The sequence below is a fragment of the Trichoplax adhaerens genome, genomic scaffold, assembly GCF_000150275.1.
Source record: "Trichoplax adhaerens TRIADscaffold_5 genomic scaffold, whole genome shotgun sequence".
NCBI classification, from domain to species: Eukaryota; Metazoa; Placozoa; class Uniplacotomia; order Trichoplacea; family Trichoplacidae; genus Trichoplax; species Trichoplax adhaerens.
The window spans coordinates 7628122-7693336 of NW_002060947.1; the positions used below are offsets into that span (position 1 = coordinate 7628122).

Genomic DNA, 65215 nt, shown 5'->3' on the forward strand with positions numbered 1-65215 from the left:
AACTTTCTTTCTCGCTGAAGAATTTATACTAGCTGATGATGAACACATAGTATTATCGCTTGATGAGGTTTGCGTGTTTGGCTAGTATTAACTATAATTATATAATTATCAGTCGTTGTTTTTGCAACTTGAGGTATATTATTTTCTGTTTGATTAACTACCGTATCTATTCTTAGAAGGAATTGGCGGCACGTATTGTGACCTATTGGGTATAAATCATGAATGATTATAGGCGACAGCTCTTCATAGAGTTAGATAAACCAAAGTCTAAATAAGTAAAAGCGAATCTTTTATGAGCACTGCTAGCTCATTTTTAAATATATTCAAGACATTCTATTACAAATCGATTTCTGTAAAATGCTATGATCTAATAGGAATATTTCGGATATGTTGCTGTAAATCAAGTACAGAAGAAGTCGATAAAACTATCATAAATACTAGAATCGGCTTGCACTAAAGTATTTTCAATCCTTAAATTATTGTATTACGTTAAGTTTCTGATGACAGATCGACACATAGTAATAAAATGATAAATTGGGCATACAAATGTAACTTTAATTTTGAACTTCACTTACTAAAAAGGTTAGCTAAATAACAATTAATGGTTTATTCGACAATTAATTCAAGAGCGATATCGAATTGACAATGTATAATTTCAGCAAATGCTGGATAATTTATGTTAATAAATATTCCATAGGAATTTACAATTAATTGATGTTATTAGGTTAGCATTTACAAGTAATTATGTACGTAAGAAATTTAACTTATCAATACGTCTTTGCAAGTTATGCTAATATTTAGCTTCTACAAAAAAGCATGTAGTTCACAATTTAAAAAATTGAATTGAATCATGTAGTTTCAAGGAGCTAGTTTTACAGAATAATGGCACTTTATAGGTGAATAACATATTGAATAAAACAATTTCGAAGATGCTTGATATAAATAACCATATGGTATTAACTCAAAATGATAGTAAATTGTATTACAGTAAATAGTATATTATTGATAACGACCGTAACTGCAAATACTATAGTTAGTATTTATGTCACCGTCCTATCAGTTAGACTTAAATCAAAATAGCTACAAGCTGCTATCATAATACAATAGAATTAATCAAAAAATTCACTGTCTGCTAGTAACGGATTTATAGAAAGTAAACAAGAACTGGTAGCAATGATTAAACAGCTAATTAGATTATTCCAATCTAAAATCCAAATAAAGATCAATAAAACCAATCGTATGGTTATCTACTACTCTATATAAACTGTCATCCTTGATTTTTGACAACATAATATAGCATTGTCAGCTAGAAATTAATGAATGAAAGTTCATATTGCGTAACGCAAGGTATGAAAAAAATGCATGGCATTATGCGTCTTGCTCTTGCTGCAATTCCAAACGTTCAGCAATGATTCGAAATGCGGGCTCATCAAGAACCGCTTTAACACGTAATGTAGATGGATGTGTTGCTCCAACAATCTATGGAAGCAATAAAAGCCTCTGAGTATAAGAGCTCTGTATCTTAAAAAACAGCGGTTAAAATGCCATCATTCGTCAAAATTTTTTAAAACTTAGTTGCAATTACAGTTCAAACTATTTATATAATAAATATCTTTTAGTATACCTCACAGCCTATGTTGTAAGATCTCAAATAATATTGATATGATTCCTCTTTATCTTCGTATTCAATAGCGATTCCCATATTAAATACTATTCTGGATGTTAATTTATGATTTTCGCCATAAGCTTGGAGACATAAATCAAGTGCTTTACGGTATAGCTAAAATATAACGATGTAGTGTTGATTAGATTCTAGCTATTAGTACGCGTATAATAGACAGTAATGTTATTTCAACTGGTACTAAAAAAAGCTGTACTACTCCATTAAAATATGATATTAGCAGGAGTATAGGGTCGGCTAATAGCTAATATTTTGCATAACTAAAACCTCAAAGAAAACTATTCAATAAAAGTAAAACAAGAATAAATTACCTTCATTTGTAAATCGATTCTATTTTGACTGACAAAAGCAGCCATGTTTTGGTATGCTTCTGCTAAATGCCCCACGTCTCCTAACTTTTGCAACAATTTCAGTAGTAAATACTTGTGGTTCATCAACGTGAAAATGGAAATATAACTTTCCAACTCTAAATAATATTGCTAAGCTAACCTGCTGAAATAGCTGTATAGCATTGTTGCAGTGCATTTCGCATTTTTTAATACCGTCCTTAGCGGTAAGACCTTCATATGTTATACGCGCTTGACTAAACGCGCCATAGTGAAACGATACTAGAAGCTCTAGTAAGCCTAAATGATACTATATAGTAATAAGAAATATAGATTATTAATAATTTAGACAAGAAAAAAAGAGGATAATCTATTGCAACATCCTAGCAGTATAAATAAATTGGCATCTTAAAGCTATTCCTGTAAACGCAAATATTGCGATATTGAAATGAAATAACGCTACTAAAAATAATGTGTAGGTAAATATAAAAGTATTAAACGCAATCGATTCTGATATCCTTACAACAGACATTGGTCAATACCGAAATCAATTTTGATATTAATCAGGACACATCCTGAATTATTATTAATTAATAACATGTACTATTTTTGGTCCAAAAATCATTTTGCTGACCTTATTATCATCACCGGTGAGATTTTTACGAAATGAAATTGCTTTTAAGCCGGTCTGCACTATTCGATAATGTTCTCTCCCTCCTGCAGCGGTTATAAATTCAGCTAACTTTTTTTTCTAGGGAAATCAAATAAAATAAATTAATAAACAATTTTACTTTTATGCTTGCGTTGAACTTAAGGCCAAGAGGGTTGTCAGAAAAATCTCTTGCAGTCCACGATGAATCAGACAGTACCTCGCTTAAAATATCAGTTAGTAATTCGAATTGATTGGCTAATTTTTCTTTTCTTGCACCAAGAAAATTTTCTTCCATATCAATTGCTTCCATGATTAATTTTTCCGCTTCCGTATGCTGTCCGGCACGACATCTGAATGAAAATATTTCCAAAGCATTAAGTGAACTATAATTAAGTTTACTGTTAAAGTAACAACGCGTGATTGAATCTAAAGCCTTACAGAAAGCGAGATACTAGCCATTTCTTGTCGGCAATTTCGTTATCTGTTGCATGCGTTGCTAACTGCTCTAATGCTTGGACGTATAATGTTGAGGCGGTTACATAACCACCAGCCTAATAAGAAATGAAAATACTTTGACACTGTACTAATGGAATTGTGTAAATATTTTTTGCAATATATTAAACAAATTATTGTAACTTAAATGTATTCAACCTTGCGCCATGATCTCAACAATTCAATGTTGTGTTCGTCAGCAGATAGTTTCTCGAATACAGGCCACTCCAGTAAACAGCGTGCTAAACGACTATGATCCAGCAACTTCTCCAAATGATATGGTAATTCCTGTTGATAAACATCCATTTTATTAGTACAGGGCACTGGATTATCAAATTTCTATTATTATAGTAGAATAATTTCATTTTTGGTTATCACTTCTCACATGGATTTAAATAAATATTAGGGAAGAAACATACGAGAAATACTTGGTACGATGATATACCTCAGCTTTGCGATCCTGATTTTCGACTTGTTCAAAATATTCTGCTAATTTTCCATGCCAGTAGGTGTATAAATATTGTCGATAATCATCAGAACCAACTTTAAAGTATCTAAATACATAAAGATAAGACAATATAGTATCACCGACTAGAAAAGACATGGAAGGATTGATGAGATATATCAACATTTACATTTACATAAATTAGATAAAATATAACCATCAACAATTTTTGCAGGCAGCGTAATACATCTTACTGTATTCAGATAGAAAAATATACTAACTTTCTTCTCACGGCTTTACTCATTGCTCGATGATAGAAATCTAGTCTTCCTTCACCGCTGTCTCCGCAAGGTCGAAGAAACGGTTTCAAAGATCGAAATACTACAGCCCATTTTGCGGCAGGTAAAGGTTGCCGCTGTTTTTTAGAAGATTTGCTGGTATCCTTATCTTAAGTTGGGTAAAATGTCGGTTGAAGAACATAGTAAAATATTGCGGCACATTAGGATGACTTAAAAGAGGTGAAAAGCAACATTACTTAAATTTTTATACCTTTATCGGTATCTTCAACATCGACTGTTTCATCAAAGTCCGTCTTACGGTATGTTTCTTCTACGGTAACATGCAGACGTTTTGATAAATCATTCGCTAAGCCAGTATCAACGTCTTCCTTTGTATTCAAGGTATTCGTTTCACGGTCTTTACTAAGATACTGTTCTTCAGTTTCTGGTTTTAATGTCTCATCTTCTCCTAACAATTCTAATAACTCTCTTTCCAGCAATCCATGGCGTGAACATTCAAGAAAGCATAATGTTGCTACCATCAAATGACCACCACTTTCTTCCTCAAATCGAGTGAGAACTTGCTCTAATAATCTGCGAATAATATGAAAATCTCGATTTCGTAATGCAATTAAGTTGAAAAAGTCTTTAATATCCATTTATTCTAATGATAATGATGGAAATACGTATATCTATACTTAAACAAGACTCTTCTTCCTATGAACTTACTCTAGTAAACCGTCGGCAAGCCCTTTAATCATTTCCGTTACTTTACTAAACAAACCAAAGACTCGTAATTCCTCACAGGCAATCGATAACCATAACGGATTAGCTGATGCTTCTTTAGCTAGCAATAAATCCATTTGCGTAGTATCTAATCTCTTGTTAAATTTGGTTAAAACTTGATCTACAATTTCCTAATTTGTTTGAAATGAGAATATAAATAAGTGCTAAAGCAAGCCTATCGCATTCTCTTAAGACTTATCAAAATTTCTTAGGAATTATTCATTCTAGCTAAAATGTGAACGGATGAATATTAAGGGAGATATACCCGTCTACTATCCGTGTCTAAAGGACCGCATAAAATTTCTTTTGGGTGGTTCGATCGGCTTGCTAAACTTCGATGACAAGGAGTATCATTGATGACAGAGCATACAATTCTAACATTATCTGATAGTACAAGCGGCAACCAAATAACTTGTTCAGCCTCTTTTGTCTTATCAAGCTGTTAATGATAAATTGCAAAATAATACATATAACCTACATTATTGATAGTATAAAATTGATAAATTTTTCTTATGCTAAATCGTAAACTTTAACTTCTTCTATCCTATTTTGCTATTACTCACCTGATTTAAAGCATCAAAAAATAAAATAGTCGGTTCTAGATTTTTACTGCTTAATACGGTATTGGATAAGCGAACTAAAGATTCTGTATCCGCTGGTATTTCACCCTGCGATACGGGTAGAAGAAAATCATGAATATTGTTAGAAAACTGCTATTAAATTAAGATTAGATTGCAATGATTAGGAGGGTATAAGGTACTTCTTTGCAGAAATCGGATAACTTCAGTTTTTCTATTTCTCATTCTATCATTTTGCACCAATTCTGCTTAAAAAATGCCTGAAACAAATAAAACTTACCACATATTTCAATTCTTTCAACATTCGTTGTAGCATGAAACCAAGGTCGGTAGATCCGGGAGCAGCACCAATAAAGTGATAGAAAACATTCCAGCCTTTATTGCTACCTCTTCATGCATAGAAAGAATGCAGAATCAAATATTAGCCTAGGTTGGCAGTGGAGTGTTGTAAGTATTCGATTTTTATGGCTACTCAAGAAGATAGACAGACTAGACTTAATGCAATGAATAGATGGATTACAGAAATTATAAGATTATAAGAAAGTAAAGTAATCGTGTAAATAACTGAAAAGAGGGTAGATTGTATAAGTATAAGCATAATATACTATAGGAAAAAATAAAATACTCTAGTATTAAATTAGTTACAGCATTGCAGAAATTATATCATCGTAATAGCTTAGCCTGATCGATATCATACTTATTAGCTTAAATCAATAAGGAATTTATATTTTTCTTGCAATTTAAAATTTGAAAACAGAATTTTAAGCGATATTGAAGGAATAGATTTTTGCATATTACCTTGGAATATCGTGATTAAGAGCTTTATTGACAGTTGTAGCAGCACTCCTAGCAATTACAGCGCTCTTGCCAGCTCCAGCAACACCAACAATGACCAAAGGAACTCCACTACTCCTAGAACAGATATAATCTTGGATCTAATTGGTATAAAGAACATAGAATGAATAGCATGTATATAGCAATGATATTTAATGCATTTTCAATACGGATTTTCTACTTTCTAAGATCTCCAGTACTACTGCATGATCTTATCCTGCTATTTTGCATAATACGACCATAAAGAGTTGAGAAAAACACTTCAAATTGTCTCAGTTTTATTATACATTACTTTAAGAAGGTATAATGTGCTAAAAAACACATATTTGAATTCTTTCAAAGAGTCTTACAATTCTTAGAAATACTCACTACTAGATAATAAACCATAAATGTACAAGCTATCGAGCACTGAAATTAAAATATCGTTTCGTTACTTATTCTACATCCTGTGAGATATTGTCATCACCTGATCAAGCATTTCATCCCGACCCAATACTGTCGATGAACGACTATTAAGGAATGACTGTAACAACGGCCAAAAAATAAAGATGATTAAAATATCATTAAGCAAAGTTGCTTCGTAAAAATAAATTAATCCTATCTTTTTTCCAAGCCATTACCTCGTGTGATTCTCGTAAAAGTTCTAACGGATCCATAGCAGAATTATCTAATGGATACTGATGACCAATTCGAGCCTTGAAAAAGTCAATAACCTGAAATAATTTTTTTGTGACAGAAAAGTTACCTAATTTGTACACCATGTGCAATATCACTAATAATGATGATTAATGAATCGCAGCAAGACTCGTTTAATCATTTGGATTATGCCTTAGGAATAAGTTTTAAAGCGTTTTATTACGGTACAAAATTTTGTCCGATTATTTATGCTCTTTTATTTCATTTCTAGAATACTGTAGAATGATGGTATAACAATGCAGTAATATGATTTCATAATAACGCAATCTATGTAGATAAGAGACAAGTAGCTGTTACAAACTCACCGTTTTAACAAAGGTAGAATCTGCTCCTAAACCTTTTACACGAACCGTTTCTGTGGTCTTGTCAATTCCTTCAAATTCGCACGCGTAAGTAACAGCACGCGATTCCTAAAATTGGAAGCATCACGTATAGCTTAAATTCAAAGAATAACATCGCTAGCTAACATATCAATCAATCAATATTCTAGAGATAGTACAATGCGGGTAGCAGATTGTCTCAACAAAATAAATAAATAGTAGTACCTTTTAGTAAGTATCAAAACTCAACATAAACGCAATCTAAAGAAGTATTATTATTTATCATGCAGTTCGCCATTTACTCCCTTTTTGATTAGTAAAACATTTTCTAAAATCGGAAGCGTTGTAATCACTACAAGTATGCTATATACATAGACAGAACCTGAGTGAAAACAAGATTGTATAAGCAGCGCATTTAGGATATCAGTTATTTATCTTGCTAGTCGATCAGTATCTAAGTTTATCTAATGGCTGTAGCCTTGAAATTGAAGAACATTCAGGCGCGGAAGCTAGTTCAATTCACTCACTGGTTTGTTATAATTTTATACCTTCTCATTATAATTGTCAGCAAACTCATTCCATCTTATATATTATTCTTTATACCTAATGCCCAAGCGCCTAAACTCGGGATCAATATTAATTAATACAACTTGTCCGCCTTCAACTATCAACTACTTACTATAAGTAAATCAGTTTCTCATTGCAGTATACAATTATTAAAATCGATCGTTCGCACAAATGTAATTTTTAGTGAAAGGTACCATTCTATCATTCTCTGATCCTTATTGAAGCGATGAAAGAAATATATTGCGTAACCAATGCTATTATCGATGGAAATATAAACACGGATACACCAAAGGTTCAACTCTTTCTCATCTCCCGTAAATATCCTACTCTAAAACTACCATGGATCGCTTAAATATCTAAAAGTAAAGCTAATAAAAATTCTCGTACTAAATCGGCTGACTAATTCCTCTAAAGCTTCTGCACCTTTCAATTACATACGTGGGGGTCAAAAAATAAAAAGAAGTTTAAGTATTTCATCGTCGTTTCACCATATTACATCAGGAATACAAAAACAAAGTGGCCACCAAAAAATGTCAACCGTAAATAATAAGATCGTCCACGATAACATTAATCAACCCATTAAATATATGATTCAAAATATCTCACCAACGGCTAGGATATGTCTGCAACAGTATAGATAGAAGAAAACCTCAAGAAATGCTGTTATTACGTTGATTCCCCTATACCAAATATATTTTCGAATTATAATAAATCGCTTGTTCTTGTCTTTGGCTTAGTATATGAGCCACGTTAAATACAAAATAACTTATCGTCGATCGGTTATAGCATTTGTATGAAGCGGATAGTGTCGTTATCGTAGTAGAGTATGTAGTTAACAGCATCGGGTCGCTAAACACTGCTTCGAAATCAAGTCTTTCTATCAGGGTTTCCTGGTGATCAGCGTTGGCTATGATGAATAAGCGCGTTGCTATGTTACCGTATTGTAGACTGTACAGAAATATTTCAATTCCTATTTGTGATCTTAGAATTCTTTCCTCATGCAAAAGTATGGAATACGAAAGTTTAAGATCTTATTTAAGGACTACAGTAGATAGAGTCAATGGTAGAACTTGAGAAACCGTACTGGATACTACACGAATATGTTTCAGTCGCTCTTCTGATCTTGTCATTCTTTTTCTACATTCTATGATATCCAAAATTTAAAATCCCATGGAAGGGCTAGCTTGAGTCACTACTAGTATTGAAGAAATCAAGCTAGTAATACACTTAATCCTAATTAATTAACCTTAAACTGGTTACCATACTGTATGATTAGCGAAATTTGCTAGATTGCCCCATTGCAGATGGTACGGAAATATTTCAATCACTCTTTTGATCTTATTTTATTCTTTCTAAATGCTGTAATGTCCAAAGTTTAAGATCTCATTTAAGAGCTAGGTACAGCCATCGGTAGTACTTAGGAAATCGAATAATACGGTAGCATGAAGGCTAGTGCTAATTCTAATTTTTTGCGCTAGCCGAATTTGCAAAGTTTTCTATCGATTGCGTCCTATGATAGTTATCATGTAATGCACTGTTAACATCGAAATTGCTTTGGGATTGTATTGTTAATTGCACAATATATTATTGGTAATTCAAAATTAGATTATCCCATTCATTATTTGTAGCTATTTGCATTCGTCTATCGTACATTAATCTATAAAGTAACAAAAATATCGAGTTGCGCCTTAATGATTGATTACGTTTAAAGTTGCAATATAGAACACATATATGTTACGGCCAAAATCTGAAATTCGTTCAATGCGCGTAACGACCAAAATGGGTTGGCCAATACGCGAAATTACCTTCGCAGCTCAAGTAGTATGTGCATATTTTGTAAACTGTAGTTTATCTTTGCAACATATATCTATGAGTGTCAGATGGCTTCATCAATTTAATCGTAAACTAGTACATCGTATGCAGCTATCTATAGATCAAGTACGTTAATTCCGGCAATCTTAACTGAAAGAAATGCTGTAACTGTTGTAGTAACATTATAAATGAATGAATGAACGATCACAGTCCATTCTATCTAGGTTTGTGGTCTTACCGGAAACCTTCCTTTGATGCACTTCTTCAGTAATTCCATCTTCTCAACTGTATCCGCTCTAGACTCTGAGAAATCTTCCTTTAATTTATCAGGCAGTGACGATATGAATGAAGGATCACGAATTAAGAATAATGCTACAAAGTAAATTGCATGAAGTGAAAACGCATTAAGACATTGTTAACTAGCAACCTAATGTTGTCGATAGACGAGTTTAATAATAATTTTGTGTCATCATATTAGCGTAATAACCATTTGGGTTTGCTCGACGAAAAGCACCGTGAATAATTTCCATTTCTGTAATAGAAGTTCCAAAAATCCAACCATACTCTCTTGCTAGATATTGGGGTACATCAGATTTACCAGGTATCCAACCTGAACGATGGCTATGGTTTAAATAGTAGAGATAGAAACCAATCATAACGTCAGTAGTAGTTTAAGCTTCAAAGCTCCTATAAAATTCTGCTAGCAAAGCTGTAGGATACCTAATTGATTCTAAAGATATACTACTAATGTAATTAATCTATTTAGTCTCTTAAGGTAAAATAGCAAAAACTTCTATGAGTACTATTCATGAGCTATAGCTACAGACTAGAAGAAATTGCTCTGAGAAAATTAAAAACTGAAGATCGTTTTATTACACAATTTAAATTGTTATGAAATTCAACCTGGAAAGATTTAGAAAAAATGGCCATTGATTGTCTTCATAACAGCGATCAATTTCACCTAGACAAATTCGAAGGGTTTCTTCAGATGTCGCTTCTTTAGGAACACCCTAAATTTAAATAGTGGTTTATATTTATAACGATTATATAAGAAAAAATGGCTATTTTCCACTAATATTAGAAGATATTAAAGTCGCTCTATAAATAAGTACTGATACAAATAGAAAACATATTTATGTCTCGTACTATTATTCTAAGAAACAAATTCTATTTTGTCTTATTTCGAGAACGAAATAATGGGGCACTAATGCTATATTTTATTTTCAATGCAGGGCTAACATTCACAAATAAATAGTACCCAGCGTAAATCGCATTCGATTAAATGTAATTTCAGCTTTTCACACCAAAGTCTCAGTTCAGGAAAAACCTATGGTTAAAGTGGTTAGTTATTTATACGATTAAATAAATTAATTATTAAAAGTTTTCATCGCTATGAAAGTTATATCTAAATACCCCCTATAATTATATGAATGGTAAAGGCATTACGAGTATACTATCACATACTGCAGTCTGCTGTCAGATTGCATTTAATAATTTTTTTAAATAGTTTTAAATTTCAAGATTTCTTCTATAGTAAAAGTAGAACCGTAATTTTATCTGGCTATCGCATATCGTAATTATTCTAATGGATGACGTTTATATTTAATGTGTTGGATTATGTCTGCATTTACGGTATTTCATATAGATAGAAGTCTTACTATTTGCTAATTGTTCAAAACTTTATTATGAAATTAGTATATAATGGTATTTTGACGTCTACGAAGTATGTTACATCACCTGCTTAACAAGAACTTCCCTCTCCGCATGAAAATCTTTAAACGTCGACGATACAAATAATCGAATTGTTTTCCATCCGCGACGTTTTAATGCTGGTCGAACATTTTCTTTCGAAGTTACCGATGTGGCTCTAACTGCGTCCCAACATTCCATTGCATTCTCTAGCTCCAGCTCACTTACTTCTTCCAGGGTTATTTCAGGCTTTGGAGGTAATTCCTCCCATAATATAGTGAATGTTTCAATTGGTCCAGAATTCTTTTTAACTTTAGTACTAATCTTTTTTTTTCCTGAAGGATTACTCTGGGTTGATGATGCAGTAGCGGTAGGCTCGGTTGGCGATGCTTGTGTTTTTTGTTTCTTATTGACAGCATTTGCGGCTTTTGGCGCATTATTTTCTGCTTGATCGACTACTTGCAAATTTCTACTTGAAGCACAACCCATTCTTGAGAATAAATTAAAAATGCGAAGGATAGATGTAGTTAGGAATAAGATTTAAGCCAAGATAGTGCTATGCTATGTCAATGGTTTATAAGCATACCACTGCTGCGGGTCATTAAAGTGTTGCGAAACAGTATCAAACAGTTCAGAATAGCAAGAATATTATTTGGAAGCCATATTTAGATAAATTTCCCCGCTCTTGAAAAATTGTTACACTTCTAGCGGGCCGTGATTCTTAACTAAAATTATATTGACGCAATGATAAACTATGACACCTACGAGCATTAAATATACAGTAGCAAATAACATTAGCTTCTAACACTGGATCTATGCGTAGTTAATCTGCATCTTCATTTTAACTGTTGAACAGACTAAAGACTAATTAAACTTGAAGTTAAAAGAAAATAGAAGTAGTCGTAGCTTTAAATCAGCAATCATGGACAAATACAATAGTTTTGATTACATTGTTACTAATACTGCCAACGTGAAATTAATTTAAATTTAACATTTAAAATATTGACAAATTATTTGCATCTTTTACTAATCAAAATATTCTGATCCATATCTTGCGTAGATTACTCTTATTACTAAAACAAGTAAATATCTTAACTATTTAAGTTATAGGTTGCAAGTAAATCACGTTCAATTATAAGTTCTTAAACACCATAATCATTTCGGACCACAGTGTTGTAAAACAGTAACTTTGCCTCCGTCATTAGATATTACAAGATGCAAATAATAGCGTATTTACTTACTTGTATAGCGATCGATTCAATGAATTACAAGATGTATAAGTGTGATGGCAGACAATTGTTTAATCAAACTCCTACTGTACTGAATGCTTAAAATGGTGATAGAAATAAATTCTTGAAATAAGAATCTCGCTGAATCGTATAAATGATAATGCAAGCGTGATTAAGCCAGTCAACTATAAGCGTAAACTTTTAACTATAAATAGATAGTCTATACTATTATTTTGTTCCATTTTATTGCTACTAAAACTCTGTACGATTAGTACTAAGGATTGGGATTATGATATCCTTGACGTAGAATGGTTGGCATGGCAATGAGGCCATAAAACACATTGAGCATGCGTATTAATTTCGATTGTTTATCTTCCACCTTCAAATTTCTGGTATGTCAACTTGTATTTGCCTAAAATCTCACATTTTATTAAGAAATGAAGCTAACTGGCAAAGATTATCATATCAGAATCTAAAATAGTAAATTAATTCGGAGTTTTTCACCATTTTAATTTTAGTATCATCATTGCTAGACTTAATCAGCAAGATTGGTTCCAGTTACAAATTCCTACTATATTCTTACTTTAAGCTAATCGAATTATAAAATACTTTGCAACAGTTATGATATTTAACCAGCAGATAGATGCATTACTTAATTAGGATATTTTATGTGAATTAGCATGGAATTTGACCATGCTACTGTGAATATTATTTTAATGTTAGCAGTTGAAAACGAAGCTTGAATAACGTATTATATTAAAATGTTGAATAATTCAAAACATCTGACTAATATAAATTATGTAACTAATACGAAGGTTATCTGCATCTTGCAAGGATCTGAGAAGAATTAATAATATTTATATGAATTATCAGTCAGCTGTAGGAAGTCAATTACCTTGACAATCTGCTGCTGAAATGATATTACTTACAGAAGCCTGCATTCTCAGCATAATATAGTAAATAGAGCAATTCGATAGCGAACCGATCTAGTAAGTGCAGAGTATTCAACTAGTTTAATTATTACCTTAAACATCTCTAGAAATATTAATAACAAAATTACAATTATCATTTAAAATTAAATTTTCTAGCCTATTTTCCGCTAATTTGAGTTGATATCACATTAATTCAAATAGAAATTTATCTACGTGATAACTCGTTAAGTAAAGAAATAAGATTATTACCACCATCATTCACCCCCAATCATTCTTCCAGTTTACACTTCTCTAAGGAGGAACAGTCTTGGCCGAAAAAATATCCTACTAATTTTAACATAATCAACTTTAGTGTGGTAGCTACATAAGAAAGTCCTGCAAGCTAAGTACTAAAATGATGAGCTAATAAATTCACAGTCAATCATTATTATCACTTACTCTATCAATATTAGTCTTGATGGAATGAGAATATGATATTATTCATTGCTGCATAACTGAAGAATCGACCCAAGTCACTTTAGAACAATAGTTCATACACTATCTGTTTATAATAATTGGTAAAATTATATATCAAACTCGAAATGCATTTGCTTGTTCAACTTCCAGCTCGTATAAAACGAATTGTGAAAATTTGTACAAATAGAGACCGTAACAATCTACCAACGCGTAATCCCTTTTACATTACGAGAGATTACGATAAAAGAATAATTTAAAGTTTATGATCAAGACTTTGCACTGCTAGATCTATATCGAGTTGGTATCTGTATTTATGGCAATCAAATTGAACGATTTGAACATATTATGGATCACCTGGGAATCCGTCTTCTTTTACCTTTAATATGCCTTATCATGAGTGCATATAACATTAATATGGAATGCTACTAATATTTCTCGCATTCCAATAAAATGATTACAGTAGAAACGGACTACGGGTTTCTTTATTGCCTCTTTTTACCCCTTCATGTGTTATCACATGAATATGTAAAATTATTATGGAACAGTATCGTAACTTAATAAGAAAGTAACAATATAAAGAGACTAGAGCATTTTCATCGCCTCCTTTTACTTCTTACATGCCATGTCACGAGTTAACGTATGTCACAAACCGGCTTCGTGACAAGGATAACGTAAAATAAATCTCTAAATTACTATAGTCTCCGGGATTCAGTATCCCTTAATTACCTCACAAGAATTTAGACGTCTTTTATTCTACGTTAAACTCAACTAGACAATTGGGAACTACTTTATTCAACTATCTGACGGGCTTATATACCCTTCTACAGCAGCTAACATTCATGAGTCATCTTATAAAAATACTTATGTGAGAATAACTACTAACTAATTTTTCACAGTCGGACTACAATATGTCCATTCACAGAATCGTTTCAGAGCACATTACAGCACAGCATTAAATTTACTGTAACACATTTATAATTAGAGTAATTCCTATTGTAAGTAGCTAGTTGTAATATATTATCACTATATTATATTAACCAAATTTAGAGAGCTGTTTCTTCACAGTAGTTCGTACCGTGACAACGTAATATTAATGTAAAATAGTACTGGTATTCTATATCAATAAAAAGAGGTTGCAATACAAACATAATGCAGGTTTGACGATAGTTATTAAATTCATAACATTAAAAGCCTCTCCAGTCGGTAATATCAATTATCACGTTCTTCTATCCATTGTACATTAAATTTAAACCAGGCGCGAAATATAAAACACGGTTTCAAACCGAAATTAAACAAAAAGTAATAGTCCGTATAGAGAGAACAGAAGATGAACTAAATGAGATGGAATACAAAATCAATAAGGAGTCGCTATCCCAACGGTTCGATTACTACTTACTGCTTAATTCACGCTTGATATTGTTATACGCATAAAAGCATTTTAATGGCATCGTANAGGATGATCAGTAATTGAAAATTGTCCAATTATTTCCATTATGAACTCGACCAATACATAGAGAAAGACTATCCACCAAAACAGGTGCAAGCTCTCCAACTGCAGTTATAAATAATAGGCCCATGATGACGTCACATCAATTGATGAGCGGAATAATAGATATCGGTCATTTCTATATCAATAAAATTATTGTTACCTAACGCGTTATCTATATAACGGTATTCAAGCGTCGAATAGGATAATCATGGCCTATATGAACAACTGGTTTTAAATTAATCATCATCATCATTAGTATAGCTACATAAGACACGTCTAGAAACTAGGTAATAGATAGGACTTGGGTTCTATTATTGTATAAGATTGAAAAAATATTTTCCATTTTTTCTATGCACAGGTAAATAGAGTCGAAATCATCCTTTATGAGCAACGTTAATAAACAGGTTTAACTTTTTCCTGACAGATAATCATTATATCATTGCTGACTTGAAATCAACTGATTTGAACAACACTCTATCGATTCTTGATCGCTTTCCTTCCATTTTCGATCGTCAACGTTACTATTAGCATCGATTTGAGTAACAAGAAAACGCTTGAAATATTAGTATACGAAAAAAACTCTAAATTATCTATTTTACAAAAGATCTACAACCATCCAGTTATTCCCGTAAGTATGATCTATTCATGAACCGATTCAACCGATGTCTTTGGCTTTGCTTTTACTCTTTCCTTGTCTGACGTATAGTTAGCGTTTAACTTAACTATGAGTTTTGGTAATTGTTATATAATTTAGTGGTGGATTAGGATTGTGACTATTGAAGCAGAGAGTATCTAAACTTTAGCATTTTTTGTTTCATAGTTGCCAATAGTATATAAAATCGATTTAAATTGGACATTAGAAAATTTGCTATACCACACTTCAGAAACTCTACTAATTTCATAGGAGTTAAGCCATCGATATAGTCGCATAGATAAGAGTAGCACTAGAAGCTGAAATCGAATAGCGTAGTCCTGCACCGGTTTTAAAAAATTCTAACTAATACTGAATTAAAATTGAGTATGAATACGTTACGGAACATCTTGATAATGCTTGCATTTCCCTTCACATGATATAAGAATAACTTTAATATATTTTTCCTATAAGAAGGATAATTATGGACCTAAAATTAAAGTATAATAATTATCTCATAAGTTGGTATGCTTATTACAAACTCTTGTTTATGATAGCTTGTTTCACAAATGAATTGAAATTCAATCTCTTAAAACTAATAAGGCAACTACGGTATTTCAAGGCCATCCTTTGATGAAAAAGGGGATAAACTATACACGTTAGAGTAAAATCTCGTTTTATTACGTCATGTAAAGCTATCTGCTAAAGCCAGAAATTAATTTAAATATTCTAGGTATGTAGTTAAATTACCCAAAATTACTAATTACATAAGCACATCTATGAAACGTTTTAAAGTGAATTTAAATCGTAGCTTTTGATATTTTCTGGATATCATGCAACCTTTCGCACGTACAACTTTAACTTTTAGATAGTAAAATGATAACAAAAACAGTACTTTTACTTTTAAAGGTAACTGAAAGCACATTTGACCAATGTTGTAAGTTTAATATTGTATATAGCGAATTTCCGTATTTGATCGACAGTTTAAGACTAAAGAAAGTATAAGTTTCTCTATCTTCGTCATCTTTCTATTTGGTTCTTAAGAATATTCAGTATTTCGGTTATAAGTTAGAATTTAATTATCTTCAAACTTACTAAAACTAGTCCTTTAGTGAAACAAATATGGAGCAACTTTTACCCGATTTTAGGCCAACTATGTATCTTAATAATGAATTCTTCATTTATCCCTTATTTTATTACTGTTAGTAATTCTTTTATCAATTTCTCCGCATGATTCGATAGATGTTCTGTTCTGAATTCAAATCAATCATCTATAATTTATTCGATTGGTTACTTGATCTTATTAAAAGAAGTTCTTATTAAACTGTAAATAAATGGTGGAGGCGATAAAAGTTTAAGAAAACTGAATCGCTCATTCATTAGTAAAATCATGGCATCATCATATAACCTATGCTATGTTATCCTTTACCAAATCCAAAGGAGAGATTTAATATCGTTAGTACTCAAGCATACCGTATAGCAAAATTTTTAAAGGGAAAATAATAAGTATTTGTAAATAATCGCACCGTGATATTTTAATAGTGCTTCCTGATATCAAAAATTTACACGGATCATGAATATAGATACCAATGCACTAGTGCATCATACTAAAATTAAAAGAGCCCTTAAAAATAGACCGTGAATAATCTCTTTTACTATTAGATTTTACACAACTTATCCGAAGACAGTCCTTCAAATGTTAATTTCTCGTGTATTTATCTAGTTTTGACGTCATTGAGCGACAGCTTCTTCATATTTCTAATCAGGGTTCCTAGTTGGTTAAGAATGTCATACCTTACCGAAATATATTAATTCGAATTATACTTAATATCCCATAATACCAAATCTTCTGTCGAAGCTTAATATTTAGAAGAGATACTTTCGATAGTATTTAATTCAATCAATCGCATAGAATAAGATATCTATAATCTATTATTTGGATTAATAACTCGTTACATATCCTATCATATTGCAGAAAAAATATATGAAAACATCCTATTTGTATTTTTAGAGCTAATGATAGATAGTGTTGTTGAAAAGGACCGAAAATTGAATTTTTTTCTCTGCTCTAAATTTTAAACTTATAGCTGCAATTTATGTCTAATTGAACCATCACTGATCTTACTCGAATTCTCAAATGATTATAACTTCTGTGGAATGATTTGGTGATAGAAAATATCTAATTTCGCTTTTATTTGCTTGTAGATTATAGAAATGATGTCACAACAACGCAAATTCCTGACAACTGTGGCATTTTTAGCCTTTATTGGCATTTTCAACAGCCATGTTATTCGTGGGCAACAATTTAATCTTGAAAAGTAAGTAAAATTGCGGATGTGATCTATTATTCGATAACAAGCAACACAAAAATGTGTCTTTTACAGCCTATATTGCTAGATATTAGATTTTTAATATTAAAATAAGATTTTTGGGAATAATACCATATAAATATCATCGATGCAATCTTTAAATGCCTATTTAGTCATATCATGAAAAGGTCTCCTATGATAAATGCAAGTCAGGTTTGACTTTATGGTAGTAGCACTTTCATTGAAAGTAGATGAAATATTTCTATCAGTTTTGGTTTCATAGCTGATTGCCATTCTTGTTTAATCTTTATAAATGATTACTGCTTCTGCTTATAATTTATATACGGATTAAAAATGAGGTTTACACTATACAGTATAGACGAGTATAGTCCTAATTTAATTATACTATAATTTAATCGATGTAAATAACCTATCAAAGTTTCTAAAAAATTCTTTGCATGAAAGAACTCGAATAGTGAACTCGTCCAAATTAGTGACCAATAGTCAAACTAAGAATTTATAGCCTTAAACAACTTTAAATGAGGGATTCAATATTATGAACGCGTAGTATAATTACGCTGCTCTTAATTTCAAGTAGCATATTTAGTCTACCTTAGCAAAATATATGTCTTTCATAACAAAAAGAGCATGAACCGCTAATAATAATTTTCCAGGTCAAAGCCGGCCCCGATGATTAATGATACTAACCAATCTACCTTTCTATTATGATCTAAGTCTTAACTCGTTACTACTTGTATTACAGCATTAATTTATGGGCTGACCAAATTGGAAATGAATTAAATCGAATTGGATATGAAATTTTAGATTTGAATAAAATTGAGAATGTAAGTGAAAGTTCTTGATGATATTCACAGGTAGCATTTTGCTAGAAATTGATAACAATAAATTTTATTTTGATTATTTAATTCTAATATAGCTATAAGCTTTAGCCGGTATAATTACGATTAAAACGTTAAAAATCAATGCAGAAAGCAATAATAAGGATGTCTAATATAATTCAATTTATGATAAATATTTCTTCAAAATATCAATCAGAGATTCATGCTGCTATTGTATTTAAGCTGGAAGCTTTGAATTTTTTCTTACAGATATATCAAAAGCAAGATTTATATGTTCAGAATTTGAATGGATCATTTCTCATCCAACAGCTTGCTAGAAATTTACGTGAAACATTCTCTACTAAAGTTGCGGCTCTTCAGGTAAATTTGATTTACTGTATCAATCTTAGTCTAATGTTAACTATAAGACGAAATACTGTCTAACTATCTATAAATTTGGTCTGAATAACTTGACTTAGCTGATATATAGTTATAGATAAATGTTCATGCTTAATCTTACTCTTTAAGGCTGTCATTATTGGAGTTTATTATTACTATATCATGCCGTATGCAAATAGTAATGTAAAAATTATCAAACTTTTTAGACTTTACACAACAAATAAGAGTAAAATAATCAAAAATTGAACAAGCTAGAAGAATAACAATATTTCACTGATTATAAGGCTCTAACTTTCTTGTCCAATAGTAAGATAATTTCAGTTTTCAATTTTGTTTTCCTCCTATATTTGAATAGAATCTGGTCGATGCTGTTCAAATATTAGCTAATGATAAATTGACCAACTTGACGGAGTTAAGACAGGTGAGAATAGCTTATTTTAACTTGCTAGTGTTATTTAACCTGACATTAAAGTTATACTTGTTGCATTATTCGTTTAGCTACATTACTATGACTCTTTAAGTTCTAATATAACCAGCGAACTGACTATGACATACAGCACGAAATTTAAGACGCTTATTAATTCAAGTCTGAGTGTTATTCAAATTCCTACCAATGTTTATTCCGGAAGTAAGATAAAATTTAATACTAAATGGGATAACATGGCTATTCGAAGATTAAATTTTCATTAAGCTTTCGAAGTAGAATTCTAAATCTATATTTTACAGGTCGCAGTATTTTGGCAACAATTGAATATACAAAAAATCTTAATGATTATTTTATTGAAAACTACAATAATGATCCAAACTTAAGAAACCAGTATTTTGGTGGGAATGACGGAGTTTTTCGCACATTTCCAGGTTAGAGATTCTTTCTAACTAAAAGTATGAATGCGTTAATACTCGATAGTTTTGGATAGTTTCTATTAATTATGCGGAATTAGCACGGATATTTAACATATCTATATGGATTCCGTGGTAAGGTTCATCTATAATGACAATTTTTATCTATCCTTTATCTTGTCAAAATAATCTGCAGGAAGACCATGGCCCAAGGATGAAAGTGGGATCGTCTTATACGATTGCCGACAACGTGGATGGTAAGAACGATATCAGAAAATATTGCTTAGAACATAAAAATTTTAGAGCCGAGTAAACTAGAAAATAGTTACATATATAATAGCTCAGCTTATACGAACCACAGCATAGAAGCAGTAGCTGCTTCTATATCTTTAAACCATTTATTTTCGATAAGTAATACTACAGCGACAAATAAGCAATAGCCAAGTGCATATATTATATTTTGCAATGAAGGTATATTTTAGGTTCGGATTCTCCTAAGAATGTGATTATCTTGATTGACAGGTAAACATCATACTAATATATCTAAGTAGTGAATACTACTCAGCGCTGTGCATTTAATCGTACTTAATCTTCAACTAATAGCTCTTATTGACCGAACTATATTCTTGTGGTTGTAGAAGTGGCAGTATGAGAGGAATGCCGTTAGCAATTGCTAAGTGGGGTACATCCAATCTTCTTGATACATTGAATCAGAATGATTTTTTTACTATCCTAACGGTAAAGGATATTATCCATAATAGATAATCAGAATATTTCTTTAGTTATGAGGATAGTACAAGTTACAGAGATGCCTTTTTTTACTAATTAGTTTAACGAAAGTATAACTCCAGTAATTGATTGCTATACAAACTTAATTCAAGCTACTGATGAAAATAAAAAGGTAAAAAGCTACTTGTATAAATTGTTTGTGTGGAAATATAAAGTATTGTATCGATTTAATACATGATTCGTTGCTTAATACTTTGGATTTGTTTACTATACGCTATATCTAATAGTCAAATAAATTTATTCACGTAAATTAGCTGTATAAAACCTATCTTGAAAAATTTACCGATGGTGGTCGGGCGGATTTCAACCATTCTTACGCTATGGCATTTGACTTGCTGCAAAATGCAAAAACACAATCATTTCGTCATAGTGCAAAATGTCAGGAAGCGATTGTTTTATTTACTGATGGCGCTGCTCAGTACACTGAAAAATTACTCGCAGAAAGAAATAGCGAGAAAAAGGTTAAAGTAAAAATTTTTAACACGTATTCGCATAGTTAATATCTTGCCATGGAAGAGTACATGCTGTTATATAAGAATGTGAAGATGTTTAATAATTAGAGCGTTAACATCAACTGTTACAATTTTAGAAGATTTTCAGTAATAAATTAATCCAGATTGATTCTTTATCTCCATCATTTAATTTAAAATCTGCCATAAGTATCTGTACTGACGTGATGAATTATAGTATTGACAGAACATCTTTATCGCTAACAGTTCAACGAAACTAATCAGGCAACTAGTTTCTTATTACTCATTAACAGCTATTTTATGGCACTGCAGTGGCAGAAGCCATATCTTTGCTTCTCTTAAATTCAATTTTAGTAGTATAACACCAAGCCAATCTGGCTATATTCCGATCTATGACAGATCAATTGTTTGCTCACGATAGAATAACTAAATTTTTAATCTTTAGATTCGCATTATTACATTTGTCGTTGGTCCTCAATTTTATGACACCGTTCCTATCGAAAAATTGACGTGTGAATATAATGGTAAAAGTTTGGATTAATCTAATAATTATCGATATTCTCTATATCCTACTACAAACTTATATTATCTTTACTCCGTGTATAACACGCATGTACCATTATTTTAAGCCGAATAAACCTATCTAAGATATTATTTCTTTTAATCTATTACTCTTAAAATTATCTAACAAATGGCAGGTTTTCTTGGTAAGATACCCAGCATGGGCGAAGTTGGAGACGCTATTCGGGTATGTGGCATAGATGTTGCATTATAGTTATAGTAAATTGATCAAAATAAGGCTAGTGTAATTAAATATATCATAATTATTCCATAGCAATATACAGAAGTTATGAATAGACCACTATTAAACGACAAAAACCATCCGGTAAAATGGACAAGCGTATATTGGGACAAACTGGTAAGTTTGATTACAAACATGCCACCGATCATAGAGAAATTAATGTCCTAAATAATATGAAACACTGAAACTGATACCGATATTTATAATATGAAATCGAATCTGACCTAATCTTATTATAGGGAATGGGACTGGTAACCACTGCTGTAATGCCAGCATTTAGATTTAATTTAACTGTGAGTTTCCTATAAATTATTTTACTTTATACGCGTATACATCTTTGCATACTTCCTCTGCCTTGGTGTTGATAAAGACTTTAACTTCGATTTTATAATTTTACTAACAATCTCTTGATTCTAGGCGAGTTTAAACCCTGAACAACTCTTGGGAGTTATGGCTACGGATGTTCCCATCGAAATGTTTCAGCAATGTGTTCCTCAGCACCTAGTAAAGTTAAAATAGATGTGCATGCAATCCCTACATTCAATTAATGCTATCTAGACACAAAATAAATTAGAAATTAAAAGATTATGATAATCTACGTACTTTTCTTTGCTAATTTGATATAGCTTCTACCTAATGGATACGCATTTGTGATCGATAATAATGGTTTAGTTTTGTTTCATCCGGGTATAAGAGCAACGGTAAATGATATGTAATAAATTTTAGATAAACTGTCCACTAAACATGCAATACTATGTGCGTGCGATTTAGTAAAAGTTCATTAACTCAATAAATCCTTACATGGATCTAACTAAAAATTTTTTCGTCACTGCAGGATGGCTATATTGACAATCCACCACCAGTTGACATCATTCATATAGAATATGGAAGTAGAATTGAAGAGGTATGAGAATTTTAAAGCAAACCGTAAAGGATAAATCTTTCAGTGCTATATCTTTCTAGTGCTATTAGTCATATTGTGCATAAACATAATTGAAGATTAGAGCAACAGAGAATCTATTCTTTCATATTCGCTTTATCTACACATTTCTAGCTTCGTAAAGCTATGATTGATAGATTATCAGGCTCAATGACTATGGAAACTAAGCTTTTGTACAGAAATTATGAAAAGGTAAAGAATTTGAGTCATAACTTTAAGCTACTTTGAACCAGTCATTTAGTTGGTTTAGTAATAATGGATCATATTCAATTAATTCAGGGGCAAGGAGTCGTTAAAAGGATGACCTATCACTTCATGCCTGTTGTTAATACCAGCTATAGGTAAATGCATGTTGATATCTGAAAAATTTTGTTTCGCTTCAACTCTATTGTTGGCAATATTTGCTATTGTCAAAATAAAATATAAAATCTAACATTTTCTAAATTATAAAAGCAATTCGCCTAAAGTTTGAATACAGGGCTTAAAGTACATTATTTTATTAATAATTTAGCGTGGCTATCGCCATTGAAGATAATACTGGAATACCAATATCTAATTCATGCTATAGTAAAGGTATTTATCCATACTTATAACAAAAATGTATTCCGGTTTAATTATAAAGACAGTCATAATAGAGGTAGTATTCAAGAATATTTACGATATTCAATGCAAAAAGTTCTTGTATAATCTTATTTTTTAGGTCTAGAATATCTAAATAATATGACAAAAAGTGAAATAACAACTAAAATACTAGACTGGTAAGATTTATTATATCTTGAATCCAGTCTCTACCTACTTAACACTTCTTTCGCAATAATAACCATCTTTCCAAGAACAAAATTTTTAAAATTTGCTATTCTCACTCTAGGTTACATTGTCATGGTGATAATTTACATCAATCAAGCAAATATGATAAAAAATTTTCTAAAAACTGCTATCACGAAGTTACTGGAGGCCTCATCAAAAGCAAACAGGATTTTGATAAATACTGTAAATTTTAGTAACTACAATTAGCTGAAAAATGCTAGCAACAGAATAGATTAGATGGATGGAACATTAGTCCATATAATTGATGCTACCGTTATGTAACTACTACTTCAATTACTAACAAAAACGGTTTCAAATTTAGGTAATCAAGCATTGTTCAAGCAGCTTCTACAAGATGCTCATTCCGTGGATACATTAAAGCCTCCTCAACCCGCATTACAAGATGATGCAGTTGCAAAGTAAATACCAATTATTACCACACTTCTACAACATGTATCAACTCTACACTATAATTTATTATTATTAATTTAGTGATATTAAATTGATTTTGAAATATTCATCCTATATCCTAATATCAATAGGTGATATTTAATAGCTGTTTCGTTTTAATTTAATTTTACTTCATACAACCAACAGCCGTGAAGGTATTTGTGACACGTTTATTAGTACCTTCTCTGGATTGACAAAATATTATACATTGATCAGGTAAAAAAAGAAATGTGACTAAAAAACTTATAGATAGGCATTAGTAAAACAGATTTCACTAAAGTTAGTATATCTAATCATTGTGATTTTACAAAAGTAAGTTATCATTATAATTTGATAGTGGTCAGCGTTGCTGTAGCATCCTTGGATCACGCCAATGCCTCGAGAAGGGCAAGTAAGTATTTTTAGTAAATGTACTATCTTAGCAGCATCTGGAACTTACAGTAGCAGTAGTATTACGGTTACTTAATGATTAATTGAAATTGTCTTGAGATTTCTTAAATACAATGGACACTAATCAATTAGAAAGATAAATCTTCAATAAATTATAGAAGCAAAGTTAACTTTCTAAAAGCCTTATATCATCCAAGAGCTACTAATAAATTTTGCGCTATTCTTCCTAAATCTATGCAGCCTACCTTTTTGTACTTTATTTAAATTAATACTATATATGGCAGAGAGTTCGAGGAATCAGTGGTAACAAAGTCAGTTGCTATTAAGAGATTGACATAAACTATTTATTAGAAAGATCTCTTTGTTATAGACTTTCAACATGTAATAATGAGGCAGTTAATAAAGAATAGAGCGCATGTTTGTCGTGGCAATGTTATGTAAGAAGCGCTAACACTTAGGGCTATTGCAGTTATTGAGATCTGAGTCAAAAGTCAGCAGTATTTGCAACTTTGAAGATGGAATACGTACAGAAAGTAACATTGTAGAACCAAATCGATACATGCCAAAATTTTCGATGGCAAAGCGAATATGATAATTAAATAATAAAAATTAAAATAACTACAATATATTTTAATCTAAGCTAAAATCAATGACTTATAGCGTACATCTATGAAACTTGTTTACGATTGAATACTTACCGTATAAACTTGAATTACTAATTGCTGTTCCTTAGGGTGATTCATTTTAGCTATAATGCAAAGTTCTGATATTATTTTACTGGTAAATGGAAATTTCCAATCATTTTACATTTGAAATTTAATATAATCATTCATTCATTATACTAGCGGCATAGAAGTTAAAAACACTTCTCGGCAAGACCATCTCTACGATCGTATTGTTTCCAAATTATCTGTTAATCAAAGTCTTTTCACCTACCGTCTACAGCATCGGATAGGTAATGAGCTAATATATATGAATGGTTTATTTCTTTGTCGCTCAATTTAGAATTTCGAAACTCCTTTAATGAATACATTAATGTATCTTTTAACAATTTTAGTCCTTTCTGCTGGTTTTTATACTAACATACTTTACAATATTGACAATTAGGAACATACTACTCCTTCCTAGTTACAAAGCCGATCATCATCGGTAAATCAAACAAATTTCTTCGGGCAGGTAAATTTTGAGTATTTCAGTAGTTCACATAAGACCAAATTGGAAACGGTATTTAATAACTTGGCAAAAATGAAATCCGTCGATAAATCATTTACTACTTTCTGAGCTAATTAATGATTGTATTCTTGTCAGTGGCCGGTATGGAAATGACATTTCGACGATTTCGCTCCATTATTACATCCGTTCCATTATTGGTAAAATAATATATTATTTAAAATAATTTTATCTCATATATTTGATAGCAAGCTTTAATTTCTTTTCCTAGAACGAAAATCCAACATTAAACTGTTTCAATTTAACTAATAAAAATAAGGTAGAAATGTTTATAAACAAAAGTCTAATAATAAAATTTTTTCTAGTGGATTGGAAAAACTGTTTTTGAAATTAATTTAGTACTCCTTTCCTGATGTATTGATCAACGTCCACATTTTTGTTACGTTAGGGGATGACATGCTTTATTTTAGACGAAAATGCTTTTGTCTTAGATACCAATTTAGAAATAGCAGAGGTAACATTTTTCAAAATACTTTCATGCAATACTGCTTAGAAAACATATGTCGTACAATCCACGAATATGTTTATTTCCTTTACTTAACAAGATTGGAAAGTCCTTGGCCATCGTGGATAATCAATTGCTAGAAAGCTTAATTGCACACGATGTCTATACTAGGTGATTATATTAAACACAAATCCAATAGTGAGCAGTGGAAACAGTCAAATATAACAAAGATGACTTGAACTACTTCATCGAAATTCAAGAATTATCGAAAATATACAAAATGTACAGTATGCATGTTGTCAAAAATTGACGATATAATGATTGTTATATCCTTGTAGAAATATCATATGGGATTACCAAGGAGTATGTTCTAATGCTCAGACTTCCAATTCCGCCTCAAGGATTATGAATGTAAATAAGATTATCTAGTAATTTTACTATAGCAGGATACTTATCAGTATTTTCTTTCTATTATATTAACTCCTGGTAGCCGGTTATATCGGTTTTCAACTATTTCTCAATATTTACCACATCCTTCTTCAGGCATGTAAATCTTGACTTTGAAAATTTTGATCAAAGTCATCAATATGAACCATAATTAAAAGTTGCAAATCGCATTTACTTCCGAATATTTAATTTGGAATATTATATTTAATAATTGCAGCTTCTTGACAAATTTTAATATGGCGAGGTAGCTATTCAGGATGGCTCCGAAACGATTTTATTTCAATTCATTACTAAGATTACTTTGACTTTTTCGCAATTGATATACCATCTTAATTATTCCTTTTTTTGTGTAGCGTATTAACTTATCTTGGATCATTCCTCTATGGAAAAGGTAAAGTATAACTAAAATAATATAAGCATGATTTCATAAGAATATTATTAAAAGCTACACATATAGCAGATAACGCTACTTGAAAGTTAAGCTGGTAATTTTGATTTTACACTGCAGCATCTATTCATACACTTTAGATCTTATGCATGTTATGAACTTAATTAGACATTGCAGCAGATATATTGTCCGAAATAATTATAGTACATCATACCGTAGACCTGTCTTAATCAATTTAAGCAGCAATTAGTATCACGCTAGGAACACTTCCACTACTATCATATATAGCATTCAGTGATATATTTCAACTTTAAACAGAGGATGTAACTGCTATTTATCTTGACTAATTAGCTGATGGTGCTTATATCGACATTCGGCCGGATAATAGAAGTTGTATGTACATACGTCAATTTATTTTGGCTGGAACACATGCAACTAGTAGAATCGCCGGTAAGTTAGCCTAATTCGTTATTAAAACACATAGTAAACCAGCTAAACAATACCTACGTTAATAAATGTGATTTAAAGCCCTAAATTTGAATTGAAAAGTGATCAAATTTTTAGTGAGATGAATCATTTTAAATTTCTTAATTTATTCGGAAAAAATTGCATTCCTTTTTGGTTTTATTTAGGCAATATTACCTGCAATTCTGATAATAGCACGTAAGCTCTTAAATTTTCTATTGAAGTTAATTCAATCTTGTCAGCAAAGTCTAGATTTAGTAAATTTCATGAAGCATAAAAAATAATTAAATTTTATTTTCAGGAGAGCATTTTTTATCAGTCCAATTAACAACACTAACTTAAAGTTAGTCATAGTGGAAGAAAGCAAGTCTGAGCTGTGCAATAACAATAGCGTGGTTTATTCACCATCAACAGTTGATATCCTCTTATCATTCTCTAACTTTATAATTTAACAGTTATAGAGACGTCCATAGTAAATAAGAAGTTCTACCCTAAAATAATTGTATGGTTTTTTTTTCATTGTTCCTGACAACAGTTGATGTAGCCATTGAAGAGCTATAACAAGCATCAGGATTTGCCTTGAGCTGTTATGTAGTATTTGCTTTAAACTCATTATGATCAAAGAAACATCAAACCTGAGACACTCATATATGCAACTCGAAGAAGTAAAATCACCGAAGTTCATTCTTGAAAACTCGCAGTAAAAGTGTGAATATCACTTGTAGCATAAAATAGAAGTGCAAAAATCGATTTCAATCAAATATAAATGAGCTTTTCTAATAAAATAAAATTAAAGTAAATGCTTTTCTATACATATAGCTAGTTGAATTACCTTAAATAGGAATGCCAACCTCGCGCATGAGATGAAGCAAACGCGAAGGCGATTATTATGAAAAATTTATATAACAGTTAAAACCTACACTAGTTACTTTGGTAGATTTTATACTTAACTATCACTGTATTTAGGAATTTTATGATATAATGTTATACTATGTGTTTCATCATCAAAGTTGATAATTATTCTTAACAGTCTGTACCGACAGCAGAACAAATTAAAAATCGAACTTGTACAGAAGATGGAAATTATAGAAAAGGACCTGAATTCTGCTTTAAAAAGATTACTCCGGTAAGTGCGCTATATCGTTAGCGTATCTATTGTGTATCACTATTTAGATTAATACAGTACTAATAAGCGTATTGAAGCTTCATATTACTCTTAATTAGCATGGGAGACAAGAAATTGAACGCGTAGTTGAAGTTATTATAAAACTAATTACTTATTCGTAGTCCCTCCTTATTGTATTGAAAAACGGGGGCTATATCATGTACGTGCGCCGTTCAAACTTACAACCTAATGTAAAATACAAGTTTGTTTAACAGTGGATTCATTATTTTCAGCAGCATAATCCACAATTAACATGCAAAGCTAACAAATATAGAATAACACCTTTGTAAAATACTATAAACAATCAATCATGATTATTATTATGTGATCAGCGACAATCATAAGTTTGTAACATACTAAATTTCAGGTAATATCGAATTAACTTCAACACATGATAGCTCTCTTAAATATGCTATACTGACTTATGCTGTAGATAGTAATCCATCGGATTAAATGTGCAATCTAACAAATATAGCGTAATATATAATAGTATTTATTGACATAGCCTATGTTATATAACTATTTGTAAAACAATGACATACTATATTCGTTTCCAGATTATCAATAACTTACGCGAATTTCTAGTTTTAATTTATTGGTCAATTTTTGATTAGGTTCCAACAAAAGGATGTAGCTCTGCATTGGCCAACTTTAACAGGAACGATATTTTACTATGCTGTATTTTAGCAGTGTTATTGAATTTCATCGCTATGTAAAGCTATCAGTGTATGCTTGATAGATAATATTTTATATCAACTGCAGCAGGGCCATTTTTCTTTTGGCAGTTACATTTATACAATTTCCAAGTCAAACTAATGTGTACAGTATATGAGGTGGTATATTTGTTAAAAATTGTAGTGAAGATCATTTTACTTACGCATTATATTATTACTACAGTATTTACTGTTATCATTCAACACGACTGGGTAATGGTTGCCAGTTCAAGATTTAGATGGTCAATTTACAGTTCCTTTTTTTGCTATTTGTGATTGAATTTCAAAGATTCATTTTTTTATTGCTACAGTATAATAGAACAAACCTCAACATTGCATATTTAGTGTATTAACTAAACCGTGTCATTTTAGATTATCATGGATTGATTTCATGTCAATATTAGTATTAGTATAACTTTATTGTTCATGTTCTTAGAATATGCTTACATGGTATACTACTCATCTAAGTTATGGCGTTATTAGAGGAAAGTTGGAATTGGTAGATTGACTGGATTGCCTTTAGTAGGATGAATTTTTGATTGCTATCGTTTGTAATACCAAAAAATTGTTATTGATGGCAATTGAATAGTATGCACGACAGTAAAATAAAATATCCAAGTTGGCGGTGTGATTCTAATCGTACCCATATCTTATTCGTATCAACGTCAACGGGAAACTTACCCTCCTTAGTTTTTCAACCTGGATAGATATGCCGTGCTTGCTATCCATGATTGATGATCTATGCGTACCATCGTTAGTATTGAAGTATATAATTCATAGATATAACTACCCATAACAGAGTAGAAGATTATCATAAAATAATAACTTTATAGAACGCTGAAATTAGCGCCACACCTATGAATTACATATAGAGAAGTGGACTCTATTACAGCAGCATCGCACTCGCTGATGTCTCTATATTATTCATTCTAACCAAGGTGCGCCAATATACTTGATTTAGGCTACTTAACGAAATTCTAGGTCATAATATTGATAACAAAAACTAATTTCGTCCATGCAGTAATATTGTGGCACTGACTCACTTTCATTAAAGCACTGCTCTATACAGTATGCACATACTAGGCTATCTTTCGAGTAGTCCTTGGTAAGTACATTATCGCCGATTGTGTATCACCAAACTACCATGAAGATAGCTTTTCATTTCATAGCATACAGCACAGTATATCTCTATCCTGTCGTGCAGAGCAACGAAAGACTCACTGAGTGAGTTTTAAAGAGATACCTCATTTCTTTTTTTATGACACTACTGGACATTTTATACTCCGTATTTACTAACTACATACAGTACTGGAAAAATGAGTGTGTTACGTTTTGGAAACTCCTCTACTTTGTAATAAAAGTCCAACAGAATAAGTTACAGTTGTAGTGAGCTTATAATATAGAAACTTTATCAACATAGCTAAGGAAAAGTTTCATTTCGTCGCAGAGAGGGATGGCCAGTGCAGCGAAATAACCAGCAAAAATACATTAGTCGACTTAATGCAGCGCTTGTTTAGTGCCCATCCTTTTCAGTCCTGTGATCATCAACGAGCGAGGGTCTACTAGTAATCATGATCACAGGACTGTAGTGATCGATTTCTCTTCATTGATCAATCGATGATGATGATAGAGGATCCGATACTCTTCTATACTGTACCTTGTACAGAAATGGATGGTTGATAAAAACAATCTACCGTGTGAATATTGCAGTAGCAAGATAAAAATGGCTTAGCGTGTCCTACTGTCATTTCGCCAACGTCAGATACAATACACTACTTGAACGGTGCATCTCATCAGCGATGCCTACAGATAAAATTTCACCCCAAAAGTCAAGAAGTCATCACAGTGTCCAATAGCGAAATGTCCCCGTTGAAAAAAGAAGTTTTAATTCATTTTGATCTACTTTACTTTAGTAGTCCAATATGATGGACGGGGCCGGGAGGAGAAGACCTAGTTTGCATCGTTTGCAAAGGTCTGCTGCAGACTTTTTGAGGAGGCGGACAGACATTTGGACTCATTTCGACTATACTACTCCAGTTACAGTACATAGAGGGACTGTACAGTCTACAATGCATCGAATACAGTACAATGTACTGTAATACTGTACGGTACTGGCGGACAGACATATGGATTCATTTCGACTATAACACTATTACAGTAGTGGTGTAGTAGTGTACAGTGTACAGTACTGTCCAGTACAGTACATAGAGGGGTTGTACTGTACACTGTACAGTCTACAGTCTACTGTACAGTTTACAATGCATCACATACAGTACAATGTACTCATTTCGACTACGACACGACTACTGTAGCGGTGTACAGTACTGTACAGTACTGTACTGTACAGTGTACAGTGTACAGTAGAGTCCATGGGCTCCTCAATAGCAAGAGTCAAATGGCTACTGCACTGCGCACGTGCAAAAAATACGCTCATGACATCGCACATGCAGCCGCTAATCCCATACTCTAGACTGCTCGATATCCCATCTAGTAGCTCACGCCCATACCAATAGTATACAATCGATTTCCAAACATAACATGAAAAGAAATCATACTGTAGTAGGTGATCCAAATTGCAAGGAAAGACTTCCATTTTGCTCAGCAACGCCTTCCATTCCACAGCAAAATGATGTCAGAAAATAGAAGCAAGCCCAACTGGAGTAGTGATCCACGTAATACGGCTTGGAGTCAAGGTAATAATTTATGAAATGAGTAGATCCAACTGTTTCTCATGCCACATCAATACCATTCGGAGTGTAAGCTGCTGTACTCCATCTCCATGCCAATGCTAACTGCTTCAAAGTTGGAGGAGGACAAGATTGAACAAGATGGTCTGATCGATGGTGTTTGTTTTGCTAATGAAGAACTGTTGCCGTCATCCGATGGCAAAGATGCAATCGTTCAATTCATTTCAAGTCATCACTTGATATAGCCAGGAAGTAGCATTGACAACGAATGAGCTTGAATGCGACGGGGTCGTTTAACTTACATTATCATTATCAATAACAATTTGCATAACTATCCTTTGATGGGTCGACTAATCACAATCCGCCAATCTTGTGATTGCTCAATTGCTCATGCATGGCAGTTAAAGAATCATTTCCTACGTGGAAATGGTCACTTGCTCCATCATGTTACTCTCGGCCGCATGGAGTTGTTCGTATACTTTCAATCCATTCTTTAGTATAAAAATAATATTGCTCAACTAGGATACTTTTGCAATTGAATACTAGTGTAGAAATGTTGACTAATGTCGTTCCTTATTCTTACAATAGCTTCATTCATACTCTACGTAAACATCACTTGATGCTAATACCACAGAATCATCCACATTATACTGGAATGAGTGTAATATTTGCCTTATGCCTAGAGATGTGCTTGAGCCATTATTTGGCGATATACTATAGGAGCCTAATACGTTGATTTTAGTACGTACAGTGCAGTGCTCTAATGGAAAAGTAGCATGAGGGAAAGGCTACGTGTAAAATACTACCTGATTCAACTTTCAATATGTCCCTAGCGTTAAATGCAATATGCGCTGCACATCGGTACTGTATCTCTCTTTCACCTACGATAAATTTCTCTACTAAATATACGTAACCTTATCTCATGATGCTGCGAGTAGCATATTATACGAGTTACTCCTACTTTATCATTTCTGTTGGCTATTCATGATGTTATCGTATCCATCGTAGAACAAATAGATTGGGATAAACTTTGTTACTTCGGATAAAAATTTAAAATATTGATAACGAGCCTTATACCCTGAGTATTCTTATTTTTTAATATACTTATGATGTCTATTCTATACTATTTCTTTAGATACGAACAAATTTGGTTATCGAATGTTAAATAAAATGGGTTGGTCAGCTGGCAAAGGGTTAGGCATAAAAGAAGATGGTGATAGTGGCCATATCAAGATTAAAATAAAAAATAATAATTTAGGTAATAATAATAATAGCAACGAATGCTTCAAATTGGATAGAACAGCGATCAATCTATTTTCATCTATGAAATAAGATCAAAAAGTCTTGACAGCTTCTTTTCAAAGTACCAGTACAATAATTGACTACTTTCTTATGCTCTCTCGATATGTTCGTGCTGTACTGTATGTACTCGTACTTGCGTAGCTATAGCAGCCCAACTAGCCTTGCATAACAAATAGACAAAATTGCCAATGATATAGTCTATGAAGAGCATTTATTCGAATGCTGAAAGAACTCTACTTTTTCAGGGGTAGGTGCTAATGTCAACAATTGTTCGGATTGGACAAAACAGCAAGATGATTTCAGTGTTCTTCTTTCGAATCTAAATAATGTTCATGGCCAGACAACTACAGGTAAATAGCAAAATACTGTATAAATTCTGGCTTATCATATTTCAATATTTATTGCTATTGTACTGTTTCTTATACGAGAAATTGAAATTAACTTCGGTCAAGAGTGATGTTATATAGAGATGTTTGATATCATATTAAAGTACCGCACACTTCATATCGACACTGCCATAGATAACGATGAAGCTAACGAAACAGCTAACAACAGCATTTTTAGGATGGCTGAGCTCAATGGAAAGAAAGCCAAGTAAGAAACTTTCAATCCGAAATTTGAATGTTCTTTTTCCTATTTACACTACACTGATAATCGCTCATCTATTTAGGTATCATAAAGTTTTAAAATGCAAAGACGTACAAAATTATTCTAAAACTGATTTAACGTGTATATTTGGAAGAAGCCATAGCAGTCCAGAACTTTCGTCGGTTTGTGAATAATATACTTAAGCAATGAATGTAACAGTACATCTTGATATCGCATTATTGAAGTGATCAATCATCTACCATTCTGCCATGATATGAAGTACAACTTTAAATTTAAAAAAACTCTTTTTTTATTTATAGATGGCTAAATGTTCTAATCCATCAAAAGATTCAAATGATAAAAATTTTGGTGTCAAGACAATATCAAGTCAAATGAATTTAAAAGAGTATTTTGCTTCGAAAAGCCAAAATAAATTAGATGAGCCTAGAAAGAAAGCGAAACTGATCCCCTGTAAAGAAGAATCTGACGATTCGATTGATTCTAGAGCAGTTAGCTTTAAATTATATGATGACGAGGATACAAATGAATCAAATCAGTTCACTGATAAAAGAAACAGCAAGGATTGCGCGAATAGAAGTAAAATATCCTCAAAAAAGAAAAAACGAAAGGAGAAAAGGAAGAATAAAAAAATAAAAAAATCTTCCAAATAAATATCAAGTAGCAATTACTTTAACATATATATACAAGGCATCAGGAGTATTTTCGTTTTTTTCGCACATCAACAGTTATGTAACTAGAAAACTACTGATACAGCATTCATATTTGTAAATATTTTCATCATCCTATATATTGCTAAATCCAGCATCAAATGTGTTACAAATATTTTTAAATGCTACTATCGATACCAGAAATAAATCTATTTTTAAAAGTAATTTGCTAAAACTACTAGCGTTACTGACTACTTTGCCCAGCAATTTTGAAACATCTTGCCACAGCTTAAGTTTAGAGATCAAAGTTGTCGTAGAATTCATTTGCTTTGCATTAAGTTTTATCTACAATCGAACTTGCAAAGTAAATTAGCTAGGTACACAGGCTAGCTGTTTATAACATTCATGATAGATAGCTCTGTAAATTCGCTAAATTATTAGCATCAATTTGCTCATGGCCATCAAGGTTAGCTGTATCTTGCAACAGCTTACACATAAAATTAATATAATAGATAGATAATTTTAAGGTATCGATTTTAGATAGTTTAGTCTCGTAAGAGAAAGTTGGTAAGTGTTGGCGTAAAGTATCGAAAGCACTATTCATAACATTCATACGTCTCCTTTCGCGATTATTAGCTGCTTCACGTTGTTCACCGGTTGGAGGCTTACGTTTTCGTCTCCTCGCCATAGTTGGCGTTGTGGCCGATTTCTTGGCAGGTCTATTGCTAAAGATTGAGGAAGGAGGTTGTCGTGTGGAGGATATCCTTATTGCACGTTCGGTTAAGTCGCCTTGATCGGAATTGAAAGTTGTGGTAGGAGAAATGAAGTAAATGCTATCTAGATCAACAAAACTATTCTCAATCACGTGTGTTATAGTTGCAGCATTTGCTTGATTTAATTCCATATCGATTATATCGAAATCTAAGTTAGTATCAAATTGATCCGCCATCTGGATTTAGTAGACTGCAGTTATTCTACTTGAGGACACAGAATTTTTAACAGTATTTATAACTTATTACAGTGGTATTGTCCATGACAATGTGAGAATTAGAAATCATAATCACAGATTGACCAATTTCATTTTATTGACATAATTAACAAAGTGTTGCAGCTGTGGCTTCAATTATTCTTCTATTATCTTTCGAAATTGGATTAATACTGAAACTGATTGATGTAAGCTACAGATATCTTGAAGACTGCGATTCTATCGTTCAATTTCAAATACGCGTATTGTAACCTAAAGTCAAAAAAAGCATAATCTACTCATTGCACTATCTTTATTTTTAGCCTGGGTAAATAAGTAATGATGTTCGATAATTTATATTTGATCTTAGAAACTGAAAATCAAAAACTTTTTTATGACAGAATAATTCTTGCTACAGTATTAAAAGATTATTTAATTTAGCTGTATTATGGAACATAGTACTGTATGATTCAATAGAATAATTGTGTTTGATTTATTTAAATATTTTAAACAAGTGTGAATACTGCCGCTGTAATACTATAAAAAAATAAGGATTATTTTGGATTTACAATGTTCATTGATTAATATAGAAGCCAGGATTACATCTGTAATTTTTAACAATGAAATCAAGATGTATTGAAATGTCGTGATATTTATATTGTTTTGTTGCATTATCTCGGTATGTTTGAAAACCTAGTGTTAAATTGAACTTTTAAAGTCTGATTCTCTATATTGTAGATAGATAGGCTGGAGTAAGCACGATTTAATTCGAACAATAGCCTTTAAAATAACTTAACAGCACAACATAAAGTGATTATTACACAACCTGGAACCGGTACTATTTCAACTATTTGAACTAGCATATAGCTTTGATCGATTTAATTGATTCTGCTATACGGATATTTAAGAGTTGGTATTGAATGGATAGATTTATGTAGAGACAATCGTAGAGGATGTTGATCATGAGACTTATCTTTCTCTGTTGCTGGAATGATATTTAATTGGATAATTTGATAGAAAAGTATAGTAATTTTGTTTTTATAAAGTAGTTACACTATGTAAAGGCCAATAAGACATCTATTGACGTCTTCTGTAAGTAAACAAAGTTGATTGTGTCCCGTCGATGTTGTCTAAGTTTTGAATTGGAAATAATTAAACTGCAACAATGTATCAAATTGTTGATATGCTTTTTGTTAATCTATTCAAAGTGACAAGAATGAGATCAAAGGGTTTTTACATGTATTATATCCACTATCCGATTCAGAGATTAACACTGTTTCAATTTGACTTTGAAGTAACTTCCATTTGGAGTCACTCCATTCCATGTTATAAGATAAAGCATATTAATTGTAGTAAAGCTATGATGCAATATGTTTGCTCTAATTGGCCTATACCTACGCTAGTACAGTACATCACCTCTTGAATACTTCTATAAGCTACTAAACCATTAATCCCCCTGATTAAAAGATTAAACTATTGCGTAAACATCTAATTTCCTTATTCGAATACATAAAAACGTAGATTTAAATAAATCATGATATCAGAAAATAGAAAGCACTCCAGAAAATTTTAGTTAAAAATTGAATACTATATAAAATTAGATGTAAAAATTATTGTAGTATCGTGTTTCCTCAACATTCATTCAAATTTCATCAATTACATAAACATAAAGCTATATTGTTTGTATTGCCAAATTGGGCAACAGTTGGCGTATTTAATTCTTAATTAATGATCACCGTAAAATTGATATCATTGATAGATTGAACGCTAGCGATATAAATAGAACTAGGTGATCTCAATAAGTAACTGCACGTGCGACTTGCCTTCTATATAGCATAATTTCGTTATTATTGGCTGTGAGTATAAGTAAGCAATTGTATGACAATAGATAAGAATGAATGAAAGCATAGATAGTATTATCTATACTTGTTATAAGAATAATTGTAACTGCTGTTAACTAAAAAAAAAATTGGCTTCAACATCATAATTAATAATAACATGCTACTGATATGTCATGTAACTGTTGCTAAAGGAAAAATGGTGGCTAAAGAAGTATAGTATTTCTTTTTGAATTTATTATTAAAAAATGATATAACTTTCATTTAATACTAATTGGATAATAAGCTAAACCTTCAACTGCAATTAGATGATTTAAAATCAGATTGTAGAATCTATTAAATAAGGAGGAATATTTTACAATTCAAAATAAATCTTTAATGATTGAATAGCATAGATTATAATTGTTCATGAAAGGAAACACAAAACAAATACTAGAAAGGGATCTGATAGTAATCTTGATAAAGAAACGAAGGGCTACTTTTAATAATTTTTTTACACGATAACAAGAAGATATACATTCGATTACTAGTAAGATTGTAGAGAATAACTTTATCGGTAAATCAAGATGGATTTGTATGAATATTCATGTAAGAGCTTTATATTAAGTTTGAATTTATGGAAAGATGATATCTACCAAGGATTTATCATTGAATGAGGGCCGTCATGAATGAAATAATTTGATATGCTGTATTATTATAATAAAGAGAAATTTAATCTGACGGATTCAAATAGAGACTTTGATCTGCTTTTTATATTGTTACTTGATTCAAAGATCTTATTGCTATTAACAATGATGAATAACAAGTATTTCTAGATATAATTTAGGTTATTATTAATCTTGACTATGTTGCTAAGAGATCGATAAATTAAAGTCTGATGTAGAATATCATATCATTTATGGCTTTTTGCTTATTCAGAAGATCATTAGTGAATTAAATTATGGGACTTTGCATGAGTTTGACATATGATTTAATTCCTTAAAGATTTAATACAATCAGTCTGAATTTGCCATCTGTAATATAATTCGATCTGAGTAACCAACTTTAGATGTCATAGAAGAATGCTTTGCATGGCATATACAGCTTTGATGTAAATTTCTGATGAGAATATTTTAACATTGAGCTGCTTAAGCTATTCATTGATATCTAATATGCTATCTTGCTTGGAAATAAGTACGTAGTTTTCGGACAGATTTCATATTTCACTACAACTTGGCTATTCTCTTCAATTCTTAATTAGTAGTATACTACAAATACATAGTTTGAAGTGATATCTGCATGCCTATTTCAAGGTATAGCATCAGAATTTGGAATAGTTATCCATTATTATATATGCTCGCATAAGATATAATACGTATATCTCACTCAAACTAATTAACTTACTGCATCAGTGACATTTTAACCTAAGCTATCGCTTTAGCTCAAGAATCTGAAGTTATATGATTACTAGCTTGAATCCTTTTCTTTCATTGTATGTAATATCAGTAGTACAATGAAATTAGAGCCATATTCTCTCTTTCATTTATAGCAATAGCATAGTAGTTTTAATAAGGCCAAAGGTAACGAACTCAGAATATCTTGTAGCTTGTTAGAGCTATGTAGTGACCTCAAAAATCTTTCTATCTTGCAATGCGAGGCGTGATTAATTTGAAAACAATAGTATTTACTTATTTGTTTCTTTAAACAGTCTCATAATTATTATGGCATTGTTCATAGTATCATGTGATGAAACAATTTTATTGCATGATATAATTGAATAAATATCTTTTAAACTAATGCCACCCCTATTTTAAATTAAAATAGAAGCTATCAATCACAAATAAATAAACTATTGGTCGTTCCAACATTTATGATATACGATTATACCGTAGCTTCAATTTCTTCCTTTGCAAGCAAAATTCTAATTAGTCATGTTAAAAAAAGGAATATTAATTCTTTTGATTCTTCGAATAAGTATTGCCGTATCTAATGATGAATGATAATTATACCTAGCTTCGTTGAAATTATTTTTACAATCTAAACAGATAGCTACTTGAGCAGACATTAAAGTTTTCTTGCACATCTTGCAAGGCCCTATCAACATCAGACGTTGCAAATGTTGCATTCTCTAACATACTTACTAACTATTACTTACTCTGGCAATGAAATAAATTCGTAGCAGATTATTTCATTCCGTAGACATTGTCTTGTACACTATTTGAGTTATGTTTCATAACTTTGGCCAGCCTATTTTATAATCAGGTGTTGCATTTAATGCATTGAGCAAAGCAAAATCTATATTTATTTATGCCATCTCTATTAGCAACCATGAAATATTGTGTATTTTCCTTTTGAAAATAAATTAAGCTGTAGTATACTATCCTGATTTTATTTAATTATGTAAGTGATCAACACTAGAGCTGTTGCAGCAATTAAATCGAATAGCTGCTTATTTGATCATAATTAGTCTAGACTTCAAAGAATACGTGGACAGTGTTTCTGCAATTTAATTTAGTTTCAATTTATTAAGCTCAATTATTTTACAAGAAGGGAATATAATATCAAGTTGTTTCATTATTGGATGTTTCTTAGAGCGATAATTCCAATCCTTTCTTTCAGATGTCCATTAAATTTTTTTTAATCGAATCGCTATTAAATATGCAGTATATTATCGTTTTATATAATTACTTATACCCTTAATAGCGAATTATTAAGCGATCAAAAATTTCATTTGCTGGATAAGGTATGAGTTTAGAATATAGCTGCACGCCAGTTAAAGTGCTGCTATAGCAGGAAAAATAATGATTACTAATACAACTTGAAAAATCAATCCAATTCATTCCAGCCTATTAGTAAGTAAACAGAAACTTATTACTGGATAAATCTTCGTGAAATCGCCATAAAATTGCAATGATAAATATCGTAACAGCTGCCAATAGAGGTGACAAATAACTATTAGACATTTAACATCGTTGAATTAAATAATAGAATTATTCAAGTAAATCTTGACAAATTAGTATTATTTCAAATACTAACGGTTATCATTTACTCCATAACCCATCTGTTACGTAGTTACTTTTCTCCTTATAACTAATCATTGTTAATCTTATTCGTCTCGACACCGTGTGATCATGACCGTTATTGTTAATTGTTGGTTATGTTAATGTAGTTATAAAACAATCTTGTATTTATCGACATCATGATAAAGGCTGGATCCTTCTCAATTACGTAATGCCCTATTGAATGATAGTCTTTTTTTGTTATTATGCAATCTGGCTATTTCGCTGATTTTTTCAGTGCTTTTACCTGTATCGGCAATGATGATTAAAACTGATTAGAATTCAAAGTTGTAACATATTCATCGGTATGATGGCAAAGATAATTCAAAATTTTAACGGTCTCATCCATTCTAGTTATCGAATACTTAAAGTAATCATGTTTATTTTTATACCGTATCAAATATTTATCTGATATTGATATTAGTCTACGTGTCAACTTGGAGTATAAGACAAACTAAGTTAACAAATTATTTTGTGTGAATTGAGGAGAGATATTATGTATAGTTAATGCAGCAACTTACTCAAAAACTTGTTCAATTAGTCTATAAATTCGCATGTGCGCTCAATTGGCATTAAAATAGAACTAAAGGTACAAAAATATTTATTTAAGAAAAATAACATGTAATATTAAAACACATAGCCACCTTTATTTTCTAGCAAGGTTGAATATAATGTTTCTATTTCATAACATAATTCATCGTCGACATGCTGTGAAAGATCCAACAGGTGTTACTTACAACAAGTTCAAAGTTAGCATTATTGATTTTTCATTTAATTAGTCCTATAGCGTCAGCCCACTTTCCGTATCATTGATCTTAACTATCTCATTCTAAAGTATCATGGTCAATTAATCGTGAACCTCAGACTCGATTAAATTGCTACGGTGAAATAGTATGATATTTTTTAGTCATATTTGGAGCCAAAGATGCCTGAAAGAATGTCTAATTGTACCTATTCTTCAGCATAATTGCAATGCTGATTAAGTGATCAGTACAGCTACAACTGCATCTAATTAGAATTCACTGTATGCCTTAGGTCCTTTTATTGGAATATATTGTCTTTTTAATAGTCTGGTCGCAATTTGAATCCATAGCAACTATTCAAGTTACAAATTTATTAAATAAACAGTATTGACTATTCACACGCGCCTGATGAATTAAAATTATACATAAATCCTAACAAACGGATAAACTAAGCTATAGTGTTAAAAGTTGGCATTTTCTCGACATGATGTCACTATATTAATTAAGAAATCGCACATTAACTAATTATCTCGACAGTTTAGTCGCAACAATATCGACCTTCATAGCTTTAAAACTTTGATGTAAATTTGAGATAAAGAACTATTACTTTAACAAGAAAGACCAATTCAACTTATAAGCAGTACTTTGCCTTCTATAATTTTATTGACTCAATGTTTTTATCTGCATATAAAATTTGCTCTTTTATTTTGTAATTTGACTTACTAACATTACGTAACACTGTGTCGAGTTAACATTCAAACCGTTAAATTATTATATCAAAGCCTTAATTAAGACTATCATGAAATTAATCTGAATTCAGCATTGCTGTTTTGACAAGTAAACTAATCGTAACGTAAATAATTTTATTCATGTTCCTATATCGGTTTACGGGCTTAAAATTTACGGTTTAGACAGAAGTTACTTTTTTAATAAATTTCAAATTAAATCGTTGTGCTTCTATAAATTAATACTAGCATTTCCTCGTTAAAGATAAACTTAGTGTCTTTCAGCGTCAATACTTTCACGTTGTAAGCCAGACTTACGCCTATGCTTCCTACCAATCCATCTATTTGTAAAAATTAATAGCCAGATATTATTAATTAGTACGACATCTTCTATGCATTATAATAGCGTCATCATACGGGATTGATTAACATCTGTAAAAAACAAAGATAGATTTTACTTTGAGACATGCCAAATAATAAGGCCAAATTGCAACTTTGATTTTGTGTGTTAACAAATTGCAAAGTAACTGATTCATTTGATTATTACCTTCATATTGAGGGTTATGAGACTGTAGTAACCGATAATTTTTCGGGCTTGTCGTCTAGTTACGAAGAGTATATGTTACGATAGCTATGTTTCAATTCAATCTTACTTGAAATCATTAAATATTTCATACAAGTCTAATCATTGCTATTTGTATCAATTTTCTGTGCCATGCTTTCACGCCATGAATGAATGTATCAAATTCGTTCAAATATAATTGGCATTTTATTCATGAGCAAACTTTTGTCTAACAATTGCATTAAATTAATAATTAATGAATAGTCAATATTGTTTACAAATCAAGCTAATTAGCTGAGCTGCAGTTGGTAGCAATTAATTAATAATACGAATAGCTAAAAGTTCGACATGAAGCACTTTTAAGTAGTCAACATTATGTCAATTATTATGCCATAAAATCAATACCAAAGTATAACATAGCTAGCTAGTTACTTGTAGTCGTGACGGTTGTGCTGAATTTGTTGAAACGTCACGAATTGTGTCTATTACAACGCTAACACATTGCGATAAATTAATTTTCATCGAAACTGCGCAGAACCTTTACTAAATTTTAATTGAGACTAAACGATATTTCTGCTAGTACTTTCTACGGAAAATAGCGTAACCAATTACAAGCATAAGTATTCGTTACATACAATATGCAGGCATGATATTTCCCGCGCTTGCTTGAAACTAAATTTGAACTTGGTATCTCGACAGTTTAGTTATTTTACTTCAGTGACTATATTTCTGGCATTTTAAGCCTTCTAACTAAGCAAGAAACATTTAATATTCGTGATTCGTATTTTTTTGAACCAATCTATCGACGATTAAAATGCTGACTTGGGCCAGATTTCCTAATAGAAGATTTACAAAATTGATAAAATCACACCAAAAAAATATTAGAATATTCTAAATGTCTCAGCTCGCTTTAAAGACTAGTAATTTCTTTAGAAGGCTAAATCAAGAATTATCTTGTAAGCATGGAACTATATTTCTCCCCAGAGAGATCATAATATTTAATAGTGAAAGAAATTTAGTGTAATGCCCGAACAAATCGTTCAGAAATCCAAAACTCATGAAAACAACTTTGCTTTCTATCAACTTATATAACCAAAATTTAACCGTTTGAACTAACAGGTTTTCCACAATCTAATGTTGCAAATTCGATACTCTAATCATTTTAGAACCTAGTCCGAATTATAATTTAGGAATCGCATAGAATCATATTATTTGTGAGAATAAAACCGATACTATATACTGATTTCTTAATAATATTATCCTCGTTTTATCCACAAAGCTCTAAGAACAGGCATCATATCTTTTAGATATTTGCTTCCTTGCTGAGGTAAAACAAAGAAAGCGTTTATTTGCTACTAATATTACTTTGAAAAAATGTAGGTGCAAATTTTAACTACAATTTACTGGTAATTGTAATATATAAATCATATTTAAATTAATCTGCACTATGCACCTACGGCATACTAAAGTGCAACCATCGGCAAATATCATCTTGCCGCTATTTATCTCAGTTACTATTATATTAGCGGTATGGGCTTACGTTAATCTATCTCAGTTTATAATGAATACTAGAGGAGTATATGTACTTAAAATTGCGAAAAACTCTTGATCTAATAAGTGATTTGGTATTCGTTAGGCTTCGATTTCATGAAATGCTCATTCCACAGCAATCAAGGGTAGCATATATCGAAGTAAAGCACAAATATAAGCACTTTTATTTATGTACTGGTAAAAGACAAGTATATTAGAAGCGAAACCTCTTAGATCTTAGTAATAGAGATGAGCATTGACATATAGCTAGCGAAACTTTACAAGAAATAGATTGTATTCGGAAACTAAAGTACTGTTTATTGTTGCTGTCAATTATCCTAGTAGTGTACGCAAGACTTACTCTTTATTAGATTATTTAGGAAATTTGGTTATAGTGAGGCTTCGATCTTAATAACTAAGATGGTGACATGTAGTGATGCCCATATATTTAATTATACGGATACCTATATTTGATATAGTTAGGTTACTTTGAATAGATATTACCGCGAAGCTAATATTAGATGATTGCTAACTACTATATTAGAAATTGTCGATGACTAATAGTAGCCAGTTGACTAATTGTGGTACAAGATTTATGTAGTTAGAAACACCGTAGTTGTTAAGATGCCCTTCGGAGAAAGAGCCTAGACGTTAATACAAGAGTAGTGATATCTTAGCTAGAATGATTTAGATTATAGAAAATAATGATGTACTATTAGAGAAAAGAGTTTTGTTTGATGACTCATGTCTGATCGTAGATTAGTTAAGTTGTCATAAATGGATTTAACGAAATATTTATAAGAACTGCAAAGATGAGCTCATGTAGGAGAAGAGACTTCACTTCGCTTTGAGCTCCGAATACTTTACATTTTAGACTAGATTCTTGTAGTAATTAACTATTGCTCTACTATTCCTAAAACCTTGTAATAAAAGCCTTTTAGAAAATACCATATTACTAAGATTTGACTAAGATAGTTATTATGAGATGCATTTATTACACGACGCTAGATCTGAGTGGATTAACGGTGCCAACGATTATCTTTAAGCGTTAAGATCATTGTGTTTTGTCCGTAGATAATACTGCAAATGTTAGCTGTAACCTTAGGAGAAACTCTGGGCGCCTCGATAAGTGGCTTCAGCATATCTCAGTGTCTCAGTTCAGAAAGAGGGATGACAATCATACCTAGTTAGGGATCTTACTTTTATAGAAGCCATTCTAAATATTTAGTAGAATAGAAAAAACTATAGATCAAGATAGGTTCGATTTCACGTAAATTGATTAAGGAGAATAATTTGACAAATACGGTTATCAATACGCCTACAGGAAGGATATAAAAGGCTGGCTCCGTTCGAGAGGAGAAAGTTGATAGCCTTCGAGCTAGATTAGAGTTTTACTACTGAAATATTCAGTAGTTATTTTTACGTAATAAACAGTTTTTAACCGCTACACTGTGGTAGTAAGGACCGAATGGCTAATTAGAGTAGGGCTAATGGTAGTACATTATCACATAGGTTTACCAAACCAGTATTCAAATAACCATTGATAGCATCTATGATATATTAACTCACACTCAATCGAAGGTAAATGTATGATAGGCTAATGAATCTTCTCACTTATGTAAGGTGCATTCTGGAGAGGATTCTTATTACTATATCAGTTGTTCTTCTGTGTAGGACTAAACCAATTCTAAAGTGAAACCATTAAAATGCTATTATACTTTGCGGCTTAAAACTACTTTAGCCTAGCTTTATTTCACAAGCGCAGTTCACAATTGACGCTTATTTAAAATTATTAACTTAATTTCACTATAATTTACAAATGAATACTATTCTACTTTCCAGTACAACAATAAGAAATGGAAGTAGGAAGAATCGTTACAATGATTTAGCTAGAACTTACAAGTACATACTGTAGGTAGAAATCTGGTCTGGTGTAACATTATTACTATCATTCAGTGTGCAGTTGAGTAAGTTATTCTATTCACGATTTATTTACACCCTAGCAAGTTCATTAAAATCAAGAATGCCTTCTATCGTGTGATTAAAATATTGCCAAATTTGGTCTTCACTAATGTACTAGTTAGATTCAGCACTAGCTGTCTACATTGTAAAAAATTATTTAGGGCTACATAATGTATTATAGCACTGTAATGTATACTCATGTCGATACTGTTAGCTCGTATTTTGCAAAATTCTAGTATTAGATGATCCCTTAACGACTGGGTTGAATCTGTTTATTTTTCAGAATACGCTTGTATATTGTATGGCACGCCAATTTACATACATTACAGGTACTCTGATAAATTGGAGCAAAGCTATTCCTTCGTTAAGTTGACTACGCATACATAAAAGCTGCCGCTTTCAATCATTACCGTGAGTATTAAAAAACAACATCGCTATATATTTTAAAATTGCTTTATATGTATATTGGCAGCAATATCTATGGCAATCTGTGCTTATGATTAATCCGAAATTGGCCAGTGACGAAATAAATTCTTCAATTGTACGAACTTATTTCCTTTTATTCAGATCATCATATTCAAGAGCAACAGGCGAACTGAATGATACATGTTTAATTTTTAAACATAACTATTTCAAGATTGCGTTCGAGATATCCGCTATAACAGCTAATGTCAAACGGTACATTCAAGTTTACTGTATATTCACAACTTACAAATTTACTATTGGAGCTCTAAAATCTTCTAACCAGGAACGATCGGTGAATTTCAACGCCTAAGAAGGCATGGATTATTAAATTCATAATACTTGCAACTCATAGTAGGTATAACGCTATAACCCCAATGTGGATGTCAATAGGTGATTAAATTCACCAAAGTGTTGTTTATGCGGCAAGCACTTTTACGTATGCGGTGAAGCACTTAAATTTCCTTCATTCTGTTATGATAACAAAAGTTAGATTTAAAACATAATAGCAACCTGGTAAATTTTAAAGATAAAAGTTATATCATAGAAGTAGCAATTTTATTACCTAAGACGTTATAAAGAAAGTAATAAAAATCGCATGCTTTAAACTTTAGGTCGATTAATAACAGCTATACAGATTAAAGATGTAGTTTCCACTGCATATTCAATAAATAAAAGTAATCCATTTGTAAAATCAAGTAATAATTTGGGAATAATATAGATTTTTAAAGATAAATGCGATATCACTGGAATTTCAGGAACTAATTTTCAGTCTATCTTGCATTAGTTGTAGCCTGCTGATGCCGCTCGTTCTACAGCACTCTGTATCGTATCGAGTTAACCGACTTTTACAACTTGACAGTCTTGCTCCAGCTAGGATGGTGCTGACTAGGATGATACAGACCGTGGCTGCAAGGATTACAGTATACATCCAATAGTGTCGAAAAATTAATAATTAAGTCAATTGCTTACTCAATAATAAACTTGGGAACCCAATGCTATCAACTTTTAAAATTCAGGAACTATTTCCAGCAATTCTAGGATATTCAATTTTGGTAGTGTTGTACAACATTGCTGAGAGATGATGTGCCATTATCTTCTTGAGCAAACACTATTCTAATAACAACGTAACAGCATTGAAGGTTGTTGTTTAACAGAGCTGACGAGCATTCTGAAGCTTTGACTTGAAAACATGATGACGAGATCCAAGTTGCCTAACATGTACATTTAATTACAACAATTACAATTACATCTTTCAGTTCAGGGTAAATCCCAAAATTGGTCAATGTGCCAATCTTGTTTCATTCTTCTAAATTTATTACGCAAGAATATCACCCTATGTGATGGAAAACGCCGTCCCCCTTCGAATGATAGGATTACCCTGTCACTGTTCTACTTAAAATCGGCGTGGCTATGAAGCCTAAATTAGTATTTAAATCTTACAAATTGATGGCCTTTATTTATATCATCTTAAGCAATAATATAATGTTTCCAGAGCTCAAATTTGTACGAATGTCATGATGCCTCAATTGTTGTTGAGATCGCATAGGTGTGATTACCGTTATGTGTATAAATATGTTATATATACAAGTATACGCAACAACAACAAATCTGCTAGAAAATACAACTCTGCAACTGTAGTCCTACTATCTTGCTAATATTATAATCTATTTCAATTTAAGAATTCATTTCCAGTCATTCTTCGCTATCGCTCTTGCCCATCATGGGACAGTATAGCACTATGTATAATTTTGTATCGAGTTAACCGACAGGGAGTTGGTTGCACCATTGGCTTGGGTGCTACATCCTTTCATATCCGTGTTTTGGCTATAGGAACAGTATGCAATGGAGTTGAGTGTTGTACATGCCATTGCCAGTCTCTCTCTGATCGAACTATACGATATTGCCTTGAAACTGAATTGCATATTTGTTCAGTGACCAACTGACTAGCTTACTAAGCTACATAATCGAGCAGAAAATGCAATGAATCTTTCAAAATTCAGTAACTCATTTCCACTTCCTTCTTCAATTGACTGTAGTCTGCTGATGCCCTCCATTGACTTGCAGACTTCATTATTCTGTGTATGAACAACAACTTAGATCTGCTAGAGGTTCGGTTCGAGCCGCATACGAACCGATTAAAGTCAGTTTATCCGGTACTGTTCAAATACTTAAAAGGCGCGGTTCGAACCGAACGAACCGCTTAATATTAACGTATTGACATGATTTAGTATGACATTTCATATAAAACCTGCAGATTGTAACTGATGTTCATTTAAGTTAATATCGCATTTAATATAATGAAATATATGCAGATTATAAAATCGGATTACAGAAGTCTCAAAATTTTAGTGCAACTGCTACACGTCTTTATAGTTGATTTATTTACTACAACGAATATTAATATTAACGTATTGATATGATTTAGTATGACATTTCATATAAAACCTGTAGATTGTAACTGATGTTCATTTAATTTAATATCACATTTATTGTAATGAAATATATGCTGATTATAAAATCAGATTACAAAAGTCTCAAAATTTTAGAGTAACTGCTACACGTATTTATGGTTGATTTATTTTCTACAACGAATATTAATTGCTACAGCGTACGTATTTATGGTTGATTTATTTTCTACAACGAATATTAATTGCTATAGCCTACGTATTTATGGTTGATATTTTCGATTCATTTACTACAACGAATATTAATTGCTACAAACTACGTATTTATGGTTGATTTATTTTCTACAACGAATATAAATTGCTACAGACTACGTATTTATGGTTGATTTTATTTTCTACAACGAATATTAATTGCTACAGACTACGTATTTATGGTTGATTTATTTTCTACAACGAATATTAATTGCTACAGACTACGTATTTATGGTTGATTTATTTTCTACAACGAATATTAATTGCTACAGCCTACGTATTTATGGTTGATATTTTCGATTCATTTACTACAACGAATATTAATTGCTACAGGGGCAGTGCACGGGCAGGAAAGCCTACAGTACAAGGCAGAAGGCTACAGTATACAGTACTGTACACTGTAGCCCAGTGCACCAGCTTGTACTGTACTGGACATCACTAGCTCAAGCGTCCCTCTACGGCAATATGGACGCTAAGACAAAAGCACCAGAAAGCGTTTTTAGCCTATCTTGGCTTGTCATCATCACCAATCGTAGGCTGTGATAGGACAAAATCGTCATCAGCTTGTTCACGCTTGTCATTTAAATTGCAATTATTGTTGTTTGCTTAGATGAACGATTAATTATCGCTCGTGTATCCGTCGTCAGTGTTGAATTAATTGATTTGGGTAAGAAATTAGCCATGGCCTTGGTCAGCGATGAAGAATTAAGAGCTAAATTAATTGAATTTGGAGTAGATGTAGGTCCGATCGATTCCAATACCAGGAAGATTTATACCAAAAAATTAGATCGTTTGATAGCCAGCAAAACGACTAGCAATAAAAGAACTCCCAAACGAAGTAGTAGAAAAACAAGAGCAACTCGAAGAACGACAGAGAATGAAGACGAAAATCAAGAAAAGTCAGTCAGTAAGAATACTTCCTTATCCAGCGCTCAAGTGAAACCCATCCATTCGGAAGAAAGAGTCAGTAGCTCGGTCAGTAAGAGACTCTATCATACTAGCTCTCCAACAGCTCGAGCTGCACAACGACCTGTCGTCATGACTAGAATTAAAGAAACATTTTCTTCGGATGATGATGGACTTACTGTCCAGCGCACCAATATGCAAACAACCACTTCACCTTATTCTAATCCATCAACATTGGTAGCGCAAAATAAGAAAGTCGATCAGTGGCTAAGTAGTGGTAAACAGGTTCTTCGTCGCAATTTAATGTCTAATTGGGTGAGCCCAGCCAAAGACAATAATTCAAGTCAAGTCATGCATGATTCCACAGCTCAAGGCAATCAACAAAACGTGCCTAACAATTTAGTCTTACCAAAGTCACAGTATTGGCCTATCGATGCAACTCCGTTCTTATATCTATTGCTCATTATAATACTCTTGATTGCATTCGCTCGTGTAACCAATGATAGCAAGCAATATAAAGTACTATCGAAGGATATACCACAAGGTAAATGTTATCATTTTCTTATCATGTGCATCACTTCATTTTCATGGATGCTTTAGTTCATGTTGCTTACAATGGTAGCTCTATAATTGTTTAAAGAGATGCTAAAAGTCGTATTGGCCATGTCATCTTCATCATCATAGAATATTGTAAAATAGCATGATATAGCCGACCTAGTCATGGCTACTATTCAACCTATTCGTTATGAAAATGAAATTTGCACACTTTGTCGCGCTGAGCTGCTTTCTTTCCATTGATCTACAACATCCATAGAATTTATCAACTTAATCCAGAATTTTAATTGCAGCTTCTATTAATGCACTACTCAATCATGCATGCAGTATCGGGTACTAGTCGATCCAATAAAAGATGTAAGAAAATCTTCGTAAAAACGATTGCCATACGAGTATTCTCAACCAATGATGGTGTAATGCGCAGATCTATCTGTTTGTGCATAACCTTAAAATTAATTAATTGAAAGCTACACTACTGTATTGGTAGTCATATTGATGATTATATAATAAACTCAATTGGCTAGTAAAAATTGTTATTTATATTACTCGTTTTATGTAATGATCATTACTACTATTGGTGAACTTTTTGAGCTATATCAATGTAACTTGAAAGTAGCATTGCCTACATCGCGAATCCATGGCCTAGCTACGGTCGTAAAAATGAGTACCAATAGTACAGATAGCAACTGTATCGGCTGCAGGTCATTTTATATTCAATCGCTATCTTACAAAAAGTCTTACCCGCTCGGGTATATTTGTTTCGATTCATTTAGATAAACTACTCCATGATGTCAGTCGGGAAGAATGTGCAGCAATAATGACGTACCTAATGAAAGGAATCCATAAACAATCAGGTAAACCTTGTAAACGATTTATAAGCAAGCTATCAAATTAGCAATTATAATTACTACTAGTTTTCTTACGGCTGGTATGCAACAATCTAGCAAAATACGAATGTACCCGTGGAGTTCCAGAGAGATGGATAACTTGGCATCAAGCAACGGAATTAGTAACCGAAGTGGTAACCAATGCCTGCTTTAAACTGTGATATTATGCTCCAAATAATTAGCGAAGATGTTCTACATGCTACTATCTTTGATTAATTAAAGTTAAAGCTATTCAACTTATCATAATAGCCTAGAGGAAAAGCAACTGCTCTATTTCAGAACTAGTACTTGTATTCTTGGCTCTTAAAAGTGCCATGAAAATAAGAACTTCTAACAGTTGCTTACTATATAGATGTCCGATCGTACAATTTCAAGTAAAAAGCCGAAAAATGATACTATTAAAGGCATCCTAAAGTTATTTAGTGACCTAAGCAGTAATTTTCCCGATTGGTGCATAACGTAAGGCGGAAAGTTCTTTTGCTAACATCACGAGCTCGAACTTGTTACAATTGCAGCACTGTCAATTAATCTGCTCTAATTTCCTAGCGTTAGCGAAAGTGGCGTTGAAAATGTAACATATCACTTTCAATCTTGCCGGTCGGCCAATTTTGGATGTGTATTGTGGCGACTTGTTCAAAACTCCTTCTACTTATTCCTTGTTGTATCGATAGGTACTGCATACATAGCTGAGTAGGAAACTTTATTTAATGATAAAATTGTCTCGCAAAGATATCGCATTCTTTTATTTTTAAATTAACTCTAAGGGTATTTTATATTTCGCTTCGTATAGTGGTTATCCCTTGTTATACATATTATACTTGGTCGGAGGAACGAAAAAGAGCGCATAAAAGATGGTCTATAGAGCTTTATAAACTGATCGATCGGATTATCGGTACAATAAGCTATAGAAATGGTAATTCTAATCTTAATCTTAGTTCATTTTCGATTTATGACTTACATTTTATTATAGAGGTTGTCCGTACGCATTATACTGATAGCATGAATTCCGGCGACGCTTTACCATACGTTGCAGTTTCTCACGTGCGCGACATATTAATACCACCCATTCAGAGGTATTCTTGTTGTACTAGGTATTATTTCCATGTCTGGTAGTAAACTGATAGTATTGTAACCTTTTATAACATTAACATAGACAACGAAAGCGCAAACTGTGGAATGAGGCCGCCAACTACGTCAGCAAGAACGATTCCCGTGTAAGGCTAGAAACACAAAGAATTGCTGGTGAAGATTTTGAGGTCTGGCGATGGACCTGTCAATCAAGTCCTGCATTGAACCACAAATTTAAATCATTATATTCTAGCTTACCTATTGAAAAAAATTCAGAAATTGAGCAGTTAGTTGTGCCTGGAATTGGGTTTAAAGTTTGGCAAGGGCAAATAAAACACACTAATAATATAATATCGAGGACGATTGAATGTAACGACAGTTGCTGCTTAAAGTTAGGGAATATGTTTGATTATGAGCTTGAAAGTGGTAGTGACTGGACCAGTAGAATACAAGATGCCATTCTGGAAAAGTGTGGAGACAGCAGTAGCATAGTCCATATACATGTGGAAAGGTATTCTAATCGTGGTTCAGTTTACATCAAGTGTAGTCAAATAGAAGATGCCAAAGAGACATTTAAAGCTATGCATGGCTGTATATTTGACGGTAGGATAGTTCGAGCTAGATTTATAAGTAATCAGACATATCACAGCTTGTTTCCAGATGCAGCAAAATTTAGCGAGCCGTTGAAGCCTTCAAATGATTCCGTGAGATCAATGATATTTCTTGCTGAAGCGAATATATATCTAAGTTAAACTCACAACAACGGATGGCTTTCTGATATCGAGGTGCAATTGAAACTGACGTTGTTATAGTTTTACCGTTCCTAATTCGGTGTTATTACTTAACTTTGAAGCATTTAATGGAGAGAATTGGCATTGATGATGTTCCTATACTGGTTCAAAGCTGGTATACTATGAATACATAGATACTAGCTACACAAATATTGTACATTCAGATTCTAACATAAAAATGGTCGAAATTTTCTTCCGCTTTTACATTATAACACTATTGTATAAAAGCTCTTACGAATTCCATGTAAAGTTTGTAAGTTACTGCGGCTCGCTTGTTATCTTCTTGCGCTAGATCACAAGAATTTGTCAGATCTAAAATTTAATACTTGATGAATTGTAACCTCAGTTGAACTGTTATCTGTAACTACATAATTTTAGCGTGTGATATTTGTATCGCTAATACAACGTAAGTATACTGATTTTAAATTCTCTTTGCGAAACTGCAACTTTTCGAAAAACTATAAATGATTGTCTAATTCTTGAGATATTTAACATCAGAGGTCAGATGCTGAGAAGATTATGATACTATGATTTTAATACGACTTGTGTGATGGTCTTTAACTTCATCTTAGCTTAAAAATAAGCTTTCAAAATCATTATAAAATATAATGTTAATCAAATCAGAAAACCTGCATTTTTACGCTCGCGCATTGTTGCTGGGTATGTTGTTGTGGCCGAAATATTGCATGCAATGACAATGTTCACAAATATATAAGTAATTTGTTACTGACCATAAATGCACTTACCATTATTCCTCGCAGCATGACACGAGATGACCTTTAATACGAGATCTTTGCTGTAAAATAGTGAACCTTTTGTGCATCTACATAAACAGTAGCTCTGAGTAACAAAGTATGGATGCATGCATTGTCAACTTTTAAAATACCGCTTACGAATGTGTGCTGTATAGTTGCAATCAGCTCTAATAATAAATATTTTATCAATGATTGAATTAGATGAATAATAGGCCTGCAGATTACTGAAAGTTTCTGTAGTTATGCTGCGACAGTTGTCATTTTACTAAATATTGCAAACAAATTTATGGAGCTGCCTTCCACCTCAAACAGCGTCATTGAATTAATCAGAGACTGACGTAAATTGTGATTATATGCACGTATGTGCCTATTTACTACTCAGATAACTATAAATAAATGAAAATATTTTAATGACTCTCGAAAGGAATTAGCTAAAAATTATAATTTCGCCTCAAAATACGCTAACTACATTAAATATCGCTTTTTAACACCCATAAATACGTGATATTATTCATCCTGTAATGCATAATCTTCAGTTATGGTACAGTATTATCGACAGCTTAACCGACAGACCAATAAATACGTGTATATACATAAGACTAGAATTACACTTACTAGTCCTACAACCTATCGTGTTACTGACTGTAAATATGTGAGAGTTGTCATTCAACAATGACCCATTGCATCTCGAATACATCATAACCCATGTATACCTATAGTATATCATGGGCTGCAAGATGCACTAGTACATCTACTGTAGTAGTCCATATCTACATTAAGTGCAATATTTCCTGTTCAACAGCTGATCAGCTGACGATTGTTCGATAATCTCGTATACTATACATTTAAAAATTTCAGCAAAATAAAAATTTGATGTACCCCTACCAAGCAGCGCACATGTGATATTGACATTGACGATGCGACACATGGCTGTCTACAAATGAGTCCTGATGATTATTTTTAGTCCTCATTTTTACATCTCGCATAACCAGAAAAGAGGCTTCTAAAGAAAACCACGTAGGAAAGTAGATACAACAAAGTTCTATAAGATTAATCAATCAGTTGTATATATAAATATCTACGTTACATAACTATAGTCTATATATACATGGTTCAATATAGTCCTTTATTCTTCAATTCTGTCATTAAAATACTACATTTTTTTCGGAGTAAAGCTTGCTAATAAATACAGTACATCAACTATGGTATTTGTTAAGGCTAAAATTAATAATACTAGGTACGGCTCCTATTTCCCTTAATTTATAATCATTGCATTTGGTCTATCCCGTTGTTCATTTTGTAGTATTTCCAAAATTCCCGAACTAATATGACAGTATTATATGATAGTTATTATTTGTTCATATATAGTTTGCAAGAAATCGAATTAAATTGGATATCTTATGCCAAGCCATTGATACAGGAACTCCTTAATTTGCTTTAAATATGTCAATATTGCTGTGATCATATAAGCGGAAAAAAGCATAGATATCTCACTGTAGATTTGTAGCATAAAGGTTCAATTTTTTGGATAGATAATAGTTTTATTTATACTTGAATGGAGTATTTTCAAATAATTTGGATCAACTACAAAGACAAGACAAGGATCACTGACTCATTATCTTTTTAGTCTTTATACTATGATATATTAAAGGAATTACAGTAGAGATTTAAATCATTATAATTAAAATCCGCTTATCATTATTTTATCCTTTAGATTTTTTTGGAATTGTCCAAGTGATAGATGAAGATTAGTTCTTTCGGCACCCTCAATTTTATCATTCATAATATAATTAATGCAGAATAAATCCCTAATTTTTTAATATTATTCAATTAAGAATCTGCACATTTTCATTTCGTGTTCCCATCCTTTTGTAGCAATCGAGAACTCTTCGGCTAGTTTGAGATAATTCAGTTTCTTAGTTAATATTTTCGGTTGTCCTTTTAAATGGAAACATGCCAGGTAGATTATCTTCTCTTTTAAATGGATACCATTTGCGTTGATTATCTCCTCTTTTAAATGGAAACATGCCTGGTAGATTATCTTCTCTTTTAAATGGATACCATTTGCGTTGATTATCTCCTCTTTTAAATGGAAACATGCCTGGTAGATCATCTTCCCTTTTAAATGGATACCATTTACGTTGACTATCTCCTCTTTTAAATGGAAACATTCCTGGTAGGTCATCTCCTCTTTTAAATGGAAACATTCCTGGTAGATCATCTTCTCTTTTAAATGGATACCATTTACGTTGATTATCTCCTCTTTTAAATGGAAACATGCCTGGTAGGTTATCTTCTTTTTTAAATGGATACCATTTGCGTTGATTATCTCCTCTTTTAAACGGAAACATGCCTGGTAGATCATCTTCTCTTTTAAATGGAAACATGCCAGGCAGATTGTCTTCTTTTTTAAACGGAAACATGCCTGGTAGATTGTCTTCTCTTTTAAATGGAAACGTTCCTGGTAGATTATCATCTTTTTTAAATGGATACCATTTGAGCTGGTTATCGTCTTTCTTAAATGGATACCATTTTCGTTGGTCAGCATCCTTCTTAAATGGATACCATTTTCGTTGGCCATCTTCTTTCTTAAACGGATATCGTATTTGTCGGCTATCATGTTCCTTTGAGAGATCTCGCTTATGTTCTTCGTGTTTTTTTGCTTGAATAGCGTCATCTACAAGTTTTTTATCGTCTTTCTTCTTCTCATGTAAGTCATGAGAAGACATAGCATCAGCAGCTTCACGAGCATGATGATTGCTGCTTCTTGTCTGTGATGACGATTTCTTTTGATTATTAAGAGAGCTTTCCTTTTCGTCTTCGTTTCGATCTTGGCTCTCATTACTATTACTTGCAGTAAAATCCTTCGCTGAATCCGCAATTGGCCGATGATGCAAGCCGCTTTCTTTATAGGACAACTTTTGAATTAAATCTTGAAGTCGATGGATTAATCTTGCGCTATTGTCATAGTCAACAATTAGCGGCCGATTAATTATTAGAGAAATATTATATTCTCATACTCATGAGCAAGAATGCTCTCGCTCTTTATATTAAACAGTTTATCTGGGCAAAATTAGCTAAAGATTGGATATTATGCTAGAGGTAATCATTCTTTTAGTTTAAATCATTAAAAATAGATGATAAAAAATTGCCGCAATTTCAGTTACGAAAACATAATTTCAATATAGAACAAATAATTTACATCTTGTATCAAATTTTTACTACTATTGACATACGTGAGAGTATTTCAATTTAAAATGAAATGAAACGATATCAACTTACATCCTGATGAACAAAAAAATAACGAAATACTTATTCTTTGAGCTTAGGTATCGAACAGACCCTATCTAATTTGATGTAGTCAATAATTTATTACCTTAATTTATTTAGTTATCCTGGCCGACAAGCCTTTTAATGTATTTAACCTGAAGATGAAAATTCCAAAATATGATCAACCCGTCCAGATCAAGCTCTTATATACTGTGCCGCTGAATATAATTGAAATCACAGCTATTAATAACAAGCCTTCTAGTAAAACAATTTCGATACTAACCATTTGTTAGCATCTATTCATTGCTTGATAAAAAAAATTATACCATTATGTCCAAGAATTGTTTTAGCCGATTTTGACGGAATACTATTAACTATTATTATCAAATTGCTGATTACCTTTGATGACAACTTTTATCCCTTATTTCATCACTACTGCTTTGACCTATTAATTCCAAATGCTTAGACAACTGCTATAAAGTCTCAACTATATTTGACTATATGCTTTAAGTTAATTTAAATTTGAATACAATACTAACTTTATTAGTTAATATTTGGTTTCTTGACGAAATAAACAATTGTAAATTAATTATGTTCATTTGTGATTGCTGAAAATTGAATAAATTGTTTTCATCATCGTCACTGAACTGTTATTCAATTCCTGTTTGTCCACCTGTTTAATATGACCAGCAGCAAAGTAATGACGATTTCTTGTGGGTTATTACACCGCTAGCATTTGCAACTATTTTCATATATTTTATCGTTTTGATAACAAAATTTTTTCCTATTCTGGAGACAAAAACTGCCAAGCAAGGCTTTTCATTGCATTATATTAATAAGGCATATTGTCTTATTGATAGTTCGATCAATACTCTTGTATTACTCTATCAGTTAGAACCCAGCAGAGAATGGGACATAATTGTCTTCCCATTAAGCTTCAGGTGAAATTCCGATATTGCAATGACAAAAAATTAAAACTATTTTCTGCTAATGATTTTTTTATATGTGAAATAATAACTCTAGATAATTAAATTAAGTATAATTTTAATAAATTAGCTAACTGCACTGCTTTAATAGTGGTAACAAATCAGCGTCGATATGTTTAAAATTGACATTATTAAAGCATAGGCGTCATTTAACGATTGAATGATTATCCATCACCTTTAATTGCATGGATGAATAACTCAATTCTATTTAACCTTAAGATGTCGATCTATTTGAAAACATGAAGTGAACATCGTTAGTCGGAGAGACATGTCTTAATTTGGTACGACTCATTAATAAACGCAAGCAATAAGTCAATGATTCAACACGAACAAAACGATTTTCCGTATTTTTTCCCCTTTTATTCTCTGGTAATACCTATTTTGTTGTACCCTGAGGTGATCAAAGCAAGTACCATAGGTCAGGAGATGATGGGAAATTTTCTAAATTAATTATATCATCGAAATTCAACAGAATATTTTATTAATAGAATAGTAGACAATTACTGATCAATGTAGCGTTGAAAATCCTTTCCGACAAGCATTTGATTGATAATATTAAACTTTGTATAGATTTAATTTAATCAGTAAATGAAATAACAAGGAGGGCTGTAATCTTAGATATCTAACATAATACAATAGAATATTTTTAATTAACGATCGTCAAAAATAATCTAAATCGTCTAATTTTTATTTATTTTTTACTAATCTAGCAAATACTGATGTACAAACCCTTGAAATGGCGCATTTTTTTGCGTGCATTTCTTTTTCTTATGCAGTAAATAAAAAGTTAATTGTTATGATAGTCATTTGTAGCTACATCAAATCATCATCATTTATCTGATTGATTGTGAAAGCGTATAAATTACTAAAGATACAAAGGTTCTGTTTAAGAGTTTCACTTTTTCAAGTGTAATTTATAGGCACTAAACGTAGGTTGGACAAACTTTTTTGGCAGTAAATTTTGATTAGGCTATTACCACGACAACAAAAATAATAAATACTTAATCTGCTATCAGCAATAGAATTGCCTTCAATTTCAATTCAGTTTGAAAAAAAGCTAGAGGTACATTATATAGAATATAGATCTACTGTCAAGGGAACTGCGATACTCGTACTTTGTAACAAAGTACTCGATTTAAGTATCTTGTAAAATCAGTAAGTCTTATTTAAGAAGGTAATAATGTGAATAATATGTTACATATTTGCTTATTCCATCATCGGCTGAAGGTATAGTACCTGAACTCTAGAATCTGTTATATTTGAAGACCATTTACATTTCTGGTTCAGAATTAAATTTAGAAAACGAAAATAGTTGCTTTTTAGTATAAATAATACAAATGTTTCGCTGATTAATGATTGATTACTAAAGCAATATGACGTAATATTATCTCAAAAGTTTATAATAGTATCATTAATACGTTTAAGGGCAAAAGTAATCGATACGTAATAGGAAAAATATTTTAAAATTGTTACGGTATGCAATAATGAATGGAAGCCAAAATCAAAGTACATTAAATTTTCTAAATCGCTTAAGACCAATATTTTAAGCAGAAATGGATGTTGTTTCCCAGGTGGCAAAAACAATAACAACAATTCTTATAACAATGCTATCCAGTAGAAAAAGTTAATAGATCATGAAGTCAGATCTACATTTTTACATTAAAACAAAAGATCGAAAAAGGAAACAAATAAATTGACCTCGATTATTTTTCCGGTCGTAAAGAAATGAAGTATTCTGAGATACAGTTGATTATGGTTGTTTTTTAGAGATCAAAAGCAGCTTTGTTGTTTTATAATCGTATCCATTGAAATCAATAACATCTGAAATATCACCTTACAGAAAATCTATATAGGGGCTGATATAATTATTGCTTAAGAAGGGATACTGATTGTTGGTGCTCTAAGATTAATTTCTTGCTTGATTAGTGATATATCTGGTAGTATTCATAGCGGAGGCATTAAGATAATAATGAGCGTTAGTTAAGTAAAGCTAAATTCCCTATAAATACTTTAACTATTGTTGAACGAAGAAATAAAAAATAGCGAGGACGACTTTGATAGAGTCTCAAAAGCACTCTTAATTTCGGTCAGATTTATCAGCACAGCCGTAGCATTATAAAATGCACCTGCACTATAGTTTTAGTTTAAAATATCAGTATACTACGATAAACAAAAAGTTAACTCCTATCTAAGCTTCTTCATCGTTTATTCAATTTGGATAACAATTTTATCTAGCAAAGCATAAAAGCTGCTTGAGTATTGTTTGACCTAAAGCGTCTACTTTTAACCTAGTCGTACCCTAGACGATTATTATATTGCAGCACGAAAGAGAACTTAACATACTGTCATAGTTATTTCAAGTGTTAAGGAAAAAGTTGCTAGAATTATAATCGATATGCATCGTCAGTTTTCTACCATTATTTTATCTATTATCAAAAATAACAATAATGTCTACTTGGGATAGTACAAGACTTCAGCACGATTATAATAAAATGTGACCTGAGTTCTACAGAGTATTGCTAAGTAACACAAAATTTCTTTCCTTCAATATGGAAATGCCAATTATGAATGAAAATTAAAGACAATAGTTTCTCAATTGCTGTAGTATATTTCGTGCCGAATATTGTGATCGTATTAAGTCGATGGATGAATTTATAACAATAAACAAAATCAAAATTGATCCTAAATTTAGTCGTGCCTAACAGGATCACTAGTCTTGATTAAGAACAGTTCAACTACCGGTCGGAATCGTACCGTAGGAAGTGAGATCAAAATAGAGTATTTTACAGGATAATAAAATAAGGCATATTTGATCCGAAGGCATTTGCCATACACGATGTCACAGTATGGTTTATGTTCAACCATGTAAGAAAATGAAGCATCGATAATTATAATTTGAATGGAGATATTGTCTGATACAAAGAGTAACGATCAGTGTAGTACTTTCTTCTCCTTTTCGTATTTAAAGTGATCGGGTATGATGGATGGAATTAAATTAAAGGTTAAAATATTACCGTAGTAGTATCAGATAAGGATAGCCGCAAAGTTAGTCTATTTTACTCTGTTCCTTAACTGTAATATCACACAACAGGACACATTAAATTATAGGCGGAGACGATACGAGAAATATACCATTGACAATACTCCTCAATGCCGAACGTATTCGTGAAATAACACACATCATATTTTGGCGAACAAGGTTATTTTAATTTAAAATAGCATTTAAATCCAATCAATGTCCGATAGCTGTAATAACTTTTACCATTAATAGCAGCCCAATAATAAAAATATTTTCAACCACGTTACACGTATGTAACTATTACTTCCTAATTAGTGAAGTACTGGTATTTCAAGATTCAGCTCTATATCGATATCTACCTAACTACGTAATGATGGGAGCATATTATCGCTCTCATAGATTGATGCTGTCAAAATTATTTTAACATTAAAATGCTTCTTTATGACAGAGATCAATTGAATTGTGGATTAAAAGAGATGAAGATGAATCCCCTGAAGCTATCTTACTATAAAATTTGAAGATTAGATTTAGACAAAACCGATCCATCCTACAACAGCCTTAGCTAATATTTTATTCAGATCGCAAGTTATTTATAAATTTCTACTGATAAGCATCAACTGTAGTGCTGCTTAATATCTCATCAAGACATGATTTTTTCGCTATTTAAACCTAAATTCTTTAACTTAATGTTACTAACATCTCTCGATCATAAACGTCACCCGTATGTAAATAGGGCGTAAATAAAATTTATCAACTTATGAGATCCTATGGCGGGTTAAAGACTAAATTCAATTTGCGATCATATCATTTCGGTACATAGTTTAATATCCGGTTTTAGACTTATGTAGGCGTTCTAAAATTCAATTACAGCAGTTTTATTCAATTTTAGCAACCAGGTGATAATAAAGATATAGTAAATTCTGACGGCTAGCACAGCTTGATTACTTCTTTTGATTGGTGTCTCATCTCATTAGTTAGAGTCTTCGACATAGCTTCGGACATACCATCATGCTTGACTAATTTTGATTTCGTTACGGATAGTATGAGTAAAAAGGAATAGTATGGTGCTGATTGAAGCCATTTCAATAGTTAATAAATAAACATTACATTAATCAGGCCACCTTGAATGCTATGCTGCTTCGCTTTCTAGCCGTCTTGTTCACGAGCGTTTTATTCTCCTTGCATGTAAGAGTATTTCGACAAATCAAAATATTTATTTAGTATCAGTATTAAAATAGCCTGAATGCGGTACCGAATGAAAATGCTATGTAACTAAAAGCATTTATTAGCAACTGTATAAATATGTTCAGTCTATAAATAATATAATTAAACATGCAAGAACCAAGAAGATGGGGCAAGTTTGAGCTTTTTTAAACATGTTTGAGGTTAGGCTATCATTCTTGGATACTTTTTATTTCTTACTTTACAGCTTAGAAATCTTTTTGGTAAGTGTATTTATTAAAATAGCTAAAGGCTATCCGTAAGTAAGAGTTATCTTGAAATTCAAAATAAATGCTGGTTAGCCTTTAAAATAAGGTAATGAATACTTAGCATTATCACCAAAAAAAATTCTAAATGCGTGTGAAAAATGAATACTAATTAACACTTAAAATATGAATTAAGTAAATATTAAAATTAATTTGCCTTTTAAAACTTCACTTTAGCTGAAATTGAGAGTTTACGGGATTATTTATAAGAGATGATCAAAATTATGAAATTAAGCCATCTGAAATAGACAATTCTTAGCGTAAACATTCCTAAATTATTGAGCTAAAATCTCTATCCGGTCGTATAAGAAGTACTCATATTGATTTACTATCATCGAATTAACTTAGAATTCGTACAGTAATTTGGACTCTTTTTATATAATTATCGGCATATGTATTTGAAATTCTCGAATTAGTCGTTTTATTGTGAAAAATAAATGATTATACGCTTATTAACTTAACTAGACAGTATCAGACGTTTTTTAATTCTATTACAGTAGATACTTGTTATTAACATCACTGAATAGTGCTTAAAATAATAGAATAAGATAACGGTTTTTTTATTCTAGTGAGGTTTGCTAACGCAGTGCTCATGTTGTGAACTAGTCGATCGAAAAGATTAGTTTACGAATATGCCAAATGGTTAGATATAAATAAATAAATGTCCAGGTGTTTTGGGTAACGTCTAATACCTTGCAATTATACGATTATCAGGTATGGTACTTTATTTCTAAATTATGTATATGAGTTCGTTTTAACTACTTTAGTTACGTCTAGACATAGCTATTATAATGAAATAATTTTTGGTACATATATAGTGCAATTCACTTGCTTTTATTTCATCGCTTTCTACCAGTAGCAGAAAATCTCGTTAGCATAAATTATTCTAATGCTCTCTTCTACATCTAAGAGATGCCTTTAAAATAAATGATCAGACTATCCTTTACGAAATCGTAGCGGATGAAAAGATTGAATAATTATGAAATTTTTCTGTTTAGCTTGCCTCTCATCTAGTATATAGTATTAAAGACCAGTAGTAGAGTTTTCGATCAAATTAAATCACAGAAGTTAAGATTTACTTGTCAGTAGACCTCTTTTGTCCTTTTAAGCTCAATCTGACCTTAATTTCCACTTCTGAAAGGCTTTATTCAAAAATTAGGCTTCTTAACTTTTATAATTACTGTACAATAATTGAAAATTTTAATAACCATGGGAGGCTACTATAACCATGCACAATTTTCGTGCAATACAATTAATGTAATTTAATCTTTAATACAACATGTATGTTCGCAGAAATTTCCCGTTTACTGTCATTCGTAAGTCTTGACCTATATCTTTGTCTTCAATCACGAATCTCTAGTCGAAAAATAAAATATAGAAATTAAACTGGACTTTTGGATCTTACTATTTATTTCCAATTGGAAATAAAAAGATCCTCAATATTCATACTAATAATACATATTAATTAATGAATAATTCCGAGAAACTAGTGCAAGTATGGTACATTGTTTTAAATCTATATCTATGAATGTATTCGCTCATTATCCACTTACAACTAGTAAGCAACAAAAATATACTGCAAAATTTTCATACTATTGCATCCCTTCATAATGATCACTAAATATCTAATAATGTGAGATCAAATTTTGAAGAGAATAGCTTAATTTTGACTTTAAATAATTCATATATCTTACGACTAGTACAACGATATTGTACATCTATCTCTATCAAATGAATAAATGTCCTTATTAAATTTTAAAACTAAAAGTACTAACTACAGCAAAATTGAATCGCAAAATGATTAACCGTGTAATAAGCTATAAAATACTTGGGTCGAAATAATCGAGTCTAAATCAGTTCTTTCTGACTAAAATTAAGCTGTTCAGCCCTATATGCAGCAATACATAATTATTATAATTCAATTTAAGTACAGAACCAATATTATTTTTATTTCCGTATTTTATGAAACTGTAGCAAGGAT

At 31.8% G+C, this 65215-nt stretch overlaps 7 protein-coding genes across 7 annotated transcripts; 4 read left to right on the forward strand and 3 right to left on the reverse strand.

Moving 5' to 3' along the window:
- Positions 1-4131: 4131 nt before the first annotated feature.
- TRIADDRAFT_25073 (uncharacterized protein) lies at positions 4132-11357 on the reverse strand (the record flags this gene model as incomplete). Its single annotated transcript, XM_002113058.1, has 14 exons — positions 4132-4468; positions 4604-4791; positions 4926-5099; positions 5224-5328; positions 5519-5621; positions 6037-6173; positions 6539-6595; positions 6693-6785; positions 7074-7178; positions 9706-9839; positions 9955-10088; positions 10371-10477; positions 10726-10794; positions 11205-11357. The coding sequence occupies 14 exons, from the start codon at positions 11355-11357 to the stop codon at positions 4132-4134; spliced, it is 1896 nt and encodes a 631-aa protein (XP_002113094.1).
- Positions 11358-18110: 6753 nt separating this feature from the next.
- TRIADDRAFT_56910 (uncharacterized protein) lies at positions 18111-25267 on the forward strand (the record flags this gene model as incomplete). Its single annotated transcript, XM_002112621.1, has 26 exons — positions 18111-18211; positions 18966-19047; positions 19312-19422; positions 19796-19861; positions 19939-20068; positions 20167-20298; positions 20477-20537; positions 20752-20802; positions 20919-21018; positions 21110-21181; positions 21324-21530; positions 21985-22063; positions 22238-22287; positions 22375-22458; positions 22581-22634; positions 22759-22845; positions 22968-23042; positions 23396-23473; positions 23561-23622; positions 23793-23854; positions 23982-24039; positions 24150-24271; positions 24411-24507; positions 24686-24754; positions 24876-24929; positions 25213-25267. 26 exons carry the CDS (start codon positions 18111-18113, stop codon positions 25265-25267), a joined length of 2199 nt encoding a protein of 732 aa, XP_002112657.1.
- A 977-nt stretch (positions 25268-26244) lies between these two features.
- Positions 26245-29280, forward strand: TRIADDRAFT_56911 (uncharacterized protein; the record flags this gene model as incomplete). Its single annotated transcript, XM_002112622.1, has 10 exons — positions 26245-26298; positions 26370-26417; positions 26547-26612; positions 26704-26774; positions 27404-27441; positions 27790-27888; positions 28071-28101; positions 28205-28298; positions 28934-29029; positions 29191-29280. 10 exons carry the CDS (start codon positions 26245-26247, stop codon positions 29278-29280), a joined length of 687 nt encoding a protein of 228 aa, XP_002112658.1.
- Positions 29281-32407: 3127 nt separating this feature from the next.
- On the forward strand, positions 32408-35029 carry TRIADDRAFT_56912 (uncharacterized protein; the record flags this gene model as incomplete). Its single annotated transcript, XM_002112623.1, has 6 exons — positions 32408-32474; positions 33604-33726; positions 34016-34120; positions 34292-34364; positions 34441-34540; positions 34679-35029. The coding sequence occupies 6 exons, from the start codon at positions 32408-32410 to the stop codon at positions 35027-35029; spliced, it is 819 nt and encodes a 272-aa protein (XP_002112659.1).
- A 400-nt stretch (positions 35030-35429) lies between these two features.
- On the reverse strand, positions 35430-35975 carry TRIADDRAFT_56913 (uncharacterized protein; the record flags this gene model as incomplete). The annotated part of the gene is made up of 1 exon (XM_002113059.1): positions 35430-35975. The coding sequence occupies one exon, from the start codon at positions 35973-35975 to the stop codon at positions 35430-35432; it is 546 nt and encodes a 181-aa protein (XP_002113095.1).
- A 16882-nt stretch (positions 35976-52857) lies between these two features.
- On the forward strand, positions 52858-53678 carry TRIADDRAFT_25080 (uncharacterized protein; the record flags this gene model as incomplete). The annotated part of the gene is made up of 2 exons (XM_002112624.1): positions 52858-52931; positions 53012-53678. 2 exons carry the CDS (start codon positions 52858-52860, stop codon positions 53676-53678), a joined length of 741 nt encoding a protein of 246 aa, XP_002112660.1.
- A 2710-nt stretch (positions 53679-56388) lies between these two features.
- Positions 56389-58998, reverse strand: TRIADDRAFT_56915 (uncharacterized protein; the record flags this gene model as incomplete). The annotated part of the gene is made up of 3 exons (XM_002113060.1): positions 56389-57430; positions 57755-57819; positions 58942-58998. The coding sequence occupies 3 exons, from the start codon at positions 58996-58998 to the stop codon at positions 56389-56391; spliced, it is 1164 nt and encodes a 387-aa protein (XP_002113096.1).
- Positions 58999-65215: the final 6217 nt, after the last annotated feature.